General features: G+C 47.1%; 1 protein-coding gene across 1 annotated transcript; it reads left to right on the forward strand.

The window, feature by feature from the left end:
- Window positions 1–15,909: 15,909 nt before the first annotated feature.
- BRPF3 (bromodomain and PHD finger containing, 3) lies at window positions 15,910–47,369 on the forward strand. The gene is made up of 13 exons (XM_012646646.1): window positions 15,910–15,924; window positions 16,543–18,015; window positions 20,843–20,999; window positions 23,300–23,431; window positions 25,523–25,651; window positions 25,951–26,263; window positions 26,995–27,297; window positions 28,918–29,424; window positions 32,963–33,056; window positions 36,396–36,493; window positions 39,372–39,469; window positions 43,489–43,643; window positions 44,987–47,369. The coding sequence occupies exons 2-13, from the start codon at window positions 16,568–16,570 to the stop codon at window positions 45,168–45,170; spliced, it is 3,618 nt and encodes a 1,205-aa protein (XP_012502100.1). The 5' UTR covers window positions 15,910–15,924; window positions 16,543–16,567; the 3' UTR covers window positions 45,171–47,369.
- The last annotated feature ends 12,952 nt before the right edge of the window (window positions 47,370–60,321 follow it).

Consider the following 60,321-nt stretch of genomic DNA (forward strand, 5'->3'; position numbering starts at 1 on the left):
AAACTATTAGCAAACCAAATCAGTGATGCATAAAAAAAGGTAAGAAATCATGACAAAGTCAGGCTAATCTTTGGGATGCAAGATTTTTTTTTTTAAGAGACAGACTCTCATTTAGTTGCCCAGGCTAGTCTTGAACTCCTGGCCTTAAGCAATCCTCCCATCTTAGCCTCCCAAAGTGCTAGGATTATTGGTGTGAGCCACTGTGCCCAGCCAAGAATGGTTTAATATTAGAGAGCCAATTCTTCACATTAATAGATTAAAGGAGTGTTTGATATAGGAAAAAACAAACTCAGTTTCTCCTACAATTCTGTAGCAGACACCAGCTAAGTGTCTTCTAATTCAATTTGATTCTGACACTATCTATCTAGAGATAGCATCAGACACCACAGGTTGGGAGCTCAGTCCCACGAGACTTCCCCCCACTTCAGATGACAGTCACAAGCACAGGTTGTGCTTGTGTTGTGCAGCCTGAACTAATTAACTAGCTATAAATCTGAGGTTCCCATGACCCACTCCTTGGATTCAATTAATTTGCTAGAGTGACTCACAGAACTCAAGGAAATACTTGACTTACATTTACCCATTTATCATAAAGGATATTACAAAGAATACAGGTAAGAGCTAGATGGAAGAGATGCATAGAGTAAGATATGGGAGAAAGGATGCGGAGCTTACATGCTCTCTCTGGGCCTGTCAACCTCCAGGAATCTCCATGCGTCCAGCTATCTGGAAACTCCTCAAACTCACTCTTTTTGGATTTTTATGGAAGCTTGATTGCATAGGCACGATTGATTCAATCATTGGCCATTGGCGAGTGATGTAACCTTCAGCTTCTCTCCCCCACTTGGAGGTTGGGAGGTGAGGCTGAATGTTCCAACTCTCTAATCATGTCTTGGTCTTTCTTGTGACCAGCCCCCATTCCAAAGCTACCTATTGGCTGTCAGCCACCAATCATCTCATTAGCATACAAAGGACCCTCTTATAACTCCAGAGATTCCAAGGGTTTTAGGGGTTGTATGTTAGGAAGAAGGAATGAAGACCAAATATATATTTCATAATATCACATGGAGAAAATAAATTATCATCTTTATAGATGCAGAGAAAGCATTTGATAAAATTCAGCACCCATGATGATAAAGCAATTAAAAACAGAAATTCTTTTCCTTAATCTGTTAAAGGGTATTAACATACCTTTACAATAAATATTATTCTTAAAAGGGAAATGCTAGCAGCATTTCCTTTAAATAAGTAACAAGATAAGAACGTTTACTATAACTGTTTCTATCCAACATTATGCTAAAAGTCAGTAAAAAAAAAAAAGTGACACTATATACACCCCACTGTACCCCCAGGCTGGCCCCTGCACACCCAGGCACCAGGACTGCCCACCCAGTGACTCAGGTGCCAGGCAATCCTACCCAAGAACTCCAACAGCAAGACGACTGGTAGACCCCAATAGCTGGCTTGCCCAGAACATCTGGGCAAGTTTTCTGGTGAAGGGCTTTCCATATTGGAGCTGGTATGTAAAGACTGGAAGAGATACCTGCTTCTTCAAATGCACAGACATCAACATAAGGCCACAGGAATCAAGGATAATCAGGAAAACATGACACCATCAAAGGAACAAAATAAAGCACCAGTGACTGATGCTCAATAAATGGAGATCAATGAACTACCTGACAAAGAATTCAAAATAATCATTTTAAAGAACCTCAGTGAACTACAAGAGAACCGAGATAACTAAGCAAAATCAGGAAAACAGTACATGAACAAAACGAGAAGTTCAACAAAGAGATAGAAACCATAAAATAGAACAAAACAAATTCTGGAGCTGAAGAATACAATGATTGAACTGAAAAACTCCACAGAGATCTTCAATAGTAGATTCAATCAATCAGAAGAAAGAATCAGTGAGTTCAAAGACAGGACATTTGAAATGACCACAGGAACAAAATTAAAAAAGAATAAAAAAGAGCGAAAAAGCCTGAGGGACTTGTAGGACACCATCTAGTGAACCAATCAATGTATGCATTATGGTATTTCTAGGAGAAGAGAAAGATAAAGGGACAGAAAACTTATTTAAAGAAATAATGACAATTAGCCAGGCATGGTGGTACACATGTGCCTATGGTCCCAGCTACTGGGGAGGCTGAGGCAAAAGAATTGCTTGAGCCCAGGAGTTTGAGGTTGCAGTGAGCTATGATGATGCTACTGCACTCTAGCCCAGGTAATAGAGTGAGACCCTGTCTCTAAATAAATAAATAAATAAAAATAAAAGAAAAGAAAAATAGGAAAGAAATAATCACAGAAAACTTCCTAAGTTCCAAATATAAAGAGGAAAATGAACATCCAGATTCATGAATCCCAAAGAACCCCAAATAGTTAAACACAGTGTGATTTTTACCGAGACATATTATAATCAAATTCTCAAAAGTCAAAAACAAAGAAAAATTTGAAAGGAGCAAAAAGAGAAAGAAAAAAAAAAAGGGACTTGTCACATATAAAAGAGCTACCATAAGACTATAAGTGGATTTCTCAGCAGAAATTTTGCAGGCCAGGAGAGACTAGGATGAAGATATTCAAAATTCTGAAAGAAAACCAAAACCTGTCAATCAAGAATACTATACTCAGCAAATGTGTCCTTCAGAAATGAAGAAGATACAAAGACTTTCCCAGACAAACAAAAGTTGAGGGAGTTCATCACCATCAGAACTACAAGAAATGCTAAGGGAAGTTCTTCAAGCTGAAACAAAAGGATATGTATACTGAAGAGATATCTGCATTTCCATATTTATTGCTGCACTATTTACAATAGCTGAGATATGGAATAAAATGAAGAATCCATCAACAGATAAATGGATAAAGAAAATGTGACACACACACACAGAATGGAATGCTATTCAGCCTTAAAACGAAGGAAAGCCTAGCTGGGTGTGGTGTTGCATGCCTATAGTCCCAGCTACTCAGGAGGCTAAGGCAGGAGGATTGCTTGAGCCCAAGAGTTTGAGTCCAGTCTGGGCAACATAGCGAGACCCTAAAAAAGAAAAAGAATGAATGAATGAAAGAAATAAGGAAATCCTGTCATTTGTGACAAAATGGATGAACCTTGCAGGTTCTCAGTTCCCCTGCTTTCTTTGTTTTGATTGAGAAACACGGAGTGCCTTGACCACTCTATGACCCAGCCAGCTGAATGTTTTCCCCTATACGCTCTAACCCTAGCTGGGGCCTTGAACATTCCCAGGCACTGATAAACGTCTTTAGGTTGTTGTCCAAAACACTGAAAGATCAAACATGTTGCTAAACATGTAGAAAGTAGCCCTGGCCCTGAGCCAAACTCCTTACCCCATATAAACTCCATAATCCAACTCTCTTATGGTGGACATACCTAGGTAAAACATCTCTTCTTGCTGCCCATCAAAAGAACTGCTGAAGCATTCTGTATGTAAGTTCCCCTAATAAATGCTTTGTACTGATCACTTGGGTGTTTACAGCATTTCTGTGGAATCCCAGCTGGCTCCATCTTAGGGTGGTTTGTGCAGTCCCTTGCAAGAACTTCCCTGCTGCCACATTTGGAGCAACTTCAGCAGTGGGTTCAAATGGATGGAACAAATGTGGAGAATATTATGCTAAGTGAAATAAGCCAGGGGTAAGCTTGCGGTAATCATTTCACTCTGTACACGTATATCAAAACATCACATTATACACTCTAAATGTATACAATTTTTATTTATCAGTTATATCTATTTTTCTTTTTTAGAAATGGGGTCTTGCTATATTGCCCAGGCTGGGGTGCAGTGGCTATTCACGAGCCCGATCCCACTACTGATTAGCACAGGAGTTTTGACCTGCTCCATTTCTGACCTGGGCTGGTTCACTCCTCCTTAGGCAACCTGGTGGTGCCCCCTCCCAGGAGGTCACCATATTGAAGCCAAACTTAGTGCAGACACCCGATCAGCATAGCACACGACAGTCCGGAACTCCTGAGCTCAAGCGATCCTCTTGCCTCAGCCTTCCAAGTAGCTGGGACTAGGGGTACACACCACCAGGCTTGGCTAATTTTTTTACTTCTTGTGGGGACAGGGTCTCACTATGTTGCCCAGGCTGGTCTTAAACTCCTGGCCTCAAGTAATTCTCCTGCTTCAGCCTCCCAAAGCGCTGGGATTATAGGTGTGAGCCACCACGCCTGTCCACAGTATCGTTGTATAACTTTTAGTTAAATCCCTATTCTATTTTTTCATTATTACAATTATATAAATGTTTATGAATGAGCCACAGAGCACCATAATTATATTTCTTTTTCAAGTGATTTGTTGACTTCCCTGGAATTAACAATTGCCTGTTTGAAAATTTTTATTTTCTATGTACATATTATTAAATCAATATCCAAACTCTCCATCAGTATTGAAAAACCCCCTCTCATATGGCCAAATGTATCTGGTAATCTATCCATTCCAATTGTTTCTGGAGTCCTCTGTCCTCCCACTCTATGGTTTCACTCCAGGCTGCCACACAACTCTCTTCCCGGAACTTCCCTTCACCATAATCCTGGGAATATCTTTTGCTTCTTTCTTGCACCGAATCCCATTTCCCAGATCCCATGACTCTTACTTTCCTTGTTTTTTTCTCCCTCGTTTTTGTATAAAATGTTATCCAGTTACTTCCTGAGAAAGTATAGGTCTCAGATGTCTGAAACTCTTTTATTACTCTCATACTTGATCAATATTTTGGCTGGGCATAGACTTCTATATTGGAAACAACGTCTCTCAGCATTTGAGGGGGTTGTGCTATTGTCTTGCAGCTTTTTGCTATCATTCTGATTCCTAATCCTTTGTATCTGATCTGTTTTTTCTCTCCAGAAGCTTTTAGGATTCTCTGTTTTCCTATCACTAGTGTTCTTGGTTCAGGTCGTTTTGCATTCATCGTACCAGAGCACTGGGGGGGCCTTTCACTCTGGAAACTCACTACCACCCTTCTAGGAGAAATTCTCATCTCTCTTTCTAGAACTACTATATATGAGACGTTAAGCTTCCTGAATTCATCCTTAAATTCTCTTGTTTCTTCTCTTTTCTGTCCTATGTTCCATCTTCTTTCCTCTCTGGGAGAGTTCTTCAACTTCACCTTTTAACTCTTCCATTATAGATTTTTTGAATTTTTCATATTTTTAATTTTCAAGACTTTGTTCTTTTCTGACTCCTTTCCCTTCCTTCCTTCCTTCCTTCCCCTCTCTCTCTCTAACGGTATCATCTTCCTATTTCATGAATGCTACTCTTTGAGGCTATTAGAGATTTTTCTTTGTTTAAGACTTTTTTGGTTCTCTATATTGCCTGTTTTCACTCCTCATATATCTGTTGGTCCTTGATTGTCTATTCAATGTTAGCAGGTAATTTTTTTAAAGCTGTTTAATAATCTATGTGTGTTGGGGAAGGGCTGAGGAATGCTTGATATCTGGTGGGCTTCAGTATGAAGCAAAATGTGACAAAGTGGATTTCTTTTTTTTTTTTTTTTTTTGAGACAGAGTCTTGCTCTGTTGCGCAGGCTAGTGTGCAGCTGCATCATCATAGCTCACTGCAACCTCAGGCTCCTGGGCTCAGGAGATCTTCCTGCCTCAGCCTCCTGAGTAGCAGGGACTACAGATGTATGCTACCACACCCAGCTGATTTTTAAAATTTTTTAGTAGAGACGGGGTTTTGCTATGCTGCTCAGGCTAGTCTCTAATTCCTGGCCTCAAGCAATCCTCAAGCCTCCCAAAGTGCTAGGATTACAGGTGTGAGCCATCATGCCCAGTGAAATTGGATTTTTTTATTGAAGATGTTCCCTCATCAGTATTCATAAATAGGTCTTTTCTCCATCTTCAGAGAGAAATCCTGGTATTCTCTAATATCCTCTAATCCACTGCTTCTCAAACTTTAATATGTAAATAAATTACCCAGGGAGAGCTTGTTAAAATGCAGATTCTGGTTGGGGAGGTCTGGGGTGGGGCTTGAGATTCCGCATTTTTAACCAGCTCCCAGGGATGTCAGTGCTGCTGGTTCTTGGACAACAATCTGAGCAGCCAAGTTCTAATATAAACCTGACTTCCAATGTTATGTAACGTGATTGGGGAAAAGGGCCAGCCCATTAGGGATTTTGATCCATGAAAACATTTTTTTTCAACTCTCCACTTAAAGGATGGACTAGAAATGTTGTCGTCGGATTTTCTCTCAGTCCACGGAGACCATCAGATCCCAGCAATTTGTATCAGCTTTCCCATCCCTCCTTATCAGCTTGGGAAGGGAAATGTGGTAGTGTTGGGTGGGGTGAGGGGGGAAGCAGATATCTTACTATTCAGTATGCGGAGTTTCACTTAAATTTCCATTTTCAGTATAGCACTTTGTCTGTGCTCTCATTGGTGCCTGGTGTCCCCAAGTCCAGAACCTCTTTAGTTCAACTTCCTGAGATGGTAGATTTCATCTGCTGTTGTATTTCCTCATTCTCTTTGTTCTTGTGGATTTTATTATCGTGTGGATTTTTTATCCTTTACTAACACCTAAGTGAAGTTTGGGGAGGAAGCAAGGGACAAGTTCATGTGTTCAAGCCACATATTTTTATCATCTAGTGTTAAATTTTCCCAGGAAATGTCCCATTCATTGTGGACTACTCTTTCTACAGTGTAGAATGTGGATTATAAATTGAGTTTAAATTTGCCATCATTTCCATTGTTTTCTATTTGTTCCATCTTTACTGTATTTCTTTTTCTTTCCTTGTCTTCTTTTTAGATTGGTTGAATTTTTTTATTATTCCTTTTTTCCTACCTACTAGTTTGTGAGTTGTATCCTCATTTTTTCATTGTTTTACTGACTAGTCTAAAATTTGCAACAGGTATTCTTTATCAACTTAATCATGCCAAAAATTTATGTAAAATAAAAGACAGCTATTCTGTATAGTTTGACGAGTTTAACAAGAGTTTTTTCTTCCCTGAGGGAGGGGGTACGCTGTTCTCGGAGGTACTACAATACCAGGTCAATTTGAGGAGTGGATGGAGCAAGCTCCCATTCCATCTCCCTGTTCCAAAAATCTATTTAATATATTATCCTCAGATAAAGAATGCATCAGATACTAAACTGATAAGAAAAGATACTACACTTGATCTTAGCCAAAAGGCTGAAAAGTGATGTTTGATGAGTTTTGGCAATGTGTACACCTATGTTTCTCCACCACAATCAACTTACAGAAAGTTTCTATCACTCCCCAAAGTTCCCTCACGTCGCTGTATGGTCTATCCTCCCTCCACCTCTAGGCAACCACCAATCTGCTTTCTGTCGCTATAGATTAATTTGCCTTTTCAAGAATTCCATATAAATGGAAACATAAGTTTTGTTACGATAGGTATTTTTGACTGATCAAAGGCTAATATAAACCCTTTAACTTTGCCCTTTTCTCAGACAATGCAAAGATCTTAAAACAATTTAATCCTGGAATTCTTTAATAGATATTGCTCCTCAACTTTAACATGCACATAAATCATCTAAGGAAATCTTGTTAAAATGCACGTTCTGGTTTGGCATGTGCTGTTATTTTTGCGTATTTTCTTTCCATGTAGTAAAATTATATGAAGAAGATGGCTACTTGTAGAGTTGGTTCTTCTGCTAAAATATGGAAGTAAGTTACATTTTATGGTGCCCTGCGTTCACTCATGGTTTAGAGTTTACGATGTAATAGAAATGCTAATTAAAGGTTGAAATGATAAGACATTAAATCAGGTTGAACAATTTATACTTACTATACTTTGTACTTACTATATTTACTATTTGCTTTCAGGCTTGTGGCTTAGCATTCCACTGAGTATACGGTAAAAAGTTCTAGCTAGAATTCAAGTCCCAAAGAGGATAACGTAAACCATATTAGATGGATAATTTAAACCATCCTGTAGCATAATCTCCTGACTAGATCTTAAAGCATGCAACTATTCAAGTCATTTCCCTGTTCTAAAAATCATCAGGGACCACTGCCCCTTCACATCCAGTTCCCTACCCAATAGCCTCCATGCTCTGACTTTATTTTACCTTTCCGATCTTCTCTCACATCTCCCATTTTTGAGTCAAAGGAGGTAACCCACTGTTCCCTGAATTAATCTTATGTTGTTCCACCTGTTAAAGAAAAGACAGCAGGCCCAAACTGGAGTCACTCACGCTAAGGTTCCACATTACCAAACTGAAAGTTATTGTTTACTTGTACAGTCTGACCTTCTGAGAAATCAAGAGTGAGACGATAGCCAGATCCCAATAAGCCAACGAGATTTCATTCACATCCCTGTAAGGACAGTTATCTTGAAACGCTATTTGTTCATTGTCCCTGATTTCCTCTGGTTTTTTTTGCCTATAAAACTCACCCTCATCTAGCTCATTGGAGCTCCTTTTTATTTTGCAGCCTGCATGCTGCCCAGTTCATAAATTGCTGATAAAAGCCTTTATTAGATCTTTGGAACTCAATTTGGAAATTTTGTTCTTTGATACATATTTCTCTTTGCTTACGCTGGTGGCTACCATCTTTCTAGCTGACACCCTACCTGAGCTTCACGGTGGAGCTCAAAGGGCACTTTCTTCATAGAGCTTTCCTTCTTCTCCAAAGAGACAAGCTCCCTCTCTCCTCCAAACTTTGCCACTTTGCATTTCTCTTGAGGTGCTTATATTCTGTGTCACGTTCTAGTCATTAATAGACTTGCCTTATTCTGTGATTACATTGTTAAGTGCCTTCAAGTCTGAAAGCATTCTCTTTTCACCTTTGCGGCCTTTATAGTGGTAAAATAGAACTTAACCAGCAGCTCACAAATCATTATTGTATAAATAATATATTTTAGTGTGACCAAAAGAAACTCCACAGAATTGGAGCTGATCTCATCATTTCCACAATCCTCAGGTCCCCGGTCCTGACAAGAGCTCCTGAGCAACCCTTTGCCACCTCTTAATTTGCAATGATTATACCAGCATTGTGAAAACCTTCCAAGTTGGAACTCAGATTCATCTCCAATCTTCTCCTTTGTTCTTATGTCCCATCAGTCACCAAAGCATTTCTTTGTCTCCTGATTTCTGACTTGACCTTTGCTTTCCTCCTTTCTCTACAACTCTTCCATCATTCTGGTTAATGTCTTTTTATTTTCATAATGCCTAATCACAAATAGTAAATTATTACTGTTTTACCAGATCTCCTGCTCTACTTTATCCAATACATAATGGGGATAACAATAATACTTATTTCAGAGTTAATAAATTGATAAATGAGATATGGTATGCATATTGGACCTATTTTGTATATGCACATACTGTCTCTTTGGAGAATCACCTCCCACCCATTTCCTCTGGTTCTAGGAGTGGATACATGACCAGATCTCACCAGAGTAGCATGTCCCTCTGGCCACAGCTATTGGTTCAGGATGGCTGAGAGACTGCAAGATACAGGGTCCCGATGACATAATTTGAGTCCCTTGATTTGATCTTAACCTACAGCCAGATACACCCCTGGACTTTCTGCTTATCAGAGTTGATTTCCTGTACTGAACTAATCTGAATTGGTTTTCTGTTAAGTGCAACAAAGATCTTTGATAAACAGCATGTAAAACACTAACCACAGTACCTTGTACATTAAGTGTTAGGCATTATTTTTATTATCCCTGTCCCCTTGCCATACCTCCTGTCCAATTCTTTCTTATTGTCTGTCCATACGAACTAGCTAAGATACTTTCATTATTATTCCCTGCATATTGTCCCTTTGTCTGGGCTGCCCTGTCACCAACCCAATGATGTCATTCCACACTCTTTTCACCAATTCACATCCATCACTATTTAGAACCTGGCTAAAGAGGCCTCCCATTCTCTGAGAAGCCTTCTTTGAATAATGGTGACTCCACACTGTTCACTAGCTTATCTAATTTCTCCTGTATGTGTTTTCTAATTATTTCTAGCTTTCTTCTTTATAGCTCACTACTCAAAGCAAGGAAAAATATATTCTATCTTTACATATAATTACTAGTCCCTTTGTAGGTTGAGAGTTAGCCATTATTTTCCAAAGAAAATACAGCATTGGACATACTCTAAGTGGTCAATAAATATTTGCTTTAGGAATAAATGAGTGGAATTAAACTTAGAGGGTGTGGTATTCCATTTAAGACCTGTTGTTAACCTAACTAAACTTTTTCCATTTTCTAAGAAAACTTTATATTCCTAAAACCATTTTCATTACAACATAAAAGTAGCACAATGGTTCTGACCTCCAACACTCCTCCCAACTGTGGTTTCAGAATTCTCTAAGCCAAGCATCTAAGGAAGGACTATTCTATTTAAAATAATTTAGCAATCAGTCAAGGTCTATTTTTTTTATCATCATACGTATTTTATTAATCCAGTAGATACTACATCTGACCCTTCAGAAGTTTCTTGGCTTGGTAAACTAACAATAATAGTGAAGTGTTAACAAAGGTATCCTGATATGCTAAAAAAAAGTGTGCGCGGAGGGTGGAATGGAGACTTTTTGTTTTCGTTTCCTTTCTTGGTTTTAAATGGCAAAACATTCTCCTATTCCAAACAAGTTAGTTTCTACTTAGAGATGGATGATTTTAAAAAACAACTGTTTGGAATCAAAGGTCCATGCTCCTGTTTGTTGAATTTATTGCTGTATGGTTTAATGGAAAGGCCAGGGGCTGGTGAATTTAAACTCTTTAAAATAGCTAAAGATTAAAGTGAATTAAATGTAGTGCCTCTGGCATTTTTGATACATGTTCCAAATTTGTTTTTAACGACATAATTGTTCCATGTTACATTTAAGATTACATCATAGGGAACTGGTTATGTGTGCAGTTACACTAATGGAAACCAATTCCAAATGTCAAAATTAAAGTGAGGACAACTGTAATATTACCATTAAAAAGTGGAAGCTGAAAAAGGAAGAGAAATACTAGGTTGAATAAGATCTTAATATGAAAGCTCTGAATAGAAAAACCTGAAAAAAATCACATGCATTAGGTTGAATTAATGCATTTTCAACAGCATTTAAATCCTTATTTTACTTACAAGTGGAGACCAGTGCATTTTTCTCAAGGTATTTCTTCACTCATTTTAGTGGAAAAAGATAGCTCCCAATCACACGAATGGGAATTGTGGTAAATAAAATTTGAGAACATCCATGAAGTAATAAGTTACTAGTCATATGTATAAATGGTTATTTTATTTCTTGTTTTAAAAGAACAAAAAATTCAGTATTCTTGGTTCTGTTCGTCTTCAGATTTTATTTTTTCTTAACTAAAAGTACTGTAATTGCAATTCCCTTGTCTCTGGGGCTTTCTCTTTCAAATTAATCATCTTTTCTTTCACACCTTCCCTCCAAATGATTATTCCCCTTAGCTTTAGAACACTTGACATTAATTCGTACTATTTCATCTTCACAGCTTTCAAAACATTGCCCTGCCCTTGCTTAGCGCCATAAGCCACTCCCCTTTCTTTTAAAAAATTGGTTAACAGAAGTATTTTTGCACTACTTCTTTGCCAGAGATGCTACCATCTACTGGGAAAACGTCTAAACAAATTAGCCTCCTTACTTTAATCAAACTTTTAAATTTAAAACTCTATATAATTTAAATTCCTTAGAATAACAAACATCTATACGTCAAAAAGTAGCAATACGTTCGGTTTAAACGTTTGGAATACTTGGATCCTAAGACTTTATCCTTCATCCTCCTGACTCCTGAGTCCATGTCCTTGCTCATCAGAACCAACTAAGAAATTGTGTCTCGCCAGCTACACCACCAGCACTGTCAGAGGAAACACTTTCAAAACATGTCATTCATCTTCATATTTAAAGGCAGCTTATCCATACATCCTTTATAGAATCATTAAATATTGGCGCTTAAGACTTCAGTCTTATGAGGTAAGCTTTCCATTTTATAGGCAAAAGAGAATGGCAAAGGAGCCCTTTTCTTAAATTTATTTTTTTAATCAAAAGCCAGTTTGGTTACATCTGAAAGTCTGAAGTTGCCATTTGTCAAGCATCTTTTAAAAAGCCACCTACTGCAATAAATCAATCGACTTGTAGCCAAATCAGGTTTAAGGAGAAAGCGTTTTCCATGCCTCGAGTGAAAGACGAGTTATCAGATGTACTAAGGCAGACTGTAGAACTTTTATGTTTACTCTTCTTAAACAGGAAAGGATGACATCTAACGAAAAGTCAGGTCTGTTTCTTGAAAAGGATGTCTTGTGCAGAACAAGACGCTCACCTGTACACAACAAAGGCAGGTCTTTCCAGGCTGTCCTCACTGGGGGAGGGGATGGATATCGCTAGACCTTTGTCCTCGGGACCTGGGTACGAGGGGTGGGGGGCCACTTTCTGGAAGCATTGTAGGCACCTGCACCTAAGAAACTACAGACCGCTTTTGACCTCACGACTGCCCTAGCTTAACCTTTGGAGTGGCCCTACAGCTCAGGGAGGGGGCTTGCTGGCCCAAACCGTAGCCACCTCCCCACAGAGACAGGGGGAGGGGATGAGTGACCACTCTAGAGAGTCAGGGACCCCTGTGTCCCCTAACTAGACCCAAACCACCCCAGCTCTCTCATAGGACTCGCCCCGGGGCGGGAAGGGCCGTGGTGAGCCGGGGCACCGCGGGCGCAGAGCGGGTCTCCCTTCGGCGCCCCCGCCGCGCCCGCACCGCCACCGTGAGGCCGAGCCGGGGACGGTGCCCCGTGGCGGCGGCGGCGGCTCCGCGCTTCTCTCCGCACCGCCCCGGCCGCCGCCGCGCCGGGCACGGGCGGGGGGATTTTTTTCCCGTTTCCCCCCTCTTTCGCGCTCTCTCTTCTGTTCAGCGGGAGAGCCCGCGGAGCCAGGGAGGGAGCGAGGGAAGGGGTGGAGGTGGCGGAGGGGAGGCCGGAGGGGCGGATCCTGCCTGGGGGCTGATCCCTCCCTCCCCTCGGCCGGCTCCGTGGCGGCAGCGGCAGCGGCGGCGGCTCCATTCCCCCTCCTCCCCCGGGAGCGGCGGCGGCGGCCGGGCCGGGGCCCCAGCACGGGCCGGGAGGGGGCACGGCGGAGGCCGCGGAGGCCAGCGCGGGAGGAGACCGCGCTCTGCTCCCCGGGCCGCGCCGACCTGCTCGGCGGCCAGCCCGCCCGCGCCCAGGGGCCCCGAACGGTGGGGCCGGGCCGGCGGCTGAGGTAATGGGGGCGGCAGCGGGGCCGGACAGAGCGGGGGCGGGGGCAGCGGGGCCTACGGGGACCACGGACTGCACGGGGGGGCAACTGGAGAAGCGGGGAGCTTCTCGAGTGGGGCAGGGGCCGTGCGAAAGCTCTCCCCTGGAGCGGGGGCGGCGGCATTGAAGGAGAAGGCGGGTGAGGGGGGAGCTGAAAAGCGAGGACCCCCTCCCGCAGGCGCCATCTTGTCTCCCCCCGGCCCTGGAAGCCGAGCCGCCAAGCCCCGCCCCCGCCGCGCTTTCCAATTGGCCAGAGCCTACGAGAGTTCCGCCCCCTAAGCGTCCCTTCACCCCCTTTCTTCCCCTGACGGGCAGGTGATGCGGCCAATGGGCCTTCGCCTTTTGCCCCGTTCGTTCGCTGGCGCTCGCTTTCTCTGTCTGAGGGTCGGATTCCGCGTCAGTCTGTCTCCGGTGCGCTTGCCCCCTCCCCTCTGAAGACATGTTATTTCCCTCCTTTCTTCTCCGTGGGGTCGAGATTCTTCTGGAAGAGGTGCTCCCTTAAAGGGACTGGAGCGCTGGCTGGGGTCTTCCCTTGTCTCATGAGTATCTTGTGTGGGGTGCAGGGGCTCCACTCTAATTGCAGAAACTCCTCATTCTTCGGGGACCTGGGTGAGGTGGGCGAGTGGGGGCTCGGGGTGCTGAGAGCGTCTCTGCGGTGGGGGGCGGTGCTGGAGTTATCTTGAAGGTGTATTACGTGGGAAGTGCTGTGTAGGTTGGGAAACTCCCGCCAAAATTTCGTTATCGACTGCAAGCTCCTTGTGGGCGAAACTCCTTTTATTTTCCTCAGCAGCAGCCCCTCGACGCTAGGGTTTCTCTCCGGCGTCCAGAGGCTTGTCTAGAGGCTTGAGTAGGATAGAAGACATTTCTAGAGATGCTTGCTGCTTGGTGGAGAGATACCTGAGCTGCAGAGAAGGTAGCGGGTGGGGAGGAAGAAAACTGGCTTTAATGAAAGGAGGGGCCACACCTCTTTAAACGGTTTAAAGTTGATATTGAGGTGGGTATCCTCACCTTTCCTAGGGCCTCCTTGCCTTTGGAGGGGTGGGCTATAAAGCAGGTCTTTTGGCTCCTGCTGCCCCCAGGGACTTGGCATTTGTTCGGAATTTGGTGGCCAAGGGCCTCTGGGACCCAGAGGCTGCTGTGATGATTCTGTTTCCTTTGGCTCCAAGTAGGGTGTGTTACTGCCTGGCTGGCACTGTTCCTCAGCCACGCTGGGGTTTTTTTGTTTGTTTGTTTCAGTCACATTTTGGGATTGGAAGGCCCTTTAAAGAAGAATGTTAATAATATCTTATTAATAAATAGCAACCCTTAAGAGGTAGATTACCCTCGTTTTACTGATGGAGTGTGGCGGCACAGAGAGATTGTGACTTTCTCCAGGTCACGTAGGGCCAAGGTAAGAACCTAGATTGCCCCAGAGCCTCTTTTTGTACCAGACCATGGCATCTCTTTGGTGTTCTTACCTCCCAGTGTGATGAGTAGAACAGATCAGAAGATCTGGGTTTAGATTGTAGCTTTATCACTTAACTAGCTTTTGGTTGAATGACATCTTTCTGAGCTTCTCTTCATCCCTAAAATGGAAATAATAGTATCTATACTATCTCCCAAGGTAGTTGTGAAAAATGTTAACATTTAAGTAAGAGGGCTTTGTAGTTTGTGAAAGTGCTAAATTATCATCACCATCTCTACTTTATAGGGAAGGATAGTGGAGCCTGCAACCAAGGTGACAAATTCTGTTTTCCTCCTTGAAATCTTCTCCCTGAATCTTCCAAATACTTGGAAAGGTATTTCCAAGTCTGCCTATACCATGGGACACCATATCCCCAAAGTCTTTCCTAGTGGTGATGGCCTCAGTAACTGCCTACTGTAGCTCCTTATGAGCTTGTCATAGTTCCCTTCATCCAGAGAGTGATGTGGGAAGCTAGAGCTTTCTCTTTGCTGTACGAGGATAGACTAGATGTAAGTAATTTGGGAGAGAAGGACTTTTGACATAACAGAATACACTGAGAGTTTACCTCAGATACTGCCCTGATCACTTGGCCTTGAGTTCAAGGAGGGTCCCAGATAGGCCACTTAAAACTTCAGAGATCTCTTGGAGCCCTCACAGAGCTTCCAGCGTTTCTGCTTGGAAATATACTAGCCAGTATATCTTGGATGCTGTCTTTTGCAGAGAGTACCCTGTGTACTGTAGTTTAAAGTTCTTAGACCACATGTGATAATGTGATATGCATTTTGGTTGCTTTCTCTTCTTTAACCACAAGCAGGGTCAAGGAATAGGGTTTCTGTTCATGGTAGGGTAGGTTGGGAGAGGGCTATAGACCTGTGAATTTTTGATCCTCTGATAGAGCACAGTGTTCATGTACAGAGCTTGAAAATGGTCGCTGTTCTTGTTTTCTTTTCTGAAGCCTTAACCACCTGCTCCTTTTCCATAGTTAGTGGTCCTACAGCCTATGTACATCATTAAAACGTTAGATCTTTCCCCACGTCACATTGTAATGATCTGTTTACTTCTCTGTCCTTTCAGACGGAGGTCCTTGAAAGCAGGGATCATGAGTTGTTTGATTTCTCCTTTCATTCAACTAATACTTTTTTTTTTCTTTTTTGAGACAGAGTGTCGCTCTGTTGCCCTGGGTAGAGTACAGTGGCTTCATCATAGCTCACTGCAACCTCAATCTCCTGGGCTGAAACGATCCTCTTGCTTCAGCCTCCTGAGTAGCTGGGACTACAGGTGCGCCATGACACCCAACTAATTTTTCTATTTTTTTTCTTTATTTAGTAGAGACAGGGTCTTGCTCTTGCTCAGGCTGGTCTCCAGCCTCCCACCTTGGCCTCCCGGGGTGCTACAATTGTAGGTGTGAGCCACCACACCCAGCCCAACTAATACTTATTGAATGCTTGCTTTAGAAGCTAAGCACTGCTCCAGGCACTGAAGATAAAGCAGTGAACAAGACAGGCAAAAATCCCTCCCCTCATGGAACTTACATTCTAGTGGAAGGAAGCAAACAATAAGCATAAAAAGTAGGTAAATTATATAGCATGGTAGAGGATGGTGAGTATTAAAGGGAAAAATAAAGCAGAATGAAAGGTAGATTGCTGGTAGAGGAGAAGGATTCGGAATTTTAGATAGAGTGGTCAGAGAAGGACTCACTGGGAAGTGATATTCATTTGAAGAAGTAAAATACCTGAAGGAAGTGAAGGAGCAAGCCATGTGGATGCCTGAGGGTTTGGTCATTCAGACAGAGGGTACAGCAGGTCCTCTTGATGGCCATTTGATCAGATGGAAGTGTGAATGGGGGCATGAATGGGTGAACATCCAACTTACAGTCTCTTGGCCTTCTTTCCTTAGGCCAGTCCCCTTGGTACCAGGTGCCATGAGGAAACCTCGTCGGAAGTTGCGGCAGAATGCCGAGGGCCGGCGTTCCCCATCTCCTTACAGTCTTAAGTGCTCACCCACCCGGGAGACCCTGACATATGCCCAGGCCCAACGGATTGTCGAGGTAGACATTGATGGACGCTTGCATCGTATCAGCATATATGACCCACTCAAGATCATTACTGAGGATGAGCTGACCGCCCAAGATATCACCGAATGCAATAGTAACAAGGAAAACAGTGAGCAGCCTCAGTTCCCTGGAAAGTCTAAGAAACCCTCATCCAAGGGCAAAAAGAAAGAGTCCTGTTCCAAGCATGCATCCGGCACCTCCTTCCACCTCCCACAGCCCAGCTTCCGCGTGGTAGACTCAGGCAGCCAGCCTGAAGCACCCCCACTGCCTGGTGCCTACTACCGATACATCGAGAAGCCACCTGAAGACCTGGATGCAGAGGTAGAGTATGACATGGATGAGGAGGACCTTGCTTGGCTAGACATGGTGAATGAGAAGCGGCGAATAGATGGGCACAGTTTGGTGTCAGCAGATACCTTTGAGCTGCTGGTGGACCGGCTTGAGAAGGAGTCATACTTGGAGAGTCGCAGCAATGGGGCTCAACAATCTCTCATTGATGAAGACGCCTTCTGCTGTGTGTGTCTAGATGATGAATGCCACAACAGCAATGTCATTCTCTTCTGTGACATCTGCAACCTGGCAGTACACCAGGAGTGCTATGGCGTTCCCTACATCCCTGAGGGCCAGTGGCTATGCCGCTGCTGCCTGCAGTCTCCCTCCCGGCCTGTGGATTGTGCCCTCTGTCCCAATAAGGGTGGCGCCTTCAAACAGACCAGTGATGGGCATTGGGCCCACGTGGTGTGTGCCATCTGGATCCCTGAAGTCTGCTTTGCTAACACCGTGTTTCTGGAACCTATCGAGGGCATCGACAACATCCCACCTGCTCGCTGGAAACTAACATGCTATATCTGTAAGCAGAAGGGGCTAGGTGCAGCCATCCAATGCCATAAGGTGAACTGCTACACAGCCTTCCATGTGACGTGTGCCCAGCGGGCTGGGCTCTTCATGAAGATTGAGCCCATGCGTGAAACCAGCCTCAATGGCACCATCTTCACAGTGCGCAAGACTGCGTACTGTGAGGCCCATTCGCCTCCAAGTGCTGCCACTGCTAGGAGGAAGGGTGACTCCCCTAGAAGCCTCAGTGAGACTGGAGATGAGGAAGGGCTGAAGGAGGGTGGTGGGGAGGAGGAAGAAGAGGAAGAAGTGGAGGAGGAAGAGCAGGAAGGCCAAGGTGGGGTGGGCAGCCCCCTAAAGGGAGTGCCCAAGAAGAGCAAGATGAGTTTGAAGCAAAAGATTAAGAAGGAGCCAGAGGAAGCGGGCCGAGACACACCCTCCACTGTCCCCCTGGTTACTGTCCCACAGATACCCTCCTACAGGTGAGCCTGCCCAGAAGGGCTCCTTAGGGATTCATGGTTTCTTTTTGGGCTGGTGTTGGCCCTGGGCCAGGCCTTCCCCAAACATGTTTCATGGACATCTGTTCTCTTCTGTGCCCCCAAATTTAAACTTCTCCTTTGAACCCTGTGCTCACCTGGCCTGGTTTGTGGTTTTGAAAGTGCCCTCAAAGTAATGTATTTCCTTGGTTCAAAGTGAAATAAGACACTTAAGTTGCGTAGAAACTCAGGTGACAGGATATCTAACACAGCATTTTTCAATTTGGACAGGATAATTCTTCATTGTTAGATCTGTCCCATGCATTTTTAGAGGCTTAGTATCCCTGGTCTTATTATGCCAGTTGCTTCCCCTTCCCTATTGCCTTGTTTTTGTGACAACCTCAAACAGTCCCCATGCATGCTTTCAAAAACCCCTGGAGGGTGGGGTAGAACTATTCCCAATGAAGAACCACTGTTTCAAGGGGTCATTTTGTGCATCTACTATCCAGCAAACTCTCTCCTAGGTATGGTGGGGACTTTGTATGAGAAGGTGGTGGTGGTAGGAGAACCAGCTATTTCTCCTCTTAAGCAGGTTGGATGTAGGGAAAAGAGGATTACTCAGTTCAGCTGTGTAATTAAGCCACCTGGGCCTCCATTAAGTATGTAGAGAGACCATTGTACCTGTTTTAAACCATCAGAGAGGGAGCTGGAGCTCTGGAGCTGTTGGAGGGATGGGAGCTTGGCAGAGAAGCAAGAGATAGGGAACGTTTTCCAGCAGAGGCTCATCCCAAGGGTGATATTCATTAAAAAGTATACAGTGTTAGAGCAGGAAGGAATCTTGGAGATTGTTCATCTAATGTAGTCCTTGCACCTTCTCCTACACCCCCAGATGAAGAAATCGCAGGCACAGGAGGTAAAGTTGTTTACTCGTTTATTCATTTAATGAGATATTTATTGAGCACTTGCTATATGCCATGTCCTGTTCTAAGGCATGGGACCAAAACCCTGGACCACAAACTGGGGCTCATGATGCCTCGAGGTTGTGCTCCTGCTGTCCATCTCTCTTGATGAGAAGGGTAGGGAGAATGGAGTACTGGAGGGTAGTGGGGAATGAATTGTGTGAGGGGACAACCAGACTTGCCAGGCTGGGAAGTCCTAAGAGTGAGATTCGGAGGGGAGGCCCTTGTTGCCAACCATGGCCCAAGTTAGAATTTCAGCCACTTTGAATATGTCTTCTAGTCACAAAGCTGTTGTAGGCTACCCTCTTTCCTAAGGTGAGTCAGTGGATGCTTAGTCCCCATCTGTAGGGTGGTTATGCCCTGGGGTGGTTGTGTGTTCTTCTAAATGCCTCTAGCAGGGGCCAGCATAACATGCTGGCTAAGAACTGGACAGACCTGCACCTGTGTGAGCTTTGGCAAGTTGCTTAATTGCTCTAAGCCTTATAGTTTGTTTATTGGTAAATGAACCCACCACATAGAGTTGTGATGAGAAATACATGAGATAATATAAGTAAAGCACTTAGCACAGTGTCTGGCAGATAGTAAGTGCTCAATAAATAGTGGCTGCTGCTGCTGCTATTTTATTATTATTTTCCTTACCTGCACAAATGCTGTTGGGACCCTCCATGGCCAAGAGGTTGTAGAGGGATGGTGCTGCCTACATCTGGGCAGGTGTGCTTGGCATGGCCATTGGTGGGGGGTCTGTCCTTTGGGGAGAGGCTTAGGCCTTGATTTTATAAGCTTGGCTTTGGGGCAGGAATGTCTGACTGTGGAGAGGAGCAAGGCCTAGGAGAGCAGTGTCCTGCCCAACGTGCCCACCCTTCTTAAGTTTCACCTTCTTTGTTTAGCCATGCTTATTATCTTCCTTTCAGTGGAGTGGGATGGAGAGAAAAAGCAGAGGAAATACCACAGGAGCACTGAGGCTCTGCTTACCCTGTGCATAACCAATTTGGTGTAGCAGAGAGATGTCGTGGATTCAGATCCTACCCAGATCTACTATCTTATTAGCTGCATTAGTTACTTGGACAATTTATTTAGCCTTTGTTCCTAAACTGTCTTTCCATCTTTTGTAGATGGAAATGATGTTACCCACCTTACAGTATGGGTGTTAGTTCCTTTCCTATACCTCCCCACCCCCAGATGTTATTGGCTTAACCCTAAGATTTCCCTTTTGAGTAATTTAGCCAGCTAAGTTTTCAGATTCTCCATCCTCTTACACCTTTAGAGCCATTTTTTTTTTCATTTGGTTCAAAATTAGACAATATTTTGGGCTGCTGAGATTTTTTTAATGGAAGAGGTCAGACAACTCTTAGGGGTTGCATTTGGGCTCAGAAAGCGGTAACCTGATACACTCCTACTGGTTTTCTTTCCAGCTTGGTTGTGGGCTACTCCCCGGTCGGGTGGGACCCTCAGCTACAGGAGGCTGAGGCCAATAGTGGCCATATTGCTCATAGCTTATTCAAGTTCCTGTTACCTTTTGCTGCTTTTATCAAGAGGAAGGTGGGGGTGTTGAGACACCGGCTTGTTTCTCAGTCCATACCTGGAACAAAGAAGTCCGGGACTATAGGAAACAGGGTTTCTGGGAGAAGGTTCTTTTGGAGGATCAAGACTGTAAGGTAGGAGGTAGAAAAGCAAGTGAAATACCTCGAGCTGAATCTGAGCTGCTTAACTTTGCTGACCTTTTCAAGCCTTTTTCCGAGGTGAGGTATTTGGCCACTTTATTCTGTCTTCTTTTATAAGGTTCAAAAGTAAACCAGGGTCTGGATAGGATGCATGGGCTATAATCTAGGCTGCCCACTGACCCTGTCTTTCACTTCCCTGTGCCTCTACTTAAGGTTGAACAAGATCTGTAGTGGTCTCTCCTTTCAGAGGAAAAACCAGTTCATGCAGCGGCTTCACAACTATTGGCTGTTGAAACGGCAGGCACGGAATGGTGTCCCCCTTATCCGGCGCCTGCACTCCCACCTGCAGTCCCAAAGAAATGCTGAGCAGGTAGGTGCAATGGTGATTTCAGACTGGTGGAGGGAGGCGAGAGTGAAGGAGAAGGAGCAATTGTTGGCGCAGTGCTGGCACCCCTCCCTTAGCTCTCCATGGAGCCTTTGCCTATAGGGGATCATCTGTCTAGGTGGTCTATCTATCCCAGGAACAACCTCCAGTACTACGGAGATCTTCAGACGAGACAGCAGCCCCTCCTGGATGGGAGAAGCTTGGCTTTGGAGCAATTTCTAGGGGAGAGTGGAGAGCAGGCCCAACTTTCCATGCATATATTTGGGGAAAATCTCTAGATGTGGCAGAAAGCCAGAAGAGGTAGGATAAATGAGAGCCACGTGGCCACGTTGTATGAGTTAGGAAAAGGTGCCCTTTCTTCAAGACACTATACTGCCATCTGTCAAAAAATGTTTCATAGTAAATACACAGATTTGTGATCTAAGTTGTAGCACACAGCCTGTCCAATTGTGGTGGCTGTTAGCCATTAGCAACTAGAGTTGCTGCATGTTTAATGTTTCTGCTCCTTATTTCCCTTACATTTTTAACATCTATGGTTCTCTCTCCCTCTTTACCTGCTCCATTACTTCTGCTTTTAAATATTCCCACACTGCTGCTCCAGAGATGAAGCAAGGCTTTGTGTGACTAGTACCTTCTGCATTCTATCTGATCTCACATTTGCCTTTTGTAGCTAAACTCCTGAAGTGCAAGCCTGTATCCAGCCTCCCTTCAACTTTTTGGTCTACCTGCTCCTCCGAAGCCTCTCCTAAAAGCAGCCTCTTCCCAGCAAGTCTTTCCTCAAATTCTCACCTAATTGACCATGAGACTGCATTTGACACCACAGATCACCTTGTCCAAGAGCTTCTCTGTGACACCATTTCCCACCTCTTTCAACCCTCGGGCTGCACCCTGTGCTGATCCCTCTTCTTGCTCTTTAATGGTAACATTACCAGTGGCTCTTCTGCATACTTACTTGCTTGGAGAACATGTCCAGTCTCATAATTGAAAATAACTGTGTGGCAGTAGCTCCGGATTTTTCTTCTTGTCCTCATCCTTTTATTTCTACTGTCAGTCACTCTGGGATGCTTCCATGTGGGTGTTGTTACTTGTAACTCAAAATTGGAAACTGAATTAATTATTTTCCTTCCTCTCTGTAAACTTATTTCCCTGTTATTGTCATGGAACCCTCCTGATGTCATATCAAGAGTTCCCCATCTTGGAGTTACTTTTGACTCTTTCCCATAACTGGCCACAGGTTACCATCCTTTAAGCTGTTTAGGGGGGGTTATCAATATGTGGCCCTTTATCTCCATTCTGTAGCCATCCTGTTCATCCATTCCCCCTTAATCTCAGCAATGGCTTTCTAGATGGTTTCCAGCCTCTAATTCTTTCTTTGCTCTACAACTGGTAGTATCTCCTTACATACCATTTTGCGTTCTGTCACTTCCCTTTCTGAAATATACTCCCCTCTCCAGGCAGGCCAAGTCCAGACTCTTTTGCCTGGCATTTGAGGCTTCGTGTCAGCTGGTCCTGGATCTTCTTTGGCTTTTGTGGCTTCCTAGCTTCTCTGCTCTGGCCAGCTCATTTTGCTCACCAAGCAGGGAATCACTAATTCTGTCTCCACATTTTTGCCCCTCTGGTCCCTTCAGTTCCAGAAGAGGTCTTCCTTACTGCTTTGCCCATTCACGTCCATCATTGTATGTGAAACCCTAGTCAGACTGCTTGCCCCAGGAAGCCTTCCCTAACCTAACCCCACCTACTCAGGTCCCCTATTTTGTATTCTCTCAGTATTTGTATTATTAGTTTTTGTTGTCTTTATGTTAATATGCCCTGTGCTTCAAATCCTGGGTCTCTTCCTTCCCCTAGCTACAACTGTAATCTCTTCTAGGGTAGGAATCACATTTTTTGTTGTTGTTTTACCAAAGTATGTTCAAACTTATAGTAAGAACTTCACTTTGTTTTCTAGCCAAGTGAAACATCTAAGGTGAAATTCTTTCCACCCCTGAGGTGTATATTAGTTTTCTTGTTCCAGCCCTGAGGGCTATAGCTGCTCTCTGGTGTCCCTGGGGATAAGGGAAAGCAGTCTCAGATCCCACTCCAGCACTGCTGCAATGAAGAAACGTTGTTATAAGGCAGGGAAGCCTGGGAGGTAGGCACTGGATGGAGAGGGCTAGAAGGCTTCTTGAGACTGTGGTTCAAGGAAGGGGACAGGACTCTTACCTGCTGAAGCTCCATGAGGCTTGAACAGGGAGAGGAGTTTGGGCAGGAAGGAGGCTCCCAGCCCCTCCTTCTCTTTCCTGCTGCAGCGAGAGCAGGACGAGAAGACGAGTGCAGTAAAGGAAGAGCTGAAATATTGGCAGAAGCTCCGGCACGATTTGGAGCGGGCACGGCTGCTGATTGAGCTGATTCGGAAGAGAGAGAAGCTCAAGCGGGAGCAGGTAAGGAGGAGCTCCTGGCCCCAGGCCCTAGTTCAAGATCCTTTTCTCCCACTGTTAGTCTGGCATTGGGAGACCTGGGAGCCCCTACCTGATGCCAGCTTTCTTTCCCCCCTTCCTGCCCCAGCACTGTGGGCTTCAAGGTCTGTCTACTCCGTATTGGTTGTAATGCTACTGATGGTTTCTGTGTTTTGGGGTTCAGGTCCTGGTGGCCTCTAGTATAAGCTTAATATATACCTGGGCCCTTCCTTGGAGTTTCCGATTAAGGAAGTCTCAGTGGAGCCTGGCCTTGAGGATTTTGAAAAGCTTCTCAGGCCATTCTAGTGGACATCACCAGTTGAGAACCTCTGACCTGGGAGCTTCTGAGGGTTCTCACTTGGCCCTTAAACGCTTGTGGTCTTGAATCATTTAAATTTTCCACCTCTGTTCAAGGAGAGTCTAAGCCTCTAAGCATGGAAATGTTGAGGTAGGTAGTATAGCATGGTGGTTAAGGAACATGAGTTATGGCACCAGACTGCTTGGGCTTAAATCTTTGTTCTGGTATTTACTACCTGTGTGACATTAAGCAAGTTGCTTAATCTCTTAATACCTCGGTTTCCTCACCTGTAATATGGGTGTAATAAGAGAGCCTACATCATAAGGTTGTTGTGGGGATTAGAGAGTTAGTATATATAAAGAGCTTAGAATAGTGCTTAGCACATAGTAGGTGTCAGCTGCTGTCATTACTATGGTTATTGATACTCTGTGCTTCCCTGAAGTCTCTACTGCAGCATTCTGCACGTGGCAGAGAGCAAGTACTAGTTGAATGCATGATAAATGAAAACTATTCTTTCTGGTCTAGGAATAGCAGCTGTTACTCACATGCTTCAGAGGCCTGGGTTAAAGATGTTCATTTTTCTCTTTCTCCAAACTCTGCAACACTCTTCCATCCTGGCATAAACCCTTCTTGAGCAGCCCAATAACTGGAGTTTCCACCTCAAAGCCTGGGCAGCTTTTGCCATTATTTCATGTGAGTGGCCATGGAAGACATCTCAGAACCTTCTCTGCAGGTTCAAACTGTCTGTGCCATCCCAGGGTTGCTCTCACAGCTGAGTTTCTCTTCCGACCTCTGGTTCAGAGAAATGAGAAGAGAGGAGGAGGCCTTGCCCTGGGGGAGGCAGGCAGGCCTGTTTTGAGGTAGCCAAGAGGCAGGAACTTCCCACAGTCTAATTCATGGCTTCCCAACCTTTTCACATTAGGGCACATGTAGAAAATAACATCTGTACGGCATGCTACTGGAAGTATATGAGGCTGCTTGCCACTTGGGCGGTGAGCCTGGAGGCCTTGGTTACCCCAGCTGGTTCAGATGCTCTAAGGGTTGGTGGGATCAGTATCTCAGCACACTAGATGGAAAACTTTGGTCCCAGACACATTTTACATCATCAATATGCTTCTTAGACTAAGTCAGACCTGGGTTCAAATTCTACCTGTTGTTTTCTAGCCAGGTGACCTTAGACTAGTGACTCTTTTATCATACTCTCTTTAAACCTCAGATTCCATATTTGTAAAACAGGGATAATAATTTCTCCTTAAGGGTTATTGTGATGATAAATTGAGGTAATATGAGTAGAGAGGCAGTGTTGCATAACGGTCAAGAACACTCACTGTAGAACCAGACTTCTGGGACTCGATCCCAACTCTGTCCTTTATTAGCTATGTGACTGTAGGCTATTCAGTCTTTGCCTTGGTTTCCTCTTTGTAAAATACCTCATCTGTATCCACCTCATATACTTACCTTTGTTATATAAAATGTTTAGAACATTGCCTGGCACTTAGTAAGGACTATAAAAGTGTTAATTATTATAATTGTAATAATAATTATTATTAACAGTAAGTTTTGTTATAGTGTTTGATTCATAGGAAATGTTCAGAAAATGGTAGCTGTTGATATCATTATTCCTAGGCTGAGGGTTGGGGGATAGCTTCTCATATACTGGTCAGCTTAATAGCCTGTGAAAATTTGGTGTACATGATTGGTGAAAGTCAAGTTATCAAGAAAAAGTTTCAGTGCCTCTTTGCAGGGGATATCCTGATCTCTCCCCACCTCCCACACAGGTCAAGGTCCAGCAGGCTGCCATGGAGCTGGAGCTGATGCCATTCAATGTTCTGCTGAGGACAACACTGGACCTGCTGCAGGAGAAGGATCCCGCACACATCTTCTCTGAACCAGTCAACCTAAGTGAGGCAAGTTCCCCTTACTTCCCAAGCAATAAACCCTCCCTGAACTGGAACAGGGTCTGAGTAGGCCAGGAGGGGGTTGGGCCACCAGGTATGCAAAACTGGAGGTTAGGAGTTGGGTCTGGCAAGGCTGGTAGACTTGCCCATGATGAGGAGTCAGCAGGCCAGGGTGGGCCAGGCTCTGGGGCTCTCAATGAGCCCAGCGTGGCCAAATCAGAAAATGGGGAGGCCAAGAGTGCCGGTGAAGGGTGTGCCTGTTTGGCTAGTAAATGGTTGTTGTAATTGTACAGGTTTTATATGTTTAGGTTCCAGATTACCTGGAATTCATATCCAAGCCAATGGATTTTTCTACTATGAGGCGGAAGCTGGAATCCCACCTGTATCGCACCTTGGAGGAGTTTGAGGAGGACTTTAACCTTATAGTTACCAACTGCATGAAGTATAATGCTAAAGACACAATTTTCCACCGAGCAGCTGTCCGCCTTCGGGACCTGGGAGGGGCCATCCTACGGCATGCCCGGCGGCAGGCAGAGAACATTGGCTATGACCCCGAGAGGGGCACCCACCTTCCTGAGTCACCCAAGTTGGAGGACTTTTACCGCTTCTCCTGGGAAGATGGTGAGAAGCCTGGATGGGCGGGGCGGAGAGGGGCCAGGAGGAGGCACAGGAACAGAGCCCACAGCACCAGCATCAGGGTGGGCCTTGGGCTATAGGATAGATTCCTGGAGCAAAGCTGGGGGTAGGCATAGACTAGGGTATACCTGCTTGTGGCTGGAATAGTTCCAAGGGTTAAAGTTTAATGCACTGAGCACTTCTTGAGTGGTAGAAAGGGGAATCAGGTGCTAGCAGTTTGTTTGAAAAGGTAAAGCCTCACCTGGGGTCTTCCTCTCCTGGATCCCTTCTGTATGGCATTGGAGCATAGGGCAGGGAGAGTGCAGTGTTGGTGTGTGTCTGGCTAATTCCGAAGGGTGCAGGTGGAGAACCAGAAGAATGGAATTGCCTCTGAGCCCCCGTACTCTGCCTGTCCCTGTTCTCTGCTTCTCAATGGCAGCAGCCAAAACAGTCACTCAGTCCGGGGGATTGCCAAGGTGCCTCGTGCCTGCTCCATGGAGCCCATAATCATGACTGTGAACTGCTTCCTGCAGATGTTTCCCAGATTCTGACCTTGTCCCCGTGGCTGCCTTCCGGGCAGTGGTGTTGCAGGGCCAAGGCCCCACAGTGATGCTGTTGGAAGCCGCTGGCCCAGGCATTCCAGGAGAGTATTTTGCATCCGAAGGATTTGGCCCTTTCCCCTTGCCCTGGGTTGGGCAGGTCCTTCAGCCCCTTCTGTCCTCCCTTCTCCCTGGCAGTGGACAACATCCTCATCCCAGAGAACCGGGCCCATTTGTCCCCAGAGGTGCAGCTGAAGGAGCTGCTGGAGAAACTGGACCTGGTGAGCGCCATGCGGTCCAGCGGGGCCCGCACCCGCCGTGTCCGCCTGCTACGCCGGGAGATCAACGCCCTTCGACAGAAGTTGGCGCAGCCACCACCACTACAGCTACCATCACTGAACAAGCCAGTGTCCAATGGGGAGCTGCCAGCAGGGCCCCGGGGGGATGCGGCTGTGCTGGAGCAGACCTTGCAGGAGGAGCCAGAAGATGATGTGGACAGAGGTGAGAGATAGTCACGGGCAAACGGGGTTTCGGGGGTGGGGACAGGGCTAAGCTGAAATCTCATTGTGGGAGTGTCCTTCCCTGAGTTTAGTTCTGACCCTTGCAGGGCAAGCAGAAGCCCTTGGAAGGGCCACACTTCCATGTATACTCAGGGATGGTATTCAAAATATTTAATAATCGGTTGAGACCAGAATTTATCTGTCACAGTAGATGCTGGCTTTTGTATTGGAGTGGGCTCCCGATGTGGATATTTAGTTGCTGGATTGTGAGGAGGTTCAGGGAAGTTTCAGGTGCAGGATCCCAGCAGCTGTATACTAGCCAGTTAAGAAGTATGTCAGTATCTTGCACCTGGTATGGCTGTGTTGTACATACCAGTTAAATATCAGCTTACCTTATACTATCACGTAGAGGGGCTCTTAGAGCGGGTTAGGTGGTGGTTTGGGGCGATAATAGAGAAAGAAAGAGAACCCGGGCTCTTGAGCTACCTCATGGGTTTGACCCCAGCTGGCTGAGTCTACAGGCCTATTCAAGCAGAGAAGTCAGATTATAAAAGACAGCTGGGGAAGTGATTCTAAGAAACCCAAGAGCCTTATAAGCTGAGCTGCTTCTCATTCCTCCCTTTCATCGGGGACAGAATTGTCTTCCTCATACCTCTCTTGGATCTGAGCCTGCAGCCTGGGAGGGCCCATTACCCACTCAGTCCAAAAGGTTGGGTGTTATCTTCAGTGAGTAGGGGCCCAAATTACAGGGAATGGCCCATTTTATTTTAGGTTGGCAGAGAATGGGGACATGTCTGAGAGATCACATTGGCATTACAGGGTTCTGTGTCCAATGTGACTCTTCCTGATTCCCCTTGTGGTGGCCAGCATGCCACTTACATCCCTACTCCTGGGCTATGGCAGCATAGTCGTGCCCAGTGGACCAACCAGCTGCAACAGCATTACTAGAGGATTAAAAAAAAAAAATTCCCAGCCTTACTTCCCAGAGATTCAGGTAGGGAGGTCTGGGCTGTGGCTTAGAAGTCTCAATTTTTAAGTTTCAGGGTGGTAGGTGAGCAGACATGTTTGGGAACCACTGATTTAATTTACTTGGTCTCAGTTTTCTGCATCTATAAACTTATTCTTTTTACCTGCTGTACTTGCTTTCACTTGGGTGATGTGAAACAAAATAGATTGACAGGTGAGAAAATGCTTGAGGCCAGGGAGAATTATAGACCCCTGGTCTCCCAAACTGAGACTTAACCTAATTATTGATTGGCTTTCTTGCGTGTAGAGCAACGATTTGCAGCCAACCCTTACTTCATTAGATTCACCTGGTAAGCTTTTTTTTTTTTTTTTTTTTTTTTTAATGCCCCATCTTTGGTTTCAGTTGGTCTGGGATGGGGCCTTGGCATTGGAATTTTTAAGTAACTTCCTAGGTGATACATAGGCAGGTTTGCAAAGTACTAGTATAGGTAAAACTTATTCCTCCTTTCTTTTTGCCTCAGGTCTAAGACCTGGAGTGCATCTCAAGCCTTATAATAGCCCGTGCTTTTGGTCCTTGGTTATCAGTGTCAGTATCTGACTTGTAGGGGCAGACTTTTTCTAAAATGTTCAAGCAGGTTCTCTTTTTTTCTAACAGATGACTCCAAACTGCCTCCTCCACCAACCCTGGAGCCCACTGGGCCTGCACCTTCCTTGTCTGAGCAAGAATCCCCCCCGGATCCCCCCACTCTGAAACCCATCAATGATAGCAAACCTCCAAGCCGGTTACTAAAGCCCAGAAAGGTGGAAGAAGATGAGCTCTTGGAAAAATCACCTCTGCAGCTAGGGAGTGAGCCCTTGCAACATCTGCTTGGTGACAATGGCATTAATAGACTATCCCTCACAGCCCCAGACACCCCTGCTGGTGCCCCACTTAGTGGTGTGGGCCGCCGTACATCAGTCCTCTTCAAGAAGGCCAAGAATGGGGTTAAGCCACAGAGGAGCCCAGACAGGTCCCTGGAGAATGGTGAGGACCATGGTTTGGCAGGCTCTCCTGCCTCTTCAGCCAGCATCGAGGATGAGCACCACTCCCGGAAGCGGCCAAGGAGCAGGAGCTGTAGTGAGAGTGAAGGGGAGAGGTCCCCCCAGCAGGAGGAAGAGACAGGTGCCTGTGACTTCTCTTGCTACTTCTCACCTGCTTTCCTGCTTTGCCTTGCCAGCCAGCACCTTCCCCAGTTGGCCATCTCCCTAATGGCCTCTGTAGATGCCAATAGTGGCGTTCAACACATGGCTCACTGTTGGGCCTGGCGCATGAGTAGTGATCTGGGGAAACAGGCTTTGAGCAAGTATTTTTAGAGGGCCAGATTGTGTCTGGGACTGTCTTTGGCCCTGAGGGGGATGTGAAGTTGTATAAGGTAAAGTGATTCCTACCTTCAATTCAGTTCATTCATCAAATATTTGTGTCAGCCACTATTCTAAGCACTTGGGCAGGGGGGAGAAAAATCAATGAACAAGACAATAAAAAAATCTTTCTTGTAGGGGAGATGGACTAAAAGCAAATAAGTAAATTATATGTTGGATAATTTACAAGATATAATTTTTCTTTGGAGAAAACCTCAGTAGGGAAAGGGGATAGAGAATGTTGAGGTGGTATTAGGGTGGCCAGGGAGGTCTTCTGAGGAGGTGACATTTGAGTTAAGATCTGAAGGAGCTGAAGGCATGGGCTATTTGTATATCTAGGGGAAGATCATTCTAAAAAGATACACTAGTAAGTGCACAGGCCCTGGAGGTGGGAACATGCCTGCATGTCTGAGGAACAGTGAGGGAATCAGTGTGGCTGCAGCAGAAGCGGGTGGAGGTGGTCCCAGAGGGAGGTAATGGGGGCCGAATCACTGACGAGTTCTTAATACATGTCCCGCATGAGTTGGTTAGCAGACGGGGAGGCGGGTAGTAAGTCAGACTCACTTTTGGCTCTGAAAGAGTTCACAGTCCAGTGGGGAAGTGAAGTGGTCTTCCAAGATGCAGAGAAATCACAGTGCTGAACAGTATGTGGTTATATGTCAGGCGAAAGGTAGCACTGCTAGAGATATCGGGGTATTTGAGCTCAAGGAGTTGGGAGGCTTCCTGAGGAGGCTGGCCCTGAGGGATGAGGGCAGAATGGAAAGGCGTAGATGGGGACGGGCTCGTGCCTGGGTGTGTGGGAATGAGGAGGACGGAGTCTGTGAGGGACAGGTTGAAGAGGGGCTTCCCAGAGCATCTGGAACCAAGACTGTATGTGTGAGGTGGGCATGGACGCGGAGGGCCTTGAATGCCAGGCAGAGTAGTTAGGTCTTAGTGGGACAGGGAAGGCTGGCTTGCTTGGCAGGGAGGAGCTGCTCTTGGCTTTTGCTTCTTGTGTCTGTCATGTCTTTTTATGTGGTGGCTCTAGACTGTATGGCCAGTACTTGCGTTTCTCTGCTTTTTTCTCTTGCTGCCTAACGTTTTGTTTCAACAATACCTTCCCATCCCACCTGGCCCAAGCTTTCCTATGTTAGGACAGTAGGTTGGTATATAGAGACAAGAGCTTGAAGCCTAGAGTTAGGCATCCCTGAATGCAAATCCCCAGACTTCTTCCCAGCTGTGTAACCTGGGGAAAATGAATTAACCTCTCTGAGCCTGTTCCCTTCTAATACAGGGCTTCTGATATTTACCTTACAGGGCTCTCAGCATTGAAAATAGCCTATATAAAGCACTTGGCATATAGCAGTAGGTGGTAGCAGTTATTATTGCCAACCTCTCAGCCGTACCAGGCTTGGCCGTACAGCACTGAGAACAGTGGGCGCTAAAAGTGAAAGATTCTCCTATCAGGAATTAACTCTGGACATCAGGCCCATCGAGCCTGAGAAAGGCAGCTACTTGGGGATTACTGCTAGAATCTGGTCCTTCCCGACCATCTTAGCTGCCTGGCACCCAGGAATACTTCTACACAACCCTAGTTGACTCTCACAAAAACAGGTATTGATCCTTAATAGACGAGGCACCTGAGGCACAGCTGGCTTCAGTGATTTAAATTGAGGTCATGATGTTAGAGGCAGAGCCAGGTCAGAATATAGACATCTTGGCTCAGACACCTGCTCTTACAGGTACAACTTGCCTCAACAGTTCTGGTCAAGGCGGCTTTTACTTACAGCTCTCAAATCAGGCGTCTGGCCCATCTCTGTACCCCTCTTGGCTCAGCTGTCAGAGCTGTAGAACTCTGGAGTGTGGTTAGAAATTGGATAAATAGGCCAGGCATGGTGGCTCACTCCTGCAATCCCAGCACTCTGGGAGGCCGAAACAGGAGGATTGCTTGAGGTCAGGAGTTCGAGACCAGCCTGAGCAAGAGCTGGACCCTGTCTCTACCAAAAATAGAAAAAATTAGCTGAGTGTGGTGGTGCACAGCTGCAGTCCCAGCTACTCGGGAGGCTGAGGCAGGAGGATTGCTTAAGCTCAGGTGTTTGAGGTTGCTGTGAGCTGTGATGATGCCATTGCACCCTACCCTGAGGGATGAATCTCAAAAAAAGAAAGAAAGAAATTGGATAGATAGGAGAGTGGTAGCCTTCACAGCAAGATCATATGCCTGGGCTGACCAGTCTTCATTTGTCTCTGAAGGACTCCTTGCTGTAGACTGACCTCTCATTCATACTAAACAGCATCCTCCATAAGTAAAAAGGTATTATCTGGCTGGGCATGGTAGCTCACAGCTGTAATCCCAGCACTTTGGGAAGCCGAGGTAGAAGGATCACTTGAGGCCAGGATTTTAAGAACAGCCTGGGCTGTGAGACCCTGTCTCCACAAAAAATTTTAAAAATTAGGTGGGTGTGGTGATGAGTGCCTATAGTCCTAGCTACTAAGGAGGCTGAGGTGAGAGAATCTCCTGACCCTAGGGGTTCGAGGCTGCAGTGAGCTATGACCACACCACTGCACTCAAGCCTGAGTGACAGAGTTGAGATCCTGTCTCTAAAAAAGGAAAAAAAGAGAGAGAGAAGGTATTAACCTTCACAAAAAGAGACCAAGAAACCTCAAAGAAGAGGAAAAGGAACCTTCTTCTCAGGGTTCTGACCCCCCATTCCAGGAAGGTCTGGGCTGCTTTAGTTCTGCTGAAGAGAGCCCCCATCCTCAACTCTGACTAGCCCTGCTAGATGTCTCAGGGTGTGGTTGACAAAGAGCCCTTATCCTTCCCCAGCTTCTCCTGACACCATCCCCAAAAAATGAAGGTAGCTGTTGCCAACTGTGTGATGGATAAGGGTGTGTGTGTTTATCTGAAGAGGCAAGGTGGGTGGGCTCCTCGAGAGGCAGAGAAGACTCCCTGATAATTGAGGTCTGAAATTAGAAACAGGTCCAGGGACTTGTGAGCCAGCCAGGGAGGGAAGTCTTAGTATGTCCCTTTGTAGCCAAATGAGAGTAGCAGAGTGATCTGTGTGTGCTGTTTTCCTTAAAGTAAGAGCCAAAGGATGAGAGGGAAAACAGCATCTATTCCTTGCCTCAGCTAACAATGTTTCCCCCTAAACCTTTGTCTTTATCAGGTTCTCTCTACCATGCAAGACTTCTCACAGGAGAAGGAACAGCCATCCTCTCTATTCCCCCTCACTGAGCTCCCCCCGAGGCAGCTGCCTCATGCTGCAGCATGTGTCAGGGGAAAGGGGGCTTCCGTGCTCAGGCTCACTCTTGTGTGTCCTTGGCAGGCATGACCAACGGCTTTGGAAAACACACTGAAAGCGGGTCTGACTCCGAATGTAGTTTGGGTCTCAGTGGTGGACTGGCATTTGAATCTTGCAGGTAAGAACACTTGTCCCCAGAGCTTTGTCAGCCCCTCTGCCCCCTTTTATTCTCTGTTCGGTGAGAGAATGAACCTTCTCCTGCTTATCTCAGTTTCTTCCCTCACCTCTGCTGTTTCCTGAGACCTCTGGTCTGTGATTTTGGGAGCTCCTAGGAAATGAGGTGACCCTGGACTCTCAGGTCTGATCTAAGAGAAGAGGAGTGGTGCTGATGCTTACGGGGTTTGTGGGGCTGAATTTGTGCTCTGGAGGGTGGGGAGAGCTGAATCTCCTGTTGCCCACTGAAATTAACATTTGAGCCAGTGACCCCCTGTCACCCTCACACTGCCCACACGTACTTACATAATCCAGCTTGTTACAGACATGGGTTTGCCCTTTGCCTTTTGGGGCATTGTAGCAATGGCCTCTTTAGAGGTGTGGTGTGGAAATAAGAAACGAACAGGTAGGAAATTTGGAATTACTTTTATTTAGTCAAGGGTCCCAGCTCTTTTACCATCCTTGAGCTGAAAAGGGATGGATTTCTTTTGCCTTAAGGGAGGACTTCTGAGACTAGAATCTCAAAGTTTCTTCCAAATCCAGTTTATTGAGCCACTCCTCTATGTTTTGGGTTCTATAAGACACCAAGGACAGTGGGACTCTTGAAAATGAGAAACCCTCAGTGCCACAGGGGAAAAATGACTTGTCCTTTTGAAGTCTGAAGTTATGGCCCCATCACATGGCTGCTGAATGGATCCTAGATTTGGAGTAGGGAAGGAAAGGTCCCAGGGCACCACCAAAAGACTGCATGTCTGTGCTTGAAGTGCTTCCAAGGCATATTGGGTGTGTGCGCTGTTAGGTACTCATTCTACCTGGGCTGCTGGGCTTCTGGTGGGGCTCTGGAGGCCCCCAGCCACCCCTCAGCCCTGAACTGGTTCCCTGCTGTGATTTCTTTGGGATGTCCCCACAAAACCTCAAAGTTGCCCTAGCTTTCTCCCTCCCTATTGTAGCCTCCAGAGACAAAGGGGAGTAGATGGGGGAAAACACAGTTACCAGGCATAGGGAAGAGACAGATTTCAAAATCTTACAAGATGCTTCTAGCCCGGTTCCAGGTGGGGAGTTCCTGACTCTCTTCAAAGATAAGGTGTGTGGAAGCCCAATTTACTGCGGTTGGGGTAGGAGTGGGGTCATCAAACTGTCTCTGACTGTCTAGCCCTTGACTAAAGGTGGAAGGTGTGTTGGTCTCTCCCTCTGTGAGGGGCACTCTTCCCAGCTATGAGCCACGAGAAGCAAGCCAGCAAGTCTGTGGTTTGCCTTTCTGCAGAATTCCAGTCCGATGCCGTTGATATCTCTAGGGCCCTCGCTCGATGCAGGAACTGTGCCCTTGGAAAGAACTCATCACTAACCCGTCCCCCACGCCTCCTTCCCTACCTGCACCTTGGTTTATCTTTTCTGATGATTTTCTGAACAGACGGGCTGTACCCTCTTTCTAGAGGTCACTCATTCAGCTATTGATAATTGGACACGTACTGTATGCCAGGCACTGTTGTAAGCACTAAAGTTCAGTTCTCATGGAGCTTATTTTCTAGAAGGGGAGATGGATGTTAAACCAGTAAACAAGATAATTATAGATTGGGTTGTCTGCTTAGGCCTGGGTGACTTGGAGAGAGGGCTGAAATGCAGGCCGCGATTGAGTCAGTTGTGCTTGTTTCTATATATCAGGAACACACAGACCTAGTTTTGGTGTTACATCCTATTTTATTGAGCTCATCCTTGTCAGAGCTCATCATTCCATAGTACAACTTTAGTAGTTTGTAATACTCTGAGTAAGACATTAAAATTTACTGCCCCTCATAAGATAATAACTGCAACTGCCATTTATTGAGTACGTGGTATATGCTGTACTGAGTATTTTATGGTTATTCATTCATTAATCCTCACGAAAACACATGGGGGACACAAGTCTCAGAGAGGTTAAATAACTTGTTCAAGGTCATAGAACTAATGAAAAGAGCTGGGTTTTGAACCCAGGTAGTGTGGCTCCAGAGTTCAATCTCTTAACCACTTTGCTGTGCTCTCTTCTGTTGGATTTGATGATGTCTACCCAGACTCATGATGTGAACTTTGAGAGGCTTTCCTAACAAAATTACTAGCACCTTACATTTGTATAAGGCTGCAGAGTCTCTAATCCTGTTGACAGATTTTTATTGGGTGAGTGGGAACTGAATCCTAAAGGTGAACTGGGTATTTTTTGTTTTTTTCCAAACAGGTCCTAATTTTGACTAGCAAGGAAAAACTCCCAACCTAAGTACTGGTTACTAAAGCAATATGATTCTTTAGGTTTTGGTTAAGCAAAGTTTTCTTAGTATAAGGTCATGATAAAGTCAGTTCTGATTGAGTAAAACAGGAGTACCCTACTCTCCAGCCAGTCCTACCCCCGGTTGCTATTATCTCACCATGGGTTTCTTATGCATTTCTACTTTTTTGCAGATTGTTGACCTATCTTTTAAGTACTTTATTAGTTGAAAAAAAGTACATAGCAGTATTATTTTTAAAAGTTTGGATAGAAAAAAGCCCTAGCCACATCATTTTTGCCCAAAGACTCACAATTGTGGTTATACGTTAGAATTACACAGGGAGCTCTTTAAAAATACTGATGCCTGGGTGGGCCTCAGTTATACCATTGCTCTGGTATTGCTATTCTCATTTTCACTTATTACTTTCTAGTCTTTTTCTTTGTCTAATATATGTTTTACCTCTTTGCAGTAGCCATGTTAAAAAAAATTGGTCCACTTTTTAGTTAAAAAAAATTCATTTCTCTCTAAGAAAAGCTTCACACATAAACCATTGTGAGAAGTGGAATTTTTTTTTCCAATTTAAAAATGTCTTTTCTAATTAAGGAAGTGTGACATGTCCATTTTAGAAAATTTAGGAAAGAGGCAGATTTTTGTATCCCAAATATAAATTGGTTTCTGAAGAGGAAGCATTGTGAATCACTGGGTAAAGAATTCTGGGCTGGTGTGAGATGGCCCCTCCTCGTGGCAAGGCTGCTTAGACTCTGGAAGGATTGACAGGTGACGGGGAGAACCTTTCCTTTGGAGGAAGTCTGAGTTCCCTGAGCAGGGGAGCAGGCATCTCCATCCAGGTTCAGTCCTTCCATGTGGATGCAATGGTTCCTCAAAGCCTTGTGGGAACTTTTCAGTCAAAAGTGTGTCATGGGTCAGTGTGAGTTTTTAAGAGAAGCTAGAAACCATCCTTCCCGAAGGGTTTTTACAGCTCCACTCCTGTCACAGATGGGAGAGGGGAGTGGACGTGTTAGTCATTGAAGTTGCTCATTTCACCCCTCTGCCTGCTCTGTATGCAGTGGTATGACGCCCCCCAAACGCAGCCGTGGGAAGCCAGCCCTGTCTCGAGTGCCCTTCCTGGAAGGTGTGAATGGAGACTCTGACTACAGTGGCTCAGGTAGGAGAAAGTGTTCGGGCCGAGCTGGGCTGGGGGCAGGGGCAGGCCTTCTGAGGAGCCAGCTCTTCAGGTTGCTGCACTGCTGGGGCTGAGAACCTGGCAGCCAGTCTCTGAGCTCCCCTGAACCCTCAGGCCTAGGCAGGGAGATGGCCCTCACTCCCAGCTCATTCATGCTCTTTATTTGTTTATTTTTTAAATTCATCTTATACTTGAATAGGTAGTACATGCCCATGGTAATAAAAATTAAAAAGGTACAAAAGGGTATATAATGAAAGCCATCACTCCCCTCCCTTGAACATCCACTGTTAGCAATTTCTTTTATCTTTCCGAGGTAATCCATATATACATATATATACAAACCAAAATTTGTGTGTATATTTAAGAGAGTGAGTAGAGAAGCCTAATATACACATGTTCCTCTAAACCATTCCTTTTTTCCAGTTAATTTATCTTGGAGATCTTTCTGTGCTTCTTATTGGCTGCCTAGTATACCACTGTATAGGAGTGCCATCATGTGCTTAGCCAGCCCTCGAAAGATGGACATTTAGATTGTTTTCACTTACTTGTTATCATAATCAGTGTTGCAGTAAGCAACCTTGTGCATAGATCATTTCATATCCATGGAGAGTATATCTACAGAAGTGGGATTGCTGAAGTGAAGGAAGTGTGCATTTGGAATTTTGATGGATACTGCCTGTCTGCGCTCCTTATCAGTGATGGCCTATATCACTGAATCTCACACATAACCCTGTAGTTTTATGGGTCTTGTCTCCTTGGACCAAGAGAGTAAAGGGAAGGGCAGGGCCAAGAAGAGAGGCTGGGGGTGGTGCTCTGGTGGAGCAGGTATAGAGCAGGCTGTTTTCTGAGCCTGCCAGACAATCCTGTCCAACCCTATAGTAGAGGGATGTGCACTCTCTGGATGCCTTGTCTTCGAAGTTTCCATCTAACACACAGGCTGCAGGGCTTCTCTTCCCCTCTTTCCTTTTCCCAACTGCTTTATTCTCCCTTAGCATCAGTTTCTTTCTCGTGTATGTGTTGACGATGCATGCCTGTGTGTTTCATTACTTTCTGTGACTGTTAAAACCCAGAAGACAGGGCTCATGTTTAGATGAATTTGTACAGCATCCAGCACAAAAACAGGAGTATATTGGCACTCTTTGTGCTTCTAGTGGTGACGTTTTATACTTACTTTAAAAACCACATACTTAATAAAATGATGCCAAAGGAAATTTAAGAAAGAAATTGACCTCCCATAGTTCTATCATCATAACACGATTGTCTTCATTTCTCTGTGTTGCCTTCTGTTTATTTTAGGCACATTTTTAGCAAAATGCTAATCCAAAACACATGCACTTTTTGTATTCTACTTTTTTCAATGTTATGTCATACTTTTTTCATATTGACATATAATCTTTATATATCTCATATTATTGGAACTATGTACCTAAGAATCAATGTATTATAATTTACATAACCATTCTGTTGTTAGACATTTGCGTTGTTTCCAACTTTTAACATTATATGTAATGTAGTGAACCGATATTTTTGTCCAAAATCCTTTGATTCATTTTCAAAGTTATTTTTCCTAGAGTAAATTCCCAAGGAAGGAATTTACTGGAGCAAGTGGTTCGTACTGTTTTTAATGGCTCTTGAGACATCCTGCCAAATTATGTTCCAAAAGGATTGGACTGGTCTGCAGTTTCATCGGCAGCGTATGATTGCAGCAGTTTCCCCTCAGCCTACCTCTTTAGTATTGGAGTTTATCTTTTTATAGTTATTGCTATTGCCTCAATAAGTACAAAACAGTACCTCATTATTATTTTAGTACATTTTTAAAAAACTGTAAGTGAGGGTGGTAATGTTTCTTTAGAAATATAATTTCCTCTCTATTAGATTTGGACTTTTTTCCTCGGTTGAGTGTGGTTACCTCCTCATTACAGTTTATGGATGTGGGGAGGGAAAGAGGTTCCTCTGTGTGTTCAGAAGCATCTGTGGAGCACCCATGCACCTGTGCTAACGCATTGGGCACAGAACAAAGTAAGATGAAGAGATGGGCCTGCCCTGGGGGACACCCAGTATGAGGTTCTGACGGAAGTAGGCATGTGAAGAACTTGCAGACCTGTGTGGCTCTGCTGAGTGCTGTGCATCCAGGTGACCTGGATGGCCAGGTGTGGCCCTGTCAGAAAAGAACTCCTTTAGCAAGTGGTTTTACTAGGATGTCCTTCCCAAGCATCTTTTTGCATGAAGCCTCCATCATGAGGACTCCCCAGTCTTGGAGGCCCAGAGAGCAGAACGTGACATTGCCCGAGCTGATTTATGGCCCTTCTCCCTGAGGCCCTGGGGATGAAGCAGGACATTTTTCCAGGGAAAGCCATCTTAGGTTTCTTGTTCAGAGGTCGGTAAACTATGGCTTGCTGCCTGTTTTTGTATGGCCCCTGAGCCAAGAATACTTTTTACATTATTAAATGATTAAAAAGAAAATCAAAAGAAGAATGGTATTTTATAACATGTGAAAATTACATGAAATTCAAGTTTCAGTATCCAAAAATAAAGTTTTATTGGGACACAGCCATGCTCATTCATTTATAGATTGGCTGCTTTCATGCCACAGTAGTAGAGTTGAGTAGTTGTAACAGAGACCTCGTGGCCCACAAAACCTAAAATGTTTATTTACTATTTGGCTCTTTACAGAACTAGTTTGCTGACCTCTGATCCAGTCTAAGAACTTCTGAGGAAAGGGCAGGGAAAAGGAAGGGTGGAGGGGATGTTGCTGACTAATTCTTGGGCTGCCCCAGTCAACTGGAAGCCATAGGCAAGCCTTCTGGGCATCATTCCAAGTCCCCTTCGGGCACTGTCTCCTCCCCTCCCCCACCCCCAGGCAGAAGCCTCCTGATGCCCTTTGAAGACCGCGGAGACCTGGAGCCCCTGGAGCTGGTGTGGGCCAAGTGCCGAGGCTACCCTTCCTACCCTGCCTTGGTGAGTCTGCCCCAGACGCCACCCTCCTGCCTACACCCTTCCCTGGGCGGTTCTGGCCCCTGCCTTGCCTTGGGGGCTTATCTGATTGGATTAAGCCAGCAGAGTGCGGTGGGAGTCAGGGTGCCTTTAGCTGCAGAAGGGAGGGGGGCTTTTTTTTACCCCGGCCTGAGTGAGTCAACCAGTAAGGCTCCCAGCTTGGGGCACTTAAAAAAGGCTAAAACTATGCAGACTGAGACTAGGGTTCTTAGGGCTTTAATAGCATTTATTTATTTCCTTATGCATAAAAGTAACATGTGCCTATGGTAGAGAGCTTTAAAAGCTATTAATAATGCTTACATGTTTATTAAACATTTGTCATGCTGAGTCATTGAAATACTGAGGGAAGGTATGGTCATTCCATTTTGTGGTAAAGAAAACTGAGGATCTGTTGTTACCCGCGGTCATCCAGCTAATAAGTAACAGGGTTGGAATTCGAGCCCAGGGCTCAAAATGTGTGATGTCAAAGCCTGTGTTCTGAGCCACTGAGTTCAAGATCATCCACAGTCCTGTCTATTCAGGGATAACTTGGTGTATATCCACTCAGCCTTTTTTTTTCAAATTCATAAATATGCATATATGTGAGACCATACTGTTTTTAACCTCCCTTTCACATAGCAGTATACCACGAACATGCATGTCTTACGCCATTAAACATTCTCCATCACCATCACTTGATCGTATTGTCTTCAGTTGTATGCATGTCCCATGTTTTAACCATTCCCTGGCTGGCCATTTAAATTGTTTTGAATTTTTCACTATGATAAACAGTTGGCAATAAACATCATTGTAGCTGTACCTTTGTGCACATCCATGATTATTTCTTTACAGTGAATTCTTAGGATTGCCTTCTTGGGGCAAAGTCTATACAGAATTCTGATACAAGTTGCTGGAAAGTTAGTTTCAGTTTATATTCCCACTAGCGGTAGCTAAAATTTCCATTTCTTCCACAGTAGCAATAGTTAAAAATTCCATTTTTACCACCTTGATTGTTATTTCTTAGAGCTCTTTCTTGGTTGGGGAGGTAATGTCCACCTGGCTCTGGAAGATTCCACTAATACTAAACCTTTGGGGCATGTAAGAATCATCAGGGGTAATTTTTTAAACAATACAGATACTGAATCAGCTCCACCCCAGCACTACCAAATTAGACTCTCTGAGGCCAGACCCAGGCATGAATATTTTTTGAAAGAGTTCCTGGAGGATCTGTAGCCAGGCTTCTTATGTACATACAGGGCTCTTACCCGCATATAGGGAGGGCTCTGGGCTTCTCTCAGTCCTTTCATATCTGACAGCAGCCTCCTAGGATAAAGAGGGCAGGGATTCTGATCCTGTTTGGATGGATAAGGAAACTGTAGCTCAAAGAAGTTATACCATCTGCTGGAGCCACATTGGAACCCATGCTGCCTACCTAATTCCCTCCTTAGCAAAGGCAAGTGCGATCGAGCAGCTGAAGAGCTTGGGCCTGGGACTGCCTTACTTCACAGGGCTCTGCTCTGCCAGTGGTGAAGCTATAGGGCCCCAGCTTAGTCATCAAAGAAGTGGTTAAGCTGTGTAGGTTTGGTTTTTTTCCCAAACCTCAAAATGCAAAAAAGCCAATCTAAAACTAGTCTTTTTTTTTTCAATTATCTTTTTAATCATACATTTTCTCCTATGATTAAACAAATTCAGCCACCACCTGAACACAACCTTTATTTTTATTTTGGTGTATGTTCTCCCAGTCTTTTTCCTATGCATACTTCAATATGTGTTTGCATCCATAGTAAATATACAATTTTTAATCTTTTGGGGGGCTCTTTTAAACAAATGTTTTTGCCTTTGTTTTTATAAAATTAATGTACCACATTATAAGAGTTTTGGAAAAATAGAGAAACCCTCATCATTCTAACATGTCGACTCCAAGTATTTTCTATCCTTCTTTCTGTTTATTCACATATTACTGTTGTAATAATAGTGTATGTACACATTAATTTTTTTTTTTTTTTTTGAGACAGAGTCTCACTCTGTTGCCCGGGCTAGAGTGCTGTGGCATCAGCGTAGCTCACAGCAGCCTCACACTCCTGGGCTCAAGCGATCCTCCTGCCTCAGCCTCCCGAGTAGCTGGGACTACAGGCATGCACCACCATGCCTGGCTAATTTATATATATATATTTTTAGTTGTCCAGCTAATTTCTTTCTATTTTTAGTAGAGACGGGGTCTCTCTCTTGCTCAGGCTGGTCTTGAACTCCTGAGCTCAAACGATCCTCCCACCTCGGCCTCCTAGAGTGCTAGGATTACAGGCGTGAGCCACCGCGCCTGGCCCAGCCTGGCCCACATTAATTATTAATAGATAATATGTTAGATTTTATCACAAGCTTTATTGCCATGTTGTTTTACATCTGCAGAGCATTCATTGAGTGAATGGACCATTATTTATTATTTTGGGACACAAAAGCTCTCCTCAAATGGCAGACTTACCCACCTTGCTTTTGCCTCAGGGGGAAATTGTTCACAATCCACCCTCTGCAAGCACCCTGGGTTCCAAGGCAGGAACCAGCATGCCTTACTCAGGAGGAAACAGAGTAGCGCACTGTTTCATGTGGTAATCAAGGAAGCGTAGAAGGGATTGCGTGGTGGTTCTCATTAGGACCTTTAGCTTCAGTCACAGGAGGGACAGACAAGCTGGGAGATAGAGTTTTGATCAAATTATACACCTGGCGAGGTGGGGTAGAGGGGGTTCATCCTTAGAGTAAACTCCTAACCAGAACACCTGCTTATCTTGAAAGGGATGTTGGCAGAAACCCAAAGGTAAATAATGAGAGCAGTTTATTATGAAGAGCCCGCTGGGACAGGGTATAGGAATTAGGATTGCTCTGTCTCTGGAGAAGGCTGCTTCCTCAGTAAGTTTCCAAGTCTGTCTGGCCTGTGTGCACAGCAATGCTAGCAACTGCCCTGGAAGCAGGAGCTGTGTAGGAGGCAGTGGGTAGCAGAGCCCCAAGCCTTGTCCATGCATCTGGTTTTAGTCCCAGCATGGCTTCAAGCAGCTACATCCTTCCATGTTTGGTGTTTTTCTGTGTCTGCTAATGCCTGTCAGCAGACTTCTCAGCATCAGCAAAGGATTGAAATGAGATGATGTGTGAATAATTAGGAGCTTTAGAAACTTTGAAAGTACTGCACAGACCTGGAGAGTTATTGTTGTGTTGGTGCTGCCAGGCATTTTGCTGAGCACCTGCTCTGAGCTAGGCAGGGTAGGGCTGGATGCCAGAAACAAACCTGAACAAGACAGGCCTAGCCTTGCCCTGTGGAGCTTGCCGCCTCAAGGATTATGCTTTCTGTGGCCCTTGTTTCCAACCACATCATTCCCCCTTCTCCACTGACCCTCCAAGCTCAGTTTTCTAGCTATACACGGCCTCCTCTCTGATCTTACCATGGAGTGTCAAAAATGTATCTGGTCCACACGCCAGGAAGGATTGTAGTCAGACAGGATGATGGTGGGTAACCAGGAGCCCTGTTAGATAGAACCCAAGGGACAGCCCTCCTGCTGAGACAGCACTGCCTTCATAGCCATGGTGCCTAGGGAAATTGACAGGAAAAACATGGCCTCCACTCTTCTCTCCTAAGGAACACTGGGAGGAAGGGGTTTGCCTATCTGGCCTGGATGTCAAAGATATCCCACTCAGGCCTGACACTCCCCACATGGGCTTCTCACTGCTTTTTCAGCTCTGGGGCCTGATAGTTCATGGAGCAAGTTCCCTCTTCAGAAGGACTGGTTGGGCAGGGCCAGAAGATTAGGACAATGAACTGGGGAAACAGAGTCAAGATTTCCATTTTGGGTTGCTGGGGGTCACGGAAGAGGTCAGCCCCTCCATCACTTGGTTGTGAGCAAGGCCGAGCCTCTGCATGACTTTGGTATGGGGTGCTTCAGCAGTTGGTCCTGCGGCAGGCGGCCCAGCTCACCCTGTCCTCCCCCACTTAGTGCCGGGGTCTTTCATTCTGCCTCCAGATCATCGACCCCAAGATGCCCCGGGAGGGCCTCTTGCACAATGGCGTTCCCATCCCTGTCCCCCCGGTGGACGTGCTGAAGCTGGGAGAGCAGAAACAGGCAGAGGCTGGAGAGAAGCTCTTCCTTGTCCTCTTCTTTGACAACAAGCGTACCTGGTGAGTGGGTGCTGCTGATGGTGAGTGGGTGCCCACCCCAGGGTGCTGCTGCCGGGGTGGGAGAGGCATGCTGAGAGGCTGTGCCAGTGCTGTGCTCATGAGGCACAGAGGGGCCATGAACTCAGTTACCCTGGGCTCCACCCGTGAAGGGGAGGCATGACGTGCCAGCAGCTGGCCTGCACTTGCCATGTTAATAGTAACTGAGGGCTGTTGCAGATCACATTCCCTGGGAAACACTCTGAGATGGAGATTTGTATCGGGAGGCTTACTGGGGAGAGCTGTGGGGGTGAAGGGTGCAGCATTGGGCAGGGGAGAAAGTTAAACTGCAGTGCATTTGCAGCAGAGGCCTCAGTTCATTCTCTGGGGAGATGTGGAGCTGGGTGGCTTGAAGACATGTCGGGAATTGGGGCTGTGCCTTTGTACCCCTAGCCAACTAGTCATTGAATGCCACTGCCCCTGGGGAGGGCTGTGACCTTGGGCCAGGCAGCTTCCTTGGTGTAGGGTGATTCCTCGAGAGGGGCTCAGCTGAGAGCCTGTTGGCTGCCGACACTCCAGTAGCTGTGGGGAAGCCTGTCTCAGTCCTGCGGGCGGTTCTGGCTTTACGACACCTTAAGGTTTCTCTTAGCACCAGCAGGTGAGTGCTTTCACCTCTGTTTCTATATAGAAAGAGGAAGTAGAACTAGCTGGTAAAAATAATGATAATAATAGCTGCCATTTGTTGAGTGCTTACTCCACATACTTATGTCAATGGCTTTACATATATGATCTCATCTAATGCTGTTTAAACTTTCATTAATCCCCTCACAATCCATTTTGCAGGTGAGGAAGCTGAGGCTCAGAAAGCCAAGACCCTATCGCCAGAACTGGGATACAAACCGAGATCTGGCTCTGGAGGCTATGCTCTTAGCCACATGTTAGATTCACCTGGGGAGCTTTAGAAACACACAAGGTGCAGGCCCCACCAGAGATCAGTTCACCAATTCCTGACATCAGCTCTGCTTCCAAGCCATAGCTCCCTAATTGCCCAAGGCAACTCGAGGCTCAGAGCCCTCCCAGGTGGCTCGGTTGGTCCCAGAGGGCAGCAGATGGGCTTCTCTTGGCTGAGGGGCCCTGACAACCCTCCAAGCCAAGTGAGAGTCCAGGGAAGGACCTAGCTGCAGAGGTCACATTCCGTTCCTCCAGCCCTGCACACCCTGCTTGCTGCCCTGACCTGCCAGGTTCTGTGTTGCCTCATGCATGGGGTGTCCCCTCCCCCTGGCCTCGCTGGTCCTAGGGAAGTGAGCCCAGAGGAGTCCCCTGTGGGACCTACCATGGCCCAGCCTCTTACTGTGCTTGCATTTCAGGCAGTGGCTTCCGAGGGACAAAGTCCTGCCCCTGGGTGTGGAAGACACCGTGGACAAGCTCAAGATGCTGGAAGGCCGCAAGACCAGCATCCGCAAGTCAGTGCAGGTGGCCTACGACCGTGCGATGATCCACCTGAGCCGAGTCCGGGGGCCCCACTCCTTTGTCACTTCTAGCTACCTGTGAGGGTGAGGCCCGGCCTATGTCTACTTGCCCTGCCTCCATCCCATGGGGCACAGAGAAGCCTCTTCTGCCCCAGCCAGATGTGTGGCCGGTAGCTTCCCCTTCTCATGGCAGGCCAGGGACTGGGCTGTGTCCCCACTAAGGGCAAGGTCCCAGTTGTGACCAATTGCATGGTTCCCCCGGAGGGCCTGCTGTGTGCCAAAAACTCCCCACCCAGGGTCCCTCAGGGGATATTCCACTGAAGAACCAGTTAGAAATAGAAACAGCTACGGGGCTTGGGCCTAACCAAGGAGATGGATGCGGCCCAGAAGGCAAGTCCTGGGCTCCTTCTTGAAGGGCCGTCTGGCCCCCTTCATCCCACTCCCACTAACTACACCTCAGGGCGGGTGAGGTTCTGACACTGATCCCAGAGATGCTGTGGATACGCCAGGGTCCCGAGGGGAATCTCCTCAAGCTCACCCTCTCTCCCCCTCGTCACCCATTCTCACACCTCTTCCTTGTCCCACCTTCGGCACCCATGCCCAGTCTAGCTTTCTCTTTCCCACGTTCCTTTTCTTACTTTTTCTCTTGTGCCAAACTGACAGAAACCATCACCAAACTGGTCTTTTTCTTTAATGTCTCATTCTCCTTGAGGCCAGCTGCTATGCCAGGTGGGTGTCTCCGCCAGGCTCCTCAGGGCCCAGACAGAGGCCAGCCCACCACACGGCGACCCCTCTCCCAGGACACCCCCCACACACCTTTTCACTTCTGCTGCCAACACAGCTGAGGCCCGGCTTTGTGAATACGCCCCCTGGATTGAGGCAGGGCCCCTCCTGCCCTCTCGCTGTGTAGCCACGAGGCGGGCCGAGGCTGGGGGGTGGGCTTCGAATCAGACCAGGCTGGCTGTGGGAGTGTCCATCTGTCCACCTGGATGTTGAGGGTGGTTGGGGTGGAGCCGTGCCCTTCAGCTGGGTCTGCCTCCTTCCCCCTCCTATCCTCTCCTCGTGGGCTTGTCTGCACCTGCAGTCTGCAGTCTCTCTCTCTACCACCTGTGTGGCACCTGCTGCCACGCATCTCCCTGGCCTGTGCTCTGTCCTGCCCCGCCTCTGCTGCTCCCACTTCCCCACTCCAGGGAATGCAGCAATTTTATTGCAAATCCTCCGTCTCCTTCCCTCTTTCTCCTTAACCCCTCCCCACCTTCATCTTCACCTTCACAAAAATGGAAGGGAAAAAAACTGTGAATGGGGAATGCTGACTGACAAACCAACACAGCTTTCAGAGGCTTCAATGTCTGTTCTCTAGACGTTTCTTTTCACCTCCTAAGCACCAAAGTCGCAGGGCCAGGTTGCAGGCCACTGATTGCCATGTTGATTTTTAACCTGATGTTCTTTTTAATTGTTTCAAATTTTTCGTAGGGGAGTTTTGGACAAAACAAAGTCACTGGGGAGATCACTGCCATTTTTACACACTCAACTTTTTAAAACTACAACCAACTAACCACCACAACTTCTTATACATTTGGGACACGAGCCAGAGTTTAAAAGGGAACCAACAAACACTATAACATAAAGGATGGGGTTTTGGATTTTGTACAACAATAAAAACACAATACAGCATATGGCTAGAGAAGGACACAGTGTACATAATTGTAAGATACTGTTCTAAATTATTCAGACCTATAGTTTCCATTATTGGAGCCCTCCATTGTGTGGCCACACGGTGTGGTTTATTTAAAGGAGCCGATGCTTCCCTCTCCCCAGGTAGTTGGTCAGCTGTGGACTCTGTGAGCTTTGTCTAAACCTGTGTCGTAAGATCTTGAGGCTTTCTCCCTCTCTTTCTATGTCTACCTAGCTCTTTCTCCCCCTGCCCAACACTTTCTCTTCTTAATCTCTCTCCTCATTTTTCGATCTCTTTGAATCTTTCAGTCTCTCTCTGAGTCTCATTTTTTACAATGCTCTTTTAGAACGGGAAATGGCTCAGATCCTGCTGTGGCATGGGGCCTGCGTGTCTCTGTCGCGTCTGCTGTGAAGCACATGATGCTCTATTTATTGTAGAAAGTGACTTTATTTGCTTTCTAGAATCGTTTATAACAGATGGTATAAGAGAGGTAATAAACAGAGAAAAATCTATGCTTGTAAAGAATACAAAAGTTAATTTTACCTACTATAATATGACTGTCTGAAACTTATTTTCTCTCTGAGAAATAAATGTTCTAATGGGCAGCTGCTGTGCTGTTTGGTGTAATCCGCAGGGGCCGCCTCTCCCCTCCTCATTCCCACAGCCCACCTCCTCCTCCTCGAAAGGCCGAGGGCCGTTGAGAATGGGGTTGCCTGGCTGCTGCACACTGCCAGCGGGAGAGGGCTCTGCCAGTTTGTCTCTTGGACCTCTGGGGGAGGGGGGGCAAAGGTGGGCTCTGTTTTTGCTTCCCTCCCAGCTGGCGCTGCCGCCTCTTGAGGCTGTAGAAGGTCCAGCCTGCCCTCCCGTGCCTCACCTTCCCTGTGGCCGCGTTCCTTTAGGAGCATCTGCTTCTCATTCAGTGGGAGAAGTGGCCCTTTGGACATCTCTGGCACCTATCTGCCAGGCTTGCCGAATGTGAGACTCTAGGATGCTCGTGCCCTGTTGCCATTGCTGCTGCTCCCGTGCTATAGATGGGTTGCGGGGACACACAGGGAGTGGGGGCATAGCCTCGCTCTCCTGAGATCTGGAAGGGACCCTCAGCCTACCTGGTCTTCATTTTACAGACAAGGCAACAGACCGGTAAGATTGACTTGACCAAGGTAAGCCAGCTAAGAAATGGTGGCAGAGTCCTGGGACCAGGATCTGGCCAAGGCTTTCCTTGTGGGCTCCACAGCATTTCAAGACTGCACTGGCCTGTTCTGTACTGTGTTCCCATCTCTGTGGCTGTGGCTCCAACATTTCTTTCTAGAAAGAGACATTTCAAAGAGCAGAAGCGGAGGGAGAGTTCCCAGAGACAAACTGGTTGCTGGGCCTAGAATAGCTTTTCCCCTGTCCCTCCCCTATCCCATTCTCCTCTCCGGTCCCACCTGGTTCCTGTGCTTGTATCAGTGTTGTGGCTGAGGACAGAGGGGTCTCCTGATCATCTCCACAGGACCTTCGATATTCTTGCCATTGAAATCACTAAGGTGTAAAAGTTCTCAGTTTGGTATAACACTGACAAAGTACAGCTCTGTGTTGGCAATCCTCGTATCATGTGTTGGGGGTGCAAAGGTACACAGCCCTGATCTCAAGACACTCGCAGCCTGATTTATAAGATACATCTCAAGACAACTGAATGAGGCAATGTGAGGGTCCCAGACATATGGAGGAGTTTTGGGGAGACATCATGTTTAGTTGGGGAATAACAAAAAGCTTTGTGAAGAAAGAAGCAATTTAAGCCTTGAAAAATGGGGTTTAAAAATCTTTGTTTATGGGGGCCGGGCGTGGTGGTTCACGCCTGTAATCCTAGCACTCTGGGAGGCCGAGGCGGGCGGATCGTTTGAGCTCAGGAGTTTGAGACCAGCATGAGCAAGAGCGAGACCCCGTCTCTACTAAAAATACAAAGAAATTAGCCAAACAACTAAAAATAGAAAAAATTAGCCGGGCATGGTGGTGCGTGCCTGTAGTCCCAGCTACTCGGGAGGCTGAGGCAAGAGGATCGCTTGAGCCCAGGAGTTTGAGGTTGCTGTGAGCTAGGCTGACGCCACAGTACTCTAGCCCAGGCAAGAGAGTGAGACTGTCTCAAAAAAAAAAAAATCTTCGTTTATGAATTATATTTTGAATTACAAAGGCAATTCTAAATAATTTAGAGTGAAATTATGAGCTCATTCTATAAAACATTTGGGAAATAAAGTAAAGGAAAAATGCCCAGAGATGGGTATGATTTTATCAGGTGGGGCTAACAAGGAGGCAAAGTCATGGCCCAGGGAGGTGTTGTGCATATTCCAAAGCCAGTGACTAACCCACAGCCCATTTGACGGGGAGCCACTGAGGTGGTGAGGCAGTGGGTTGGGCTTAAAAGCCCTGTCACTGGCTGTGTGACCTTGAGGCTCCCTGAGATTGACGTAATAGAGGACCCTGAAGCCAGGGCAAGGTATTTGTACGTGGCAGCAGCCATTGAAGGGTATGATCGGGAGAGAGACTTGAATGGAGCTTGGTAACTAATTAAACATCAAAGTCAAAAAGCAGGAGTGTTAACACAAGGTTGCCTGGCGGCTGGAGGGATCAACTGTGGGTTTTGCGGGGAGAAGGAGAGGTAGTTTTTGATGAGTTTGTGTTGCTTACAGGACATCTGAGAAAAACCTCCAGCAGGCCGGTGGGAGTTGGGCTTGCAAGAGAAAGGTGGGAGCAGATGACAGAAATGTGGGGGCACTGGAGCCCACCTGGGCAGTTAGAAGAATGGCCAAGGAGGGAGAGGAGGGCGAAGGACAGCCCTGAGGAAAGCCTCTTTCGTTTAGAGTCCAGGGTCGGGGGAGAGGTGGAGACAGGGGTTTCGGAGGGGTCTGGCCTCCAGGGAGAGCCTCTCTCGGAACGTGGAGCCCTCAGGATCATGGGCCCAACAGCTCGTCCCGCGGTCAGACGTGCATCGTAAAGCAGGAAAAGGGTAGTGGGCCAGAACCCAGAACCCGCACTTTCTGCTCTCCACAGACCTACACATTCAGAGCCCTCAAGGTGAGCAGAGGTGTCCTTAATGAATTTCATCGATGCTGTGATTAAAATGCAAGGGCTCAAGACTGAAATATGTTGCAGCGTGTGTGGTGGAAACACGGACCCCTGACCTGGCCAGTCTCTGAGCTTCAACTTTGAGAGAAGTGGGGTTGGTGGTACGACTGGCTCCGGGAGCGGGCGCTGATGGAGAGATGGAGTGTGGGGGCCTTGGCTGCAGGCGCCCCGCAGTATCTGTCGGACAATGAGTGTGTCATCTCTGGTCCTGCCAGCTGCACCAGTCTGGCCTCTACTAGAGCTGGGACAAGGGAAGGAGGTCTTTGGAGGAGGGAAATGGTTTCTCTAAAAGTTGGGGCAGAAGTTTCTAACTCGCTGTGTGGTGGGGAAGAAGGGCCAGGGAGGCGTGTGTCTGCTAGGCCAGAGCTGGCGGGGAGCTCTTACCCAACCTTGACGCTTGGGGTGCCTTTCTGTTTGCCCTTTCCCTTCAAGGGTAGCAGAGGGTCGTCGAGGTGGGGAGAAAAGAAATATATATGTATTAGTATTCTCTACAACTTTAATTTTCTTAAGAGGGCTTGGGCTCACAGGCTACATGGAATAGAAAAAGCTTATTATCCCCCACATTTCATAAGGGTTGTCATATTATTTTCCAAGAACATTGTGTGTCCTTCGCTTGGCACCTGTAAGACTGGGTGGAAGTGGCTGGCTTCAGTTTAACTCCTGAAGTGGTGTCTGAATCCCCTCCTCTTCCTTCCTGCTTTGTATTGGCCCTTTTAGGGGAAATAGAGGCCACATTGGAGTTGCAATGTTGATGGTTCCTGATGGGCAGGGGCCGAGGGGAGGGGCTCTTCCCTCCAGCTTCACAGTCCAGAAAGACCCCTGAAGGAGATTTTATCTAAGTTGGTCATGAAAGGTTATAAGATTTGTTCTTTGCTATCTAATTTGGGAAATTTAAAAAAAATACAAAGGAGAAAGTAAGAACTACCCTTATTCTAACCACCCAGAAATACCCATTTCCACCATTTTAATGTAGTTCCTTGTAGTCTCTTGTTTTTTCTAGGTAGGCATGTATTTCAGTTTGTTGTACTGGGTAGCTGAGGAGTCAGGGCTCTGAGAGGCTGTGAACTGGTGGACGTCACTGCAGGAGTTCGTGGTAGGACCGGCACCAAGTCCCCACACCTCCTCGGCCTGAGTCTGGCTCCTCCTCGTTTGCTGTGACATCCGTGAACCAGCCAGGCCAGGCCTTGCGTGTTACTGGCAGTCTCCACAGCGTTTGGAATGAGCAGCTTTGCTGTTGGAGCACATTTCCATAGAAGTGAGTCCTAGACCGAATTCTGCCCCACACGCAAGCATCTGTGAGCAAGGAGGCCACCAAACGGCCATACAGTTCATCTCTAGCTCGAGAAGCTCCCACGCGGCCCTCAGGTACAGCACCAGGAATGGAAAGCCACTCCAGGTGGACTCGACACTCTTCTGAGGGTGAGACCCATCAGCCGAGTGGCAGGTGAGGAGCAGGAGGAACGTGGCTCGAAACTTTCAACATTTTGTATTTTTTACATATAACTCTGCGTACACTTGTGAAGTACGTAGTTTGTGTACATACAAACTAAGGTACACTAACCTTAAGTTTAATCTCTGTGAAGGTTTACACGTGTCTCCATCCACGAAACCACTGCCCAGATCAAAATACAAAATGTTTCCAGTGCCCCGGGAGGTTCCTCACGGCCCGTCCCAGCCAGTGCCCTGCCCAGGTAACCGTGTCCAGCCTTCGATTGCATAGATCAGTGTTGCCCGTCCTTGAACGTCACATAAATGGAGACCTGCAGCTTGTGCTCTTCTGCGTCTGGCTTTCGTTCAACGTTATGTCTCCGAGCTCCGTGCTGTTCTGCATGCAGCTGTAGTTCGCTTCTTGGAATTGCCGAGCAGTGTTGTACAAATACACCACAGTCCACAGCCGTTCTCCTGCTCGCGGGCACTGGGTTGTTTCCGGTTTGGGGCCGTCACGAATGATACTGCCGTGAACTTTCTCGTACTTGTCATTTCGTGGACAGAAGTACTCGTTTCTCTTCCGTATATCCCCAGGAGTGGAATTGCTAGGTCATGGGGCAGGTAAACGTTTAGCTGTAGTAGATTCTGCCGCTGTTCCATCGACTGTCCAGTGTGTGCTCCCACAGCCCGTGTGAGTGCGGTGGCCCCACGTGCACGCCGGCACGCAGCACGTCCGCCCACGGCATCGGCTCCAGACCCGCTCGCTCCGCCGCGCTCCATCGTGCAGGAAGGCTTCTCTCTTCCTTCACACTCCCTTGCTCTGGAGGGAGAGCCATGAACTGCCAAGGTGCTTTTCAACTGGGGAACCTCCGATGACGGAGGGAACGGGAGGGCAAGCTGCCCTGAGAGGCCAGGGCATGTGCACACCTGCCGTGCAGCCTGGTCTTCTCTTAGCACCCACCTCTGTATCCCTACATGGGCTCTGTGGGAAACAAGGTCAACTGGGCAGTCCTTCTTAGTTCAGAGTAACACAACCATCCCCTTCATCCTCCTCATCCCCTCCTCTGCACCCCTGCCCACTGGGCCCCGAGGGACCCACTTTGGAATACAAACACCAGCCTTCGTCCTCAGGTATCACAGTTACAAGCAGAGCGGAAGGCACCCCCTGCACCTGTGTCCAACCCTTCCTTGCCCACTGGCTGGTGCCTGAAATTCCATTAGCACTTCTTGCTTTTAGCCCTCGAGACCGCGACCCTTAGGACACACCAGTGACGTGGTGAGAGTGAGCCTGCTTCCCTGAGTGGCTGATACCCAGTGTGCACGAAGGGAGTGTGAGCAGGCTTTGATGAGGCAACATGGAAGGACACTGGGTCCTCGAGCGGAGGATTAAAAGAGGGATGAGAGGGCCTATGTGCTGTTGGCTGACCTTGGCCCCGCAGACACATTTAAGAGTCACGGAGGAGGAAGGCTCAGAAGACTCTGAAACAACTTCAAAGAAACCAATCAGATCACAAGGGGGTGCAGGTCGGAGATGAGAGGGCAGGGGCAGGAAAAGAGGCCCAAGGGAGACTCGTTTGAAAGCAGAGCTCTGGAAACTGAAGGTTGCAGAGCCAGGGTGGCCGGGGCAACTGTTGGAAGCTTGCGCTGTGCCAGGTGCAAGAGCATGACCTGGGTCTGGTCCGGAGCTGTCGGGGAGGAGCAGGCTTTCCCGGGCCGGCCGGGGGCTCCTGGCTCCACTTGTGCCTCTGCGCACACCGAGGTTGGAGCAGCCAGAGCCCGGCCAGTCCTCCTCTTCCTGCTCCTGTCCCTCCCAGGGCTAGGACTTGGTTCCTGCCTTCAACCTCTCCCTTCTCTGTCCCCCTCTCTCTCTTTAAATTTTATGATTTTTAATTTCAATTGGTTTATGTCACTCAAATCCAGGAAAGCCTTCCTCCTTGTCCCCAGCCTCCTGGTTCCCCTTGTCAGAGGCAACCAACATTGCCAGTTGCACATGGAACTTTCCAGAAGCACTTTAATGTAAGCGTAGGAATACGCACGCATATCCCCTTTTTTATACAAATGACAGCACGCTGCTCACACTCTTCTAGGCCTCATTTTTAAAACTTTTTAAATTACATATTGAATAGATACAAAAATAGATGTTACAGAATACATACAAATTTTAAAAACACCTACAATACGATAGACTACCACGGGTACCTACAAACCTATTCTAGACAAAAAAGCCGGCTTTTTAAATCTCTATGTGCCCTCCCCGACACCCCCTTCCCCCAAACACTACCCTGAATTTTATGCTTATCACACCCTTTTTGTTCTTTATAGTCCTCCCACTTGTTTATAATATAATAACATTTATTATAAATACAATAAAGATAATAAATATATAGCGTGCATAAATGAATATCGTCTATAATAAATATAAAATAATATAATAAATCTTACATACTTCTTCACTTTTTTGAATTTTGAATACCATAGTCTTCTATCTATAATGTGAGTATAAGTAGGTTTTTACACAGGAACCTCCTGAGGTTTTATGTTTAGATGAAAATGGAAGATGGTGTTTGCGCCTCTCTAGCCCTAAGTCTGCCTGTTTTCAGCAAATTCCCTTAATTCCCCAGTGCCCCAGGCTCAGAACCATACCCCGCCGGTCCTCGGACAGACTACCGTTTATCCCACCCCTAAGATACCGTGTGCTGATATGCATGGCAGTAGTCAGTTCATTTTCACTCTTATGTAAAATTGCATGGCAATACCAATTTGTCATTGGACTATAAAGACAGTTGGGTTGCTTTTAATTTTTGGCTTCTAGGAAGAACGTGGGGGTGAATGTTCTTAACTGAGTCTTCTGCGTGTGTGTGGCAGGGAGGTGGTTTGGGTAAGATACCCTCCCCTCTAGGGCATTTGTAGGGCCCTTGGGAATGTATGTCGTCAACCTCAGTAGATTGTGCCAAACTGTTTTCCAAAGTGGTTATAACAATTCAGGCACCTACCAGCAAGTTGAGAGTTTCCCTTGCTCCACTTCCTCACCAACACCTGGAATATCAGTTTTTCAATATTCCAGACCGATCCGTGTGAAATTGTAACTCATTATAGTTTTCATTTTCATTTCCCTGGTTACGCATGTTGCGCCTTTTACTTAAAATACATCTCAGCAATTATTCCACATCAAGGCAGTGAGGACTTCCTCCTCTTTTCTTGGCTGGGGAGTGCTCCATCATATGAAACCTCCTGGTGGATTTACCCGGTTCCTTTCCGATAGTCCATTCTGCAATGAGTAACTGTGTGTGTGGATAGTAAGGAGCATCTGCACGTGGGCTGGGTATACATAGGTTTTTACACAGGCCCTCCTGAGGTTTCATGTTTAGATGAAAATGGAAGACGGTGTTTGTGCCTCTCTGGTCCCATGTCTGCCTGATTTCAGCAAATTCCCTTAATTCTCCAGTGCCCCAGAGTCAGAACCATACATGTTCAGTCCTCCGACGGGCTACCCTGCCCTGTTTGCGTTGCACCGTCTTTTCTCCCCGATTATGATGTTCATCTGCACCCCCTTCCCAATAACCCTGCCCTGAACCAACCTGTCGGCCCCTCCACCCCGACTCCCGCCCCCACATAGACTCCTCAGGGATGGTCTCTACCCTGGCGTCTCTTTCTTACGAACGTCCCCATCTCAAGAATTCGAGTTAGTATTCACTGAGGGACTGCCTTCGGCCTGGCCCTGAAGGAGAGGAAAAGAAACTGACCAGCACCCTGGAGAATGTACAGTCTCAAAGGCGGGAGGGCAGCACAGACACAGAAACAACCAGGTAAAGGTAGGACGGGTCCCAGCCCACCACCTACTTGCTGTGCCACCTTGGCAATCCTCTGCCGCCCCTGAGCCGCAGCTTCTTCCTCTGTGAAAAGGGACCCTAACACTTATTTCTCTGAGGTTTGGGGAGGACGAGGGCCGGTGTTAACAAACCACTCACATCCCTGCACTTGCTGGTGAAAGATTTCATTGTTGTAAGGATAATTCTAATTCAAGGAAGCCTGAAGGTGCCATGACAGATGCAAAACCAGGGTCCCAGAGCACCTGGAGGATCGACAGGGATGCCCAAATTGGAAGGCTTCCATGGGGAGAAAATGTTTGAGCTGCTTCTGTCAAAACAGGCATCATTTAGGCAAGCGGAAAGATGTGCATGAATGTATGGCAGCCGGGGTGGAAATTCTTGACGGAGAGATCCACAAAATACGAAGAGCGGAGGGTGAAGGTGGAGAGGTTTGGACGTGCTTTGGAACCAGGAACTGGGGAGAGACATGGGGCATAAAGGGTGTGGGACCTAGAGCCCAAGACATGGCTAGAGCTCCACCTTAGACAACTCGGTGGGCAAACCGTGGTCCGCGGGTGGGCCCAGGACCCTGTACTGTACCAGCAACTCAGATACACACTTGTGTTTGAGAATTGCTGTTTTCTTCTGAGTAAGGAGGTGCGGCCCAGGGTGAATGGATTGGGGGTTCAGTAGAGCAGGACCTCATTACCGGAGAGCCCAAGCAGCTAATCTTGGGGGCACTGCTTTGGGAGAGGGCATGGAAATGGTACTGCATTTGCCACTTCCCTCCCTCCACTCTGCTTTGACCTGGTATGCTGCAGGCACAGGGACTGCCGTAGGCCAGGTGTCTGGGCGTTCATGTGAAAGGTGAGGATGCATTGCCAGTGCCTTCCGGGAAGTTTGGAGGCTGGTCTGGCGAATGGAAAGCCAGGGCTGGGCAAACAGCTACAGCGACCATCTCCAGCTAAATGCTTTAAACGCATTAGTCTCAGTCTCCCCACAGTCCAGGTAGATTGGAGGCATTACGTAATGATCACGCCCCTTTCCTGTGCACATTGAGCCACTGAGAGGTTGGGTAGCTTGGGCAAGGTCACACGGCTGGGCAGTGGTAGAGCTGGGGTACGCAGGCTACCTGATTCTAGAGCCCACACAGAGTTTCTCTGTCCTTCCCTCTTCCACCTCCTCCTCCTCCTCCTCCTCTCTCTCTCTCTCTTTCTGACATTGCATTTACAGGGTCCCCAAATCAAAGGATACGAAAGGATATACAGTGATAGTCCTCTTCCTACCCCTATTTCCCAGTTTTCCTTCCTAGAGACAACTAAGGGTACTGGTTTCTTATAACTACTTTTAGAATATTCTACATATATATAAATAAGATATTCTTCCCCGCTATTTTGGACAAAAAAATGGTGGCATGCTATATGTACTGTTTTGCACCTAGTTTTTTTTTCTTCACTTAGTGTTTCTTGGCAGTCTTTCCATGTCAGTTCACAAAGAGCTTTTCCTTATTCTTCTGTATCCCTGCGTATTCAACTCGTCCCCTGTTTGGCGGATGTTCAGGGGTTTCGGACCTTGTGCAGTTACAAACCAGTCCATGTGAACAGCCTCGACCTCGAGTCACTGTGCACGAGCAGGTACCTCTGCCAGATAACACTCTAGAAGGGAACATGCGGTGCCGTTCGTTATATTCTCCTCAAATCTGCTCATAGCCTCCTTTCTCCTGTAATCTGATGCCTCAAGCATGTTCCTCTGACAGCACTTTCTTCCACAGACGCTGGCTATCTGGGTCCCAGTCCTGCCTCCTGGGCACTGCTCCACGGAGGGGCAGGTGGCCTCCCCCGCGCCCAGCGTAGTAGGTGGGCAGTCAGCACAAGTGAGCTGCGTATACTCTTTTGGTGAGTTACCACTTACCTTCAGGGGACATTTCCTTATTTGTCCTCAAAACAGCCTCGTGGGGGCCTGGCAGGACGATCATCCCTACTTCACAGGTGGGCAAGCTGAGGCTCAGGGACTTCCTAGTTTGCCCTTGGCCATACTTGCCCTCAGCCTCACAGTCAGGAGGGAGCCCAGGGCTCCTGGCTCCTGGCACTGTCTCACCCCACCCCGAGCCACACTGCCTCCCAGCGGTTGTGCAAATGCAATTAGCCAAGGAAGGACTGGCCCTTCAACTTTGTTACCCGACACCCAGAAATACTAATGGCACAAGGCCACTGAAGCCTGTTTTTGTTTGTTTGCCAAAAAAACATTAGAAAGACTAGAATACCTAGCCAACATGTTTTGAGTCCTCGTAACACTGCAGACAACCCTCTGTGCACACATGAGCTTGCCGGCTTCCCAGCGACAGGGGGGTAGGTGCTGCTGCTCCCTGCGCGCGGATGAGGTCGGCCGAGCAGCAGGGAGCAGAGCAGGAGTCACGCCCAGGCAGGTGCCACGTTCCTAGCTCCTCTGCGCCATTGCCTCCCTCGACGGCATTCAGTGTAAGACACTGATGCGTCTTCCCGTCGGTGCCGTTTCCAGCCTCTGTTGAAGTGGTGGCTGTCTACTTGGCACGATTTCAGAGATGACAGGGGGGTCCTTCGCTTATAAAACGCTAGATACCCCCAACAGCCCAGGGTAGTCGCGACGGCACAGTCAGAGCTCCCTCCCTTTGGCTCCCAGCTTTGATCCCCATTGAAATCGGATCCTCCCGGGCGTTTCTCAATCTTCAAACGCTCGGCCTGCTTTTCATGACGTAACCAGCTCTTTCCCTTCAGTAGTTCTAACTGTGAAAACAAAAGGAGTTTCTCCCAAATGTGAAGTCAAGTTTTACTCTCACATGTGTCTTTACATGTGAGTCTGGCGCCAGCACCGACGCGGGGCCAGCCGTGCCACACCCACTGCCATCACCGCTTTCTGCGTTTCCTGAGGATTTCGGCCGCCACCTCACCGTCCTCTCTCCAACTCCCCCGGCCTCGACGCGATGCCTGGTGGTTTCACCCTCCGCTTACCCAACTGGCCGATGGTGCCCCGGCCTCCTAGTTCTTTGAACCCCTCGCCCCCAGCGATCTCGTCTTCCCTGGTGTGGCCACTCAGTCCCACCGTCAAGGCGGATCCCTCCAGAGATGCCACCGTCAAACAAACCTCTTTCCATGCTCGTCCGAAGGTAGCGAGTTGTCTCGATGGATCGCTTACGGTGAACAGATTAGACTCCTGGTTCTACTCTTTCCTCCCTTCTCACTACTGCGCTTGTCTTAAAAAGAAGAAAAGAGAAGCAAACAACAAACAAACAACCCTCTTTCCAGCTCACTCCTTCAAGGCTCCACCCCCACGGGGCCCCAGAGCACACTGACCTCACCACCCGGTCACAGCCCATTCCAATCCTCACCGCCCCTTCCCAGCCTAAATTCCAGGGTTATTTCAGCCCCTGTCTTGTCTACACTCTCCCTACACCCCTCAAGCTTGCTGGCTTGCTCGTGGCGAAAATCCCCGACCCAGTAAAATCCAGCTCTCTGCCAACTCTGCCTGCTCTACTGTCTGCTTTGCTTGCTTATTTTTCACCTCTCTCTGCCTGCACTGGAGCGTAAGCCCCTCAAGGACAGGGACTATGTCCCTCTCCACAGCTCCGTCCTAGCACCCAGAAGAGTGCCTGGTGTGCAGCAGGTGCACATTTGTCGAATGTGTGTATTTGGTGAACGAATTTCCTTCTGGGTGTGGAGAAGGATCTGAGAGCAAGTTTCCAGTAGCATATGGAAAGAAAGTGGAGGGTGGGAATCTCTCTGTGTCCAAGGGGCCAGAGGAAGGCTGGGGAGGTGAGGAGGAGGAGGACAAGCCCAGGGGCTCCTCCAGTTTGCCCAAAGAGAGCACTTCCATTCCTTCCTCATTAGCTCTTTTTGGTCTGGGAGAAGATCTTGGAAGAGGTCTTCATTCCCGAACCCTAATTACAGGATTCTGAACCTTCACTGAACGGTTGCTTCCTGCAGTCTTGGTTACTCAAGGCTTCCGAGCAGACGTTTGGACACCAGTGATTACCCTGATATCTAAAGCCTGGAATGACCTACCTGATCACCTCTTTCAACCCTGAATTGTACAAGCAGGAATTGGGGCCCAGAGAACAGAAGGACACGTGGAACTGGTGGCAGAGCCAGGACCGGAGCCCTCTCTGCTGCCTGCCGTCCCACGCACATCTGCTCTGCCCCTCTCTCTGCTGCCACGTGTGGTCATTTGCCCGATTGTCCTCACCCTTCAGAGAAGCAGAGAAGATGTTTAGCCTACCCCGCCCTGAGCAGTCAGCCAAGAAACGCTGTGGAGATCGAAGGCTCCGACGAGGCTCCGGCAAACCCGTAGGACTTGCTTCCCCAGTGCGCTGCCCGGCTCTGGGGGCCCTGCACGCCACACCTCATCTAATGCTCCAGCAACCCCGAGAGGCAGGCGCTGTGATCATCACCTCCATCGTGTCGACACCCAAGGCGGTTACGTAACCACACACACCACTAGGAAGCGACAGAGCCTGAATTCCAACCCTGTTTGACTCAAGAGCTCCTGCTTATAAGCTTCACTCTCCAGGCGTCTCAAAGCCCTCACCGACGCGGCTTGTCGGTTTAAGCAAACTTTTCCCCCAAAAGGTTTGAGTCTTGTCGAGAACTAGATGCTCTGACTCAGGACGCACGAGGTGCGGGCAGGTGGGCACTGCTGTGCCTTGGGCGCTGGCTCACACCTGCCCGGGGAAGCCCAGGGCAAGGAGCAGAGGCAAGGGGGCAGGAGCTAACGCTTACTGAGCCCGTTTCTCGCCAGGAGCTTCTGCCCATCACCTCTGCTTAGTTTCCGCCAAGGGCCTGGGTCATGGGGTCCCACAGCCAGCAGGTGGAAGAGGTGGGATTCGAACCCACACACTCTCCACTCCATCAAGAGCCTTCCCAAAGCTGTGTTATATGAGATGCGATTAAACACTACAAATAAGGCATTTCTGGGGTTTAAATCCCAGCGGAGGCTCTGACCATTATGTTCTTTCTCTTATTACTTGAAAACTGGAAAACATTATGCAGACTAGAGTTTCCATTCAGGTGGGTAAAAGAGTTTGCAGCAGCGTATCAGCAAGTTTTGACTCCAAAAAGGGAAACAACCTGTTCTAATTTGCCAAACCTTATGTCAAATACAATTCTTTTTTAAATCGAAGCATTCACAGGACCCCAAGTTTGGCATTTTTTTTTAAAGATCAGTGAACTAATACGAGGTTTCTAAAC

This window comes from Propithecus coquereli, unplaced genomic scaffold (assembly GCF_000956105.1).
Source record: "Propithecus coquereli isolate 6110/MARCELLA unplaced genomic scaffold, Pcoq_1.0 Scaffold248, whole genome shotgun sequence".
Classification (NCBI taxonomy): Eukaryota; Metazoa; Chordata; class Mammalia; order Primates; family Indriidae; genus Propithecus; species Propithecus coquereli.

Coding starts and splice junctions, on each gene's coding strand:
- BRPF3 (XM_012646646.1), top strand. CDS start 16,568: ATGAGGAAACCTCGTCGGAAGTTGCGGCAGAATGCCGAGGGCCGGCGT. Junction 21,000..23,299: donor CCCAAAGAAATGCTGAGCAG/GTAGGTGCAATG, acceptor TTCCTGCTGCAG/CGAGAGCAGGACGAGAAGAC. Junction 33,057..36,395: donor CTGGCATTTGAATCTTGCAG/GTAAGAACACTT, acceptor CTCTGTATGCAG/TGGTATGACGCCCCCCAAAC.